Source organism: Lycium barbarum, chromosome 9 (genome assembly GCF_019175385.1).
Source record: "Lycium barbarum isolate Lr01 chromosome 9, ASM1917538v2, whole genome shotgun sequence".
Classification (NCBI taxonomy): Eukaryota; Viridiplantae; Streptophyta; class Magnoliopsida; order Solanales; family Solanaceae; genus Lycium; species Lycium barbarum.
This window is the reverse complement of record NC_083345.1, coordinates 104,329,627-104,401,715: the sequence shown is the minus strand read 5'-3', so window position 1 is coordinate 104,401,715 and position 72,089 is coordinate 104,329,627. Positions and strand designations below refer to the sequence as shown.

General features: G+C 36.0%; 3 protein-coding genes and 2 long non-coding RNA genes across 5 annotated transcripts in view; 3 read left to right on the top strand and 2 right to left on the bottom strand.

Annotated features, from left to right (window-relative positions):
- Positions 1–6,379, bottom strand: part of LOC132609234 (cuscuta receptor 1-like) — a 10,618-nt gene extending 4,239 nt beyond the window's left edge. The window contains 7 exon segments of the mRNA XM_060323111.1: positions 4,891–4,948; positions 4,951–4,967; positions 5,111–5,269; positions 5,358–5,453; positions 5,568–5,729; positions 5,830–5,985; positions 5,988–6,379. Of these exon segments, the coding sequence (XP_060179094.1) occupies positions 4,891–4,948; positions 4,951–4,967; positions 5,111–5,269; positions 5,358–5,453; positions 5,568–5,729; positions 5,830–5,985; positions 5,988–6,174 (835 nt within the window). The 5' untranslated portion in view covers positions 6,175–6,379.
- A 15,165-nt stretch (positions 6,380–21,544) lies between these two features.
- On the top strand, positions 21,545–22,293 carry LOC132610569 (uncharacterized). The gene is made up of 3 exons (XR_009571174.1): positions 21,545–21,625; positions 21,704–21,787; positions 22,216–22,293. It is a non-coding gene; the product is annotated as an uncharacterized LOC132610569 (long non-coding RNA).
- An 11,937-nt stretch (positions 22,294–34,230) lies between these two features.
- LOC132611343 (uncharacterized) lies at positions 34,231–35,938 on the bottom strand. The gene is made up of 2 exons (XR_009571579.1): positions 35,440–35,938; positions 34,231–35,089 (listed from the first exon to the last, which is right to left on the bottom strand). It is a non-coding gene; the product is annotated as an uncharacterized LOC132611343 (long non-coding RNA).
- Positions 35,939–50,787: 14,849 nt separating this feature from the next.
- Positions 50,788–53,345, top strand: LOC132612107 (uncharacterized). The gene is made up of 5 exons (XM_060326446.1): positions 50,788–51,514; positions 51,644–52,190; positions 52,278–52,583; positions 52,682–52,781; positions 52,836–53,345. Exons 1-5 carry the CDS (start codon positions 50,788–50,790, stop codon positions 53,343–53,345), a joined length of 2,190 nt encoding a protein of 729 aa, XP_060182429.1.
- Positions 53,346–59,317: 5,972 nt separating this feature from the next.
- LOC132612106 (uncharacterized) lies at positions 59,318–60,108 on the top strand. Its single transcript, XM_060326445.1, has 3 exons — positions 59,318–59,604; positions 59,679–59,805; positions 59,893–60,108. The coding sequence occupies exons 1-3, from the start codon at positions 59,318–59,320 to the stop codon at positions 60,106–60,108; spliced, it is 630 nt and encodes a 209-aa protein (XP_060182428.1).
- The last annotated feature ends 11,981 nt before the right edge of the window (positions 60,109–72,089 follow it).

Here is a 72,089-nt window from a genome sequence, read left to right as displayed (position 1 = left end):
TTTTTTTTTTGGTTTGGGATGGTGTTGAAGAAATGAATGTATTTCAATTTGGTGTTGATTCTGGGTGTTGCTCATAGGTGAATGTTGTTGAAGAAAGAAGAAGATAGTAGCAGCGAGTTGGGTGTTAATTTTATACAATTAGTTTTTTTTTTTTTTTTGGTTTGGGATGGTGTTGAAGAAATGAATGTATTTCAATTTGGTGTTGATTCTGGGTGTTGCTCATACGTGAATGTTGTTGAAGAAAGAAGAAGATAGCAGCAGCGAGTTGGGTGTTAATTTTATACAATTAGTTTTTTTTTTTTTTTTTTGGTTTGGGATGGTGTTGAAGAAATGAATGTATTTCAATTTGGTGTTGATTCTGGGTGTTGCTCATACGTGAATGTTGTTGAAGAAAGAAGAAGATAGCAGCAGCGAGTTGGGTGTTAATTTTATACAATTAGTTTTTTTTTTTTTTTTGGTTTGGGATGGTGTTGAAGAAATGAATGTATTTCAATTTGGTGTTGATTCTGGGTGTTGCTCATACGTGAATGTTGTTGAAGAAAGAAGAAGATAGCAGCAGCGAGTTGGGTGTTAATTTTATACAATTAGTTTTTTTTTTTTTTTGGTTTGGGATGGTGTTGAAGAAATGAATGTATTTCAATTTGGTGTTGATTCTGGATGTTGCTCATACGTGAATGTTGTTGAAGAAAGAAGAAGATAGCAGCAGGGAGTTGGGGGAAGAAGGAGAGGGAGCGAGGGTTGGGGGTTAGAAGGGGAAGGGATGAAGAAGAAAGAGAAAAATTAAATAAATAAAAATAATTAAAAAAATATTTAATGACGTGGACCAATCACCAGGCGAGTGGTGAACAACACCAAGATCTCATCTGGTTCAGGCCATTAAGGGGGTATTTAATTAACTTGAAAGTTGTTAAGGGGAGTAAATAAATACAACTTAAGTTTAGTTGCTAAAGTGAATTTTGCTGCCAAGTTCAGGGGCCAAAACATGTCTTTTCTCTACATAAAATGAACTTCACTTGTTTTTCAGAATTGAACCCATATTTGTTTGGACTTTTTTTTTTTTTTTTTTTTTTTTTGCAAAAAAGATATTACCGTATTCAACTAATGTCAAAAATTAAAGCTAGCAATATTGTTGAATAATGAAATCAATAGAGTTAATTTATAAATAATTAAAAGCCTTGGACTGTAAAATATTTTCGTAGATGTTCTTTTAAGTTAAACCACACAAAAATTTATTGAAAAGTTAATGAAATTAAATTTTTTCTTACTTTAAGTTTTCTTTTTTCTTCCAAAAGATGCATGTTAAGAAATAGTAATATCTTTTTCCTTTTTCTTAATTTAATAAATTCTTTTATTGAATCTACATCGTAATAACTTTCTTAAAAGTGAATGGAGCTTTAATAATTCATGTTACACTTAATTATTTTGTCCTAAATTATATAAATATTGATTATCCCCTCAAAATATCTTGATATTAAAAAGTGTGAAAATTTTACTTCTTGCAATTGTTTAGTATCATTATTGTTTGGAGATCAAATTGTGTTTTCTGTAACTACAATTATTTCAAACATTTTCAAAATATCTATGAAAATTATTTTTTATAGTTCCTCTTTTAATATAAACATTTATTTGGTAAATTTTATGTTAAAAGTGTGCTCACATATAATTAGATTAATTGACTACCGTACTTTGAAACCCTCTTTTTGATTGAGACGGAAGGGCTATAATTTTCATTTTCTGATACCTTTTTTAAAGTATTTAACAATGATATAAGTTATTTGTATTTATTTTTTTAATTAAAACTTAATCCTAACTTATGTGAATCTTTGATAGTTACTTATGTTTGCTGCATATGCAATTGCGATATTATTACTAAACACAAACTTCAACAATTCTTTATATACAGCATAAAATCAAAGGAGAAAATAATGAAAAAAAAAAAAAACTTCACATTTAATCGGACGAATAAAAAATTAAAATAACAAATGATAAATGGAAAATAACTTTAATAAATAATATTACAAGAACAATGTTTTAATTCAATAATTAAACCTCTGCTAAGATAGAAATGGAATGACAGGATCACCTTTACGTGTCTTTAATAAATTGTATAACGAAAAATATAATTTGAAACAAGCTTGATGACATACATTTCCATGTAAAAGAAAGACTCAGATATGTATGTGGTGCAAGGTGGATCAATTTTATATTTTATTGAATTTATAAGTAATTTTTTGTGGGGTCACTTTGACCTTTTTCATGACATCGTCATTTTTCATGACATCGTCATTTTTCGTGACATGTAAAAAGTCCTTAAAATTTATCAATACGTGTGAGTACTTACAAAGTCATAAAAACTACAAGTAGGGATAAACACAGATAAGAAAATTCTTGTGAGGACTTTAAAAAAAAGAGTAATCTCCCTTATATATACTTATATAGTAGTAAAGTAAAGTAAACTAATTTGCATCCCACAAATTTCAATCTATTTGTAAGGCAGACAATTATAGCACTTATTGAATTATGCTTTATCTCAAATTTGAAAGAATCTAGTTGTCATTTTTGTAGTGTTTGGATATAATAGAAAAGTGCTTTTAAACACTTATTTTTAAGCGAAAACAATAAAAATAAGTCATAAGCCTATTCAAACGGGCTCTTTAATTTAGTGAAAGCTACACAAACTACCTATAAACACCAAAATAATTACCCATATCTATCCCTTCTAAAACTAATTACACGAAGGCCTCTTCGGCACTAAATTATCGCTTTCATATTCATGAACGGTTTTGATTATAATCACGAGCTTTGTCTTTATGCAGATTGGATATCTAATGAGGTAAGGATTGAAGCCACAACTTTGTCTTTATCCTTTAGCTTTTACTATTTTTGTTTTTTTTCTTCATTATTTTCTCTTTTGTTTTTTTTTTCCTTCTTAAAGATAAGAATACTAGCTAATTATTTTTAGACTAATAAAATATAGAAAAACTAAATAACTAGACTACAACAAGAAGTAATTAAGAAAATACTAAAGTCACTAGTTTATTTATTAAAATCTTAATTAATAGAAAATATATTTTTATGAAAGAAATTCTTTTACAAATGTAAACAAAAATTATATTTAAATATGACCCTACCATTTTTTAGTTTTTCTCAAAATTAAAATTTGCTAAAAATGATATAAAACTAAAATATTAAAATTAAATTATTTTGTTGTATTTTTCGTTTGTAATTTTTTTTGAACGAATGAACTTATCCTCTATGATACCATGTCAGTATATAGAGGACTAATGTGTTTATTGAAGGAATAAATTTGTCCACTACGATACTCTGTTAGTATATGCTATATACCATGTGAGTATCATAGAGGACTGAGAAGTGTTTTTGTTTTTATTTTTATTTTTACTTTTAAGGAATGAATCAGTCTTTATGATACCCTGTCAGTATATGATATATACCGTGTTGGGTATCATATATGACTGAGCTCTTTTTTGTAGGAATGAATCACTCCTCCATGCCTTGTCAGTATATAATATAAATATCATGTGGGTATCATAGAGAATTGAGTTGTGATTTTCTTGAAGGAATGAACCAATACTCTATGATACCCTATCAGTTTAGAGTATATGATATATACCATATGGGTATCATAGAGGATTGAGGAGTGTTTATCTAGAAGAAATGAATCATTCATCTATGATACCCTATCAGTATATGATATATACCATGTGGGCGTCACATAAGACTGAGTATTGTTGAAATGAATATGTCGTCTATGATACCCTATCAGTATGTGATATATATCAAGTTGGTATCATAGAGGAATGAGTATTTCTTTATAGGAACGAACTGCCAGTCTCCATGATACCATATCAATATATGATATACCATGTGGGTATCATGGAAGACTGAGTATATCTTTTGAAGGAATGAATTAATATTCTATGATACCCTTTTAGTATATAATATATACCATGTAGGTATCATAGATGATTGAGTTGTGTTTTTCTTGAAGGGATCACCCATGATACCATATCAGTAGACGATATTTACGAAGCTGGTATCATAGAAGACTGAGTGTTTTTCTTGAAGGAATGAACCAACAGTCCGGTATGATACCATGTTAGTATATATATATCATATGGGTATCATAGTATACTGCAACAGTATGCTTCAGCTTCTACTGATTTGATATAATATATGCTAGAACAAATTATTTTTTGAGGAAAAAAATAAAAAAACATAATATATCAATTATCCTTTTTATTGATAGGAAAAAAAAAACCAAATGAGAGTAGAATTAGATTATGCAAAAAAAAAAAAAAATAGAATATATAAAGAAAAAACAATTTGAAAGAAATGAAATTAGAAAAGGAGAAAAAAGTAATAAAATCGCCATAAAAAGAAGAATAAATAAAAATAGCAAAAAAGGTGAATGAAATTAAATTATGGATATATATATATATATAAATGTTTTTTTTTTAAATAAAGAAAGTAGGAAAAAAACTAAAAGAAATGAGGTAGAATTAAATATGGAATCAGATTAGGGTGAAAAAGGAAATAAAAAAATAACGTGATTTGGGAAAAAAATAAATGAACAAAAAAGAAGGAAAAAAAGAGAAAAAAGAAAAGAAGATAACAAGTGGAGATATAAAAAAGAAAAGAAGAAAAAATAGACAACTACTTATAAAAGCTACAATATGTATAAAGGGTAAAAAGTTTTGGGTATATGAAAGTAAGGGGACATGGGAGGATAATTATTTTGTATGTAGTGGACATTAGTGTTTTTTCCCCTTTAATTTATTATTCTTTATCACAGACTTGTATTTTTGTTATGTAGGATGTCTTAAGGTTGAAATAGCATTCGATATTAGGGCAACATCATTAATTTGTTACCTTTGGTAGTCGCAAAGCCCCCAAAATTGTTATGCGAGAGATCCAAAAATTCCAAATTTTGCTTAGAGCAATTATATCTGGGCAGGCAAGAAGAGACAAAGAATCAAACTTCAATTTGATAACTAAGCAAAGAAAATTGAGACATTTTGATGCATCAATATCTTAGTGAAGCAACACATGGTTAACGGGGAAGACTTTGATGGAAAGAGGTGCAACAAACCATTCACTTCTATATTTCCATTTATTTCATTCCCAAAGAGACTCAGACGTTTAAGAGACGGAAAAACCATTAGAGATGAAAAGATGCTGGAATTGAAGTTATTGTCATTCAAATTGAGCTTCTCTAAATTCCTCAGTCCAGAAATATTTGCACCAGGACCTGCATTGATTTATGAAATTCATTATTAGCTCACAGTTTAATCACCAAGCTAGTTTGTCCACATATCTATATGGAAAAGGAAACTTACTCAATGCAGAAAGGATGCTGATATCATTGATTCCATAACCTGTTAACCAGAGTACTCTTAAATTGCTCAACCCTGGATACTTCTGATTGCGTTCCTCTGAAAATAGAACTATTTCAGTGAGATTATTGAAATTTGAATGTACAACTTAAAGTTATTTCTAGGTTACTTTTATCAATAAACTAAAGTTTTCCCTCTTTAAGGGGAACCAACCTTTAATAGAATCAAGTGTAGGTTTTTCCCCTTCCCAGATACCGAGTCTTAGAACCTCAAGAGATGAAATCCAACACAAAGAAGATAAAACATTAGGGTGCAGGGAATTATACTGCAAATCGAGTACTTTCAGGTTGGTCAAACGCGACAGTTTGTCAAACCCTGAATATAACAAATTCAAAAGGAAAAAAAACATGTTAATATATAGTTTCAGATTTCAACAATTATATACCCATACAAGATCAAGAAAAAAGAGCAAGACCTTCGTTTTTGGTCCATCCTGTAAGATTAGAGAGTATAAGTTCTAGCAAAGATTTGAATGGAAGAAAGAGAGAGGCATTAAATCTCCAAGCATCCCCTGGGGACCTTGCCCCTCCGAGATCGAGTTTGATCACTCGACCTGTTGCTAAACTGCATTTATCCCATACCAAGAACAACAATTTACACCAGTACTCTCTTTGTAGCCTACCCAATTAGTCATGAATTCACCATTTGAACTCATCATGTTTTTCTTCAGCACCAAGAGAGCACTTCTCTCTTCTTCCCAACACCCATTGGCTACAATTACTAGCGAAGAAATCACCCACAACCATAAGTTATTCCCCATATATGATATTATGCTTGGGTCCCACTTTTTTGTTGTTTTGATTATTATTTATATGTATTTTCTTTTTCTTTTCTGGCACTGTGGTTTGCAGCCTACCTAGCATAGGGTTTATATAGGAATAATAGTACCTCTAGACCCTATCAGAGATGACAGATCTAGTATTTGAATTCTCACCCCGATAGAGAAATAAAAGACTAACATCTTAATAACTTCCTAACATGAATGATGAAAATGAAACTAGTTGAGTCATCATACCAATGCCGTGATAAAATGGGGCAAAATTTTGTTTGCTTTAGACGACTTGAATATAAATTCTTATTAAATTATGTCTGGAAAGATTACTCCTTAATAAAGTAGTGCATACAAATCCAGAGCCACGGAAGACTTGAGCTGATTGATACTGCTAAAATCACTTTCTAAAGTTAGAGCCCGTTTGGATTGGCTTATAGGTTGCGTATAAGCTGTTTTCAGCTTTTTTGAGTATTTGACTGGTCAGCTTAAAGTTATTTTGTGCTTAAAATAAGCTCAAAAAAATAATTGGGTCTATTTGACTTAGCTTATCTAAAATAGCTTATAAGCTAAAAAAAATAAGTTAGACTACCCAAACTTATTTTTTTTAACTTATAAGCTGTTTGCAGCTTATAGGCACAAACCCATCCAAAAAGGCTCTTAATGTTGTTTGTGAACGTGTCCCATTTTTCCTACTGTACGTGGTTGCCTCGAAGTAGGTAATGTTGGAGGTTTCACTATCTAGTCATCTCACTTGCAAAAAGTCTATGGTCTTTAATTAGCTACAACAAAGACTTGAGTTGATTGATACTACTACCATCACTTTCTAAAGTTAATGTTGCGGGCAATTCCCAGAATTGGCCTTCTTTTGGGTGGTCTTTAAATTTTACCCTTTATATTTGAAATTTTTAAATTTTGCCCTTCGGCTAAATTTTATTGGTTTCAGGTTCGAACCCTCACATAGTCAAAATTTAAAAAAAAAAATCGCGAGGCAGAGTTTAAATTTCGCTATGCCCCCACCGGCATACACTTGTGAAGAAATTACTAAATTTATGCCGGACCCGGCATACTTATGCCTTATGGGCAGATTTGGCATAAGTATGCCGGGTCCGGCATAACTTTGGTAATTCCTTCACAAGTTTATGCCGGGTCCGGCATAAAAGTTTGCCCATTAAAAGTACGGAAAAGGGTCAAAATTACCCCTGAACTTTGAAAAATAGTTTATCCATACCCTTCGTTATACTTTAGGGCCAATTATACCCTTACAGTTATACTATGGGGTCAATTATACCCTTATATCTAACGGCTGCCACGTGGCATCATCTCAGCCCTTCAAAATTATTTTACCCTCAAATAATTTTTTACCCACTAAAATAACTCAAAACGACCCGAATTTTTTTTTTCCAGCAAAAATAATACGGAATTATTTTTCCAGAAAAAATATAAAAATAATTCCGTATTATTTTTGCTGGAAAAAAAAATTCGGGTCGTTTTGAGTTATTTTAGTGGGTAAAAAATTATTTGAGGGTAAAATAATTTTGAAGGGCTGAGATGATGCCACGTGGCAGCCGTTAGACATAAGGGTATAATTGATCCCATAGTATAACTGTAAGGGTATAATTGACCCTAAAGTATAACGAAGGGTATGGATGAACTATTTTTCAAAGTTCAGGGGTAATTTTGGCCCTTTTCCGTTAAAAGTATGCCCCCACCGGCATAAACTTGTTAAGGAATTACCAAACTTATGCCGGACCCGGCATACTTATGCCTTATGGGCAGACTTGGCATAAGTATGCCGGGTCCGGCATAACTTTGGTAATTCCTTCACAAGTTTATGCCGATGGGGGCATACTTTTAATGAGCAAACTTTTATAGTATGCCACATAAGGTGGAATTTTTCCTTAAGGCATAACTAAAAGTTTGTCTTATAAGGCAAAGTCTATACCTTAAGAAAAGTTCTGCCTTATGGGGCATATTTTTTGTTATGCCTTAATTAAAAGTCTGCCCCATAAGGCATAGTTCCTTAAGGAAAAGCTTTGCCCCATAAGGCATAATTAAACTATGAATTGAGGAAAAGTTATGCCCCCTCCGGCATAACTTTAGTTTTTCCTTAAGGACTTTATGTTGGATCCGGCATACACTCCCCCCAGCCCTGCTTTGTGAAATTATTTTATTATTTTATGCCTGAGCGGGGATTCGAACCCAGAACCTCAGGTATCCAAGCGAAGGGCAAAATTTAAAGACCACAAATATGAGGGGCAAAATTTAAAGACCACCCCAAAAGAAGGGCAATCCGTGCAAAAAACTCTCTTGCTAAGAGCCCGTTTGGATTGGCTTATAAGTTGCTTATAAGCTGTTTTCAGTTTTTTTGAATGTTTGGCTGGCCAGCTTAAAGTCATTTTATGCTTAAAATAAGCTCAAAAAAATAATTGGCCCATTTGACTTAGCTTATCTAATACAGCTTATAAGCAAAAAAAAAATAAGTTAGATTACCCAACTTATTTATTTTTTAACTTATAAGCTGTTTGCAGCTTATAGACATAAGCCCATCCAATCAGGCTCTAAGTCAAAGTCTTCTAAAGTTAATGTTGCTAAGGCAAGGTCCTCCAAGTCGCTATTGTCTGGCTTGCTTCAATTTGTGTGGATGACTTGACGAATCCTGCTATCTCCTTCAAAATGTGTTCCAGTTGGTGTAAATATCTCAAAAGATCACTTAATTATGAGAAATTATGTAGCAAAATTATTTAACTTTATTTTGTATTAATAAGGTCACTGAACTTAGTCCTTTTCTCTTATAAAATCACTCAAGCAAATTTTACATAGAAAAAAACCATTTTACCCTCTTAATATTTTGGTTTTGTGTACTTCTTTTGTTTGTTGAGCTGTAAATATCCCACTTTGGTATAATAATATACTGTTATTTACCAATATATATATATATATATATATTGGTTTTGGAAACAACACTCTCTTCACATTTTGAATAAGACAATAAATCCCTTTAATTTTAAATCAATGGCTAGAAATGAGTTGAATTGTTACGTATATTTTTAAAATGTCCAAAAGAATTCTCAGGTTAAATATACGAGAGATGAACGAGAAATTATTTTCTAATCTCAAAATTTTAGGATTGTTAAATAAAATTCACTGACTTATATACAATATTGTATAATATTTTTTTGGTAAGTTTTCATTCTTGATATGGGAAGAGTATAAAAGACTATCGTAAATTGAAAGTTATTTTTGATTTTTTTTTGTTGTGGAAACTGTTAGGCTTATGCTATGTAAAAATGATATGGAAATAGAATAATTGTTTACACAAAATTGAATAGATGAAAAAGGTTTCCCTTCTTTTGGGTCCGATAAAATAAAATTTTCAATACTAGTAATACTAAATAAAATGGATCAAGATAATATGAAGTTCTACGAAAAAAGTTCATGTGTAACGACTTGTTAAGTCGTTTTGAGCCTTTCACTTAGAATTCCCCAAAATATTCTTGCAATTGTTTAGTATCATTATTGTTTAGAGATTAAATTGTATTTTTTGTAACTACAATTATTTCAAACATTTTCAAAATATCTATGAAAATAATTTTTTATAGTTCCTCTTTTAATATAAACATTTATTTGGTAAATTTTATTTTAAAAGTGTGCTCACGTATAATTAGATTAATTGACTAAAACCCTTTTTTTTTTATTCAAACGGAAGGGCTATAATTTACATTTTTTTGATATCTTTTTAAAATATTTAACAATGATATAAATTATTTGTATTTATTCTTTTAATTAAAAACTTAATCCTAACTTATTTGAATCTTTAATAGTTACTTATGTTTCTTGCATATGCAATTGCGATATTTTTACTAAACACAAACTTTCACAGTTCTTAAAATACAGCATAAAATCAAAGAAGAAAATAATGGAAAAAAAACTTCACATTTAACCGGACGAATAAAAAATTAAAATAGCAAATGATAAATGGAAAATAACTTTAATAAATAATATTATAAGAACAATGTTTTAATTCAATAATTAAACCTCTGCTAAGATAGAAATGAAATGACAGGATAATCTCTACGTGTCTTTAATAAATTGTATAACAAAAAATATAATTTGAAACAAGCTTGATGACATACATTACAACATAAAAGAAAGACTCAAATATGTATGTGGTGCAAGGTGGATTAATTTTATATTTGATTGAATTCATACGAAATTTTTTGTGGGGTCACTTTGACTTTTTTCATGACATCATCATTTTTCGTAGCATGTAAAGAGTTTTTAAAATTTATCAAAACATGTGAGTACTTACAAAGTCATAAAAACTACAATGAGGGGTAAACACAGATAAGAAAATTCTTGTGAGGACTACAAAAAAAGGGTATTCTCCCTTATATATAGTAGTAAAGTAAAATAAACTAATTTTACCTCCCACAAATTTCAATCTATTTATAAGGTAGACAATTATAGCACTTATTGAATTGTGCTTTATCTCAAATTTGAAAGAATCTAGTTGACATTTTTGTAGTGTTTGGATACAATAAAAAGCACTTGTTTTTAAGCGAAAACAATAAAAATGAATCAAAAGGCATAAACTAAAATTTATAACTTTTGGCTTATAAGTCAAAAGTCATAAGTCTATGCAGACAGGACTCTTTAATTTAGAAAAACCTACACAAACTACATATAAACACCAAAATAATTACCCGTATCTGTCCCTTCTAAAACTAATTACACGAATGCCTCTTCCGCACTAAATTATTACTTTCATATTCATGAACGGTTTTGATTATAATCACGAGCTTTATCTTTATGCAGATTGGATATTTAATGAGGTAAGGATTGAAGCCACAACTTTGTCTTTATCCTTTAGCATTTACTAATTCTTTTTTCCATTATTTTCTCTTTTGTATTTTTTCTTTTGTTTTTTTCTTCTTTTTAAAGATAAGAATACTAGCTAATTATTTTAGACTAATAAATTATAGAAACAATAAATAACTAGACTACAACAAGAGGTAATAAGAAAATGCTAAAGTCACTAATTTATTTATTAAAATATTAATTAATAGAAAATATATTTTTATGAAAGTAATTATTTTACAAATGAAAACAAAACTTATTTTTAAATATGACCCTACCGTTTTTTAGTTTTTCTCAAAATTAAAATTTGGCAAAAATGATTTAAAACTAAAATATTAATTTTTTTTTTTTTTGTATTTTTCTTTTATAATTTTTTTAAACGAATGAACTTGTCCCTATGACACCATGTCAATATATGATATATACCATATTAGTCAACTGCGATACCCTGTTAATATATGATATATATACCATGTGAGTATCATAGAGGACTGAGAAGTGTTTTTGTTTTTGTTTTTATTTTTACTTTTAAGGAATGAATCAATCTTTATGATACCCTGTCAGTATATGATATATACCATGTTGATTATCATATATGACTGAGCTCTTTTTTGTAGGAATGAATCAATCCTCTATGATATCTTGCGAGTATATGGTATATCATGTGGGCCAATCATCCATGATACCCAGTAAGTATATGATATATATCATGTAGGTATCATAGATGATTGAGTTGTGTTTTTCTTAAGCAATGAACCAATCCTCTATGATACCCTATAAGTATATAGTATATGATATATACCATGTGGGTATCATAGAGGATTGAGGAGTGTTTTTCTAGAAGAAATGAATCATTCATCTACGATACCCTATCAGTATATGATATATACCATGTGGGCATCATAGAAGCCTAAGTATTATTGGAATGAATATGTCATCTATGATACCCTATCAGTATATGATATATATCAGGTTGGTATCATAGAGGACTAAGTATTTTTCTTATAGGAACGAACTGCCAGTCTCCATCATACCATGTCGTATATAGTATACCATAAGGGTATCATCTGAGTAGTATTTTTTGAAGGAATGAATCAATCTTATATGATACCCTTCTAGTATATGATATATACCATGTGGGTATCATAGATGATTGAGTTGTGTTTTTCTTGAAGCGATGAATTAGTCCTCCATGATACCCTATCAGTATATGATATTTACCAAGCTAGTATCATAGTAGACTGAGTGTTTTTCTTAAAGGAACGAACCGTTAGTCTGGTATGATATCATGTCAGTATATAATATATACCATGTGGGTATCATAGTATGCTGTAATAGTATACTTCAGCTGTTACTGATTTGATATACTATATGCTAGAACAAATTGTTTTTTTGAGGAAAAAAAACATAATATATCAGTTATCCTTTTTATTGATATTTTAAAAAAAGCCAAATGAGAGTAGAATTAGATTATGAAAAAAATAGGATATAAAGAAAAAATAATTTGAAAGAAATGAAATTAGAAAAGGAGAAAAAAGTAAATAAAATCACCATAAATTAAAAAGAAGAATAAATAAAAAACAGCAAAAAAGGTGAATGAAATTATATTATGGAGATAAAAAAGAAAAAAAGAAAAAAAGTAGAAAAAAATGAAAATAAATGAGGTAGAGTTACATATGGAATCAGATTATGGTGAAAACGAAAATAAAAAATAGTGTGATTTGTGGAAAAAAATAAATGAACAAAAAAGAAGAAAAAAATGAGAAAAAAAAGAAAAAAAAAGAAGATAAGAAGTGGGGAAATAAAAAAGAAGAAAAAATAGACAACTACTTATAAAAACTACATTAGGTATAAATGGTAAATAGTTTTGGGGATATGAAAGTAAAGGGCATGGAAAGGTAATTATTTTATGTGTAGTGGACATTGATGTATTTTCCCCTTTAATTTATTATTCTTTATCACATATTTGTATTTTTGTTCGGTAGGATGTCTTAAGGTTGAAATAGCATTCGATATTAGGGCAACATCATAAATTTGTTACCTTTGATAGTCACAAAGCTCTCAAAATTGTTATGCCGGAGATCCAGAAATTCCAAATTGCTCAGAGCAATTATATCTGGGCAGGTAAAACAAGATAAATAATCTACTTCAATTTGATAAGCAAAGAAAATTGAGATATTTTGATGCATCAATATCTTAGTGAAGCAACACATGGTTAATGGTGAAGACTTGGATGGAAAGAGGCGTAACAGACCATTCACTTCTATATTTCCATTTATTTCATTCCCAACGAGATTCAGACGTTTGAGAGACGGAAAAATCATTAGAGATGAAAAGATGCTGGAATTGAAGTTATTGTTATTCAAATTGAGCTTCTCTAAATCCTCAGTCCAGAAATATTTGCACCAGGACCTGCATTGATTTATGGAATTCATTATTAGCTCACAGTTTAATCACCAAGCTGGTTTGTCCACATAGCTATATGGAAAAGGAAACTTACCCAATGCAGAAGGGACACTGATGTCATTGATTCCATTATCTACCAACCAGAGTACTCTTAAATTGCTCAACCCTGGACATTTCTGATTGCATTCCCCTGAAAATAGAATTATTTCAGTGTGATTATTGAATTTGAATCTATGAATTAAAGTTAAAAGTTTTCCCTATTTAAGGGGAACCAAACTTTAATAGAACCAAGTGTAGGTCTGTCCCAGGCACCACTGAGTGTTAGAACCTCAAGAGATGAAATCCAACACAAAGATGATAAAACATTAGGGTGCAGGGAATTATACTGCAAATCGTGTACTTTTAGGTTGGTCAAACGCGACAGTTTATCCAACCCTGAATATAACAAATTCAGAAGGAAAAAAAAAACATGTTAATATGTATTTTCAGAGTTCAACATTTATATACCCATACAAGATCAAGAAAAAAGAGCAAGACCTTCGTTTTTGGTCCATCCTGTAAGATTAGAGAGTATAAGTTCTAGCAAAGATTTGAATGGAAGAAAGAGAGAGGCATTAAATCTCCAAGCATCCCCTGGGGACCTTGCCTCTCCAAGATCGAGTTTGATCACTCAACCTGTTGCTAAACTGCATTTTATCCCATACCAAGAACAACAATTTACACCAGTACTCTCTTTGTAGCCTTGCCCAATCAGTCATGAATTCGCCATTTGAACTCATGATGTTTTTCTTCAGCATCAAGAGAGCACTTCTCTCTTCTTCCCAACACCCATTGGCTACAATTAACAGCGAAGAAATCACCCACGACTAGGGTTGGGCATGGCGCGGTATTTGAAATTTCGGTTCGGTAATTTCGGGTTTCGGTATTTAAAAATACTATACCATTATCATACCAAATTAATTCGATATGGTTCGGTATTTTGCGGTACGGTAATTCGGTAACCATAGTTTGTTCGACTACGACTTACATATATACATATAATAAAGAATTATGACTTTGGCTATTCAAGAAACATCTCAATTATATTATACTAATACCTTACACGTGTAAAAATATTCAAAAGAAAGTACAAGCAATGCCCTTCGTTAATCAATTACACAAAAAAGGCATTTCAATCAAGATATATATACTTCGGTACACAAAAAGGACATTTCAATCAATTATATCATATTAACATCTTACACTTGTAAAAATATTCAAAAGAAAGTACAAGCAATTCCAATGGCTAAACAATTAGTTTGTACTAATACTAATTATATATTTGTTATATATATATATATATATATATATGTATGTATGTATGTATGTATGTGAATTGTATATGTGACTTTATGGAATACTTCGGTATGGTATTCGAAATTTCGGTATTTTCTTTATCAATATCGAATACCGTACCAAATACCAAACTTTTCAAAGATGCATACCAAATACAATAAAACAAAAATCGCAGTATCAAAAATTTCGACTTCGGTATGGTAATCGGTAGATACCATACCGTGCCCACCGCGCACAACCATAACTTATTCTCCATATACCATATTATGCTTCGTTCCCACTTTTTTTTTCTTCTTTTGATTATTATATATATGTATTTTCTTTTTCTTTTCTTACACTGTGATTTGTAGCCTACCTAGCATAGGGTTTAATATAAGAATAATAGCACCTCTAGACCCTATCAGAGACGACGAATTCAGAATTTGAATTCTCACCCCGATAGAGAAATAAAAGATTAACATCTCAATAACTTCATAACATGAATGATGAAAATGAAACTAGTCGAGTCATCATATCAATGCCGTGATAAAATGGGGCAAAATTTTGTTTGTTTTAGATGACTTGATTATAAATTCTTATTAAATTATGTCTGGAAAGAATTACTCCTTAATAAAGTAGTGCATAGAAATCCAGAGCCACGGAAGACTTGAGCTGATTGATACTGCTAAAATCACTTTCTAAAGTTAATGTTGTTTGTGAACATGTTCCATTTTTCCTGTTGTACGTGGTTGCCTCGAAGTAGGTAATGTTGGAGATTTCACTATCTAGTCATCTCACTTGCAAAAGTCTATGGTCTTTAATTATATACTACTAACATCACTTTCTAAAGTTAATGTTGCTAAGTCAAGGTCTTCTAAGTCGCTATTGGCTGGCTTGCTTCAATTTGTGTGGATGACGAATTTCACTATCTCCTTCATATATGTCCCATTTCATACTAATCAATTGAGAATAGAGTTCATCTTTATAAGCTTTGGACAATGTACACTGCGCATGAAGTTGTTGAACAGTCTTTATCAATATTGTGAAAGTAGTTCTATTATGCTTGCTAACCATTCTTTAGACCGGAACCAACGAATTATGCTTGATAACCCTCTATCTGATTTTAATGCTATTAATTCTTTCCAACCATTAAAGGCTCCTATACCCTATTTTCTTTCAGAAATGTTGGCACGCTACAAAGGACACTGTCATAAAAGTTTGTAATGATGCTTTTAATACTAGCTCTATTCCTCCTAATATTAATGAAACTTATATTATGCTCATCCCTAAGGTCAAGAATCCTGAATATATTACTCAATATAGAATCATAAGATTATGTAACACCATTTATAAAACAATTATTAAAATTATTGTTAATCATTTACGTCCGTATCTTACTACTTTAATTAATCCAACCCAATCAGATACGTCCGTATCTTACTACTTTAATTAATCATAACACTTGACATGATTTCTCCTAACAAAAAACAGATACAGATTGAGACCTTACATAATTTCTTGGGTAACTAATCAAATGAAAGAAACTTTAGTAAGAGAAATAAATTTGGGTAAAAAGTTTTACTGAAGTTGTGCAAAACTGTGCAAACTGAAGTAAGAGAAATCAAATGAAACGTAGGATCCAATTACTCTCGAGTTTATAAGGATAGAAACAAATAGAAAAAAAACCATCCACATATATGATGGCATAAATATCATTTTTTTAGTCCACCCAAATTTGCGAAATATATTATAGACTCTCTAAATACAAATGAAACACTGAATCTATATTGGCCGACTAAGAAGAAGAGAAGTGTTGGGTCTTTTGAAAAATGGGTTGGATTGTGAATGACTTGGGTCTAATTACATGTGGACCAATAAAAATAATGCTCACATATTCAATTAAAAAATTCAGATATTCCACATCGCTAAAAGGCAGGGCAATTTTAGGCTTAAATTTAACGCTGAGGGCATTTTTGACATTTTTGAGCAATTTCTAATATGTTAAAGGCATTTTTGCCTCTGCATTAAGAATAGGATATACAACTCGATTACTAAAGATACAACATTTGATTGAAATTAAATACAGAAATGAAGACTCTAAGCTACCACAAACTAGTAGCTCAATCCTAGAATGCTGGAATAATCTCTGATGCTCTCTCACGAACCTACAACAAGTCAACTCAATCTGAACACAAAGGTACAACAAGAGTAGCATGGGTACAAAATCAACATACACTCAGCAAGTATCATTGACCGACTCCAACAAGGTAGTGACAAGTGTCGGCCTTAAAAATACTTGCTTTAACTCATATAATCTCAAATAATAAGGAATTATTTCCATAAAGGTCAATCCATCCTAAACAACATAATAAATATGCACATATACGACCATACATTGGGATTCTTTTCCCTTCATCGCTAGCCAGTAAGGATGCTATCTCTCTTCTCATTCATCACTCAACCATCAAAATATGGTATATAATTAACAAACTCTTTTTTTTATATTTATAGAAATGATATGTACAGATAAGAGTCATGATGCAATGCATATGATGATGACTCTTTACCAAAACCGTCTCATACCAATTCTCCAAGCCCTATGCGCACACATTGATCCAACTGGGGTGGCCAGTCAGTGACCAATGGGGGGACAACCGCGTTGTCCATACTCTACACAGTACAAAATCTCATTGTGCCATAATCATATCAATTCTTCTCAGAATAAGATTCTATCGAACCATAATCATGTACATCAATTCTCTCGAAGCAAGATTCCATTGGACCAAATGTCGCCTCTAGTTTTCGACATATTTCAAGGTAAAGTTATCAGTAATTTATAAAGTAATGATACAATAAATGAGAAATGAGGTCGTTTGACTTATGATGATTAGGCCACACTACTAAAAAACCAGCGTTTAGTGACGGAATATTAGCGACAGCCCATATTCTGTCGCTAATTAACGACGGATTAGCTACGGATTACTCATTTTGTCGCGAGAAAAGCAACTAAAATTTTATCTCATTATATAGCGACGGATTAGCAACGAAAACTGAATTTCGTCACTAATGATTAGCGCGAAATTTTGGCGCCTTAAATTTCACTACAGATTTAGCAACAGAAGAGGCGCGACAAATTTTATTTTTATGTAGCGACGGATTCAGCAACGAATACTCCGTCGCTAGGCCTTTTAATTTTTCTCGAAAAAAATATATATTTGCAGCAACGGAAATATTTGTCGCAATATTAATCATTAAAAGAAATCAATGTATTATTTAGCGACGGAATATAAAATCCGTCGCTATTCCGTCGTTAAGTGTTAAAATAGAAGATATAACCTAGGTAAACATTTCAGTTCATTTCACTTCAAAACACTCCCAACACAGATATAGAGAGAGAGTATGCGAAATTGCTAACATAGAGAGAGAGAGAGAGCGCACAACAGAGATCAAAATAATGTGAATCTAGGGTTTCTATTGTGTTTTTCTCTTCTTCTGCTGCATCTTTTATCTAAAGGAAAGGTATGTTTTGATTTTTCTATGTTTTATGGGCAGTTTCTTTCTTCTTTATCTCCTTCTTTGTGTTTTCTGACATTAAACCTAAAATAGAAATTAAGAAATCTGTGTTTTTTTGCTTATTATCTAAAGGACAGAGTGCCTTTAAGTGGCTTTTTGGCTAAAATCGAAGGTGGGTGTCTTGAAAACTGTTGGGTTTATAATTTATTTGAAGGTTAAGTGTTGGGAATCTCTATTTGGGCCAAAATCTGATGAAAATGGAAATTCGACCTTTGTTTGTGCTAAACCTTGTAGGATAATATTATTTGGTGGTTAAAGTTTGTTTTAATTCGTTGCATGTCGAGAAAAAGCTTGAAGAACTCAACATTCTTTATATTTTGTGATTTGAAATCAGTATTAGTGAACTGGGTTTCTTACTTGATTTTTTTTGTACTCTATGATTTGAAATCAGTGTTAGTGAACTGGGTTTCTTACTCGATTTTTTTTGTTTCAGTTTCAGTTTGTCATTTTTGTTTTAACTACAAGGTGAATGATATGTTCTGTTTCACTAAGTTATTTCAGCTTCTTCTTCCATTTAGAGGTCATTCGGTTGTATTAATGATATGAAGACAGAACATTAATTTGATTGCTTTGTTTATGTCAACATTAATAGGAACATGAATAATCTAGAGCGTGATTGGATGTACGATAGGTTGGATGACCGAGGGGGTATAAACTCTAGCTTTGTAACCGGTGTAGATAATTTTATCCGATTTGTACGATAGGAAATAGAATATCATTGACCTTCCTTAAGCCATTTGTACCCCCAAATACTACCATTCTGTGGCCAACAAGAACAGCACTGTGGCTATCTCTTGGCCCCGGTCCTCTTGAGACCTGAAATCATTCCTTCGACTTCTCCTGAAATAGAGCACCTAACAGACGTAAATCATTCAGCTAATGAGACCCCATGGCTCACCTGAAATTGGACAAGTATGTGACCGTACTGCAGTCCAATGATGGATATGGCAGCAGCTGTTAGCGAACTGCAAAAGGATTACCAGCAGAAGAAGTTGTTAAACGACAAACTAGAGAATAAGTGAAATTAGAAACATGACATTACCATATAATAGGTACATTTCATAGAAGAATTCGAGGATGAAAAATAATGACAGATTTGTTACCTTAAAATGCCTTCAGTATCAAAAGCGGCATGACACCAAGATGGCATGTTGGATCCATTGTATTCCTGTGAAAGATAATATTGGTCATGAAGGGGCTAACTGTGAGGTTTGGACATAAGCTTGTTAGCAGTGCAGTTCAGTAAAAAGTTACCTTCATATTTCTATATACAGGTTTTGCTCCGAGTATGTTGTTGTTGTTGCTGCTGTTGTTGTTTATATTACAAATATAAGATAACTGATGGCAAAAGTTCTCCAACCCAATTAGGAATCGAAATGAGCAGTAATGAGTGTCAGTCATTTTTAAGCTTGTATTGAATTAAAGCGGGCGGTTATAAGCTTCCATAGGATAACAATTGATTACAAAAGTTCTTGACTATGAGCAGGTGCTTTACATGCCGAATCAAAGGTAGAAAAATATTACTTGTATCACTCAAAGCAGTTCTTAGTTGCCATGTTTTAGGACTGCAGCTTCGAGTTTATTTACTGCACTAATTTAGTTTTCCTGAGGTAATTTCTTTTCCTAGTCTTTAGGAGTTTTTCAGCAGATTTGTTGTTGATCTTTGGGTCTTTGAAAGTTAGTATTCTATTATAAATTGAAGTCTTAATTGCAGTGATATATCGAACTTTTCAATTTCAGTTATTTAGCTCTATTCCTTTGCTATTCTCATTCTTTCATTACTCAAAAGTTTTCCTTTGTTCTTTTTCTGTTTTTTTTCACTCAAATTAACAACAGCAGTAACGACTCATCAGACTCATCTTTAAGCTTCTGTTGAGTTCTTAACGTGTTGCTTAGAGCCACTCGCATTACTTTTAGAATCTAGTTCAGATTAAGGGGAATAGAAAATCAAACAGCTTCTAACCTCATAAATGGTGCTTCCTGTTGACTGTGACACACTGAATTTCCAGTCAGGTACATACAGACCATACAACAACCCACAATGTATAGCAGACAATAGGAACATGATACACCTACAAATGAAGTAAAATGTTGTTAGGTAAAACTATAGACAAATATAACCATAGAGGACAAGAAACAAAACTTTATAAAAAGAAGATCGATAATAAGAATGCCAACATCATTGTAGTTGGAATCATCAGTTTTCAAATAAAAACACATAAATTTCTCCTGTTAATAAACAATGAGGCTTAGTCCAAGTATTTAGGTTGAGACCTTATACCAACATGTCATGGTTTTGATTTCCACCAGCGACAAGCATATATTTTTATCTAATTTACAGGGGATTAATGCCTACTTACAAGTATTCACTGTTTTTTTAGTAGTGAGGGTTGTTCAAACTCAAAACATGGTGTGATTCTTCTCTTCTATGCGCTTAACCTATTGTTTCATTGATATTGAATGCAGGTGCGGTTGATAGGCTATTGTGTTGAAGGCTCCCTCTTTCTTGTATATGAATATGTTGAGAATGGTCGCATAGGCCAACATCTACGTGGTACAGGTATCTTTGATGTTAACTAATCACAATTCACATGTCATAATTAACCACTCTTTCAGTAATAGTTAAGTTCCTTAAAGAACTTATACTCAATCTGGTATATTTATCTCGAGGAAGGGACCCATTGCCATGGTCTAAGAGGGTTCAAATTGCTCTAGATTCAGCTAGAGGTCTTGAGTACATACATGAACATACCTATTAAACATCATAGGGTCAAAATGGTTCTCATTAGAAAAAGTTAAATAAATGTTCGACCAAGTGTCTTCTTGAAGATACTTAGTTTAGAAGGAAAAGTAAGACAAAAAACATAATAATGACACAGGGACAATAAGGGAAGAAGTGGAAAAGATTTAGTGCACAGACTAGGAAAATAGATATGGTGAAAGGAAATCTGACATTGTCAAAGTACTACTATATAAATAGCTATGGTGATAAGGAACCTCATGCCTTCTTCTTGGTTTAACAAAGTTTGTCCTGCTGTGAATTAAGGTGTGGTTTTGATACACTTCACCAAATGATCACTTATTCACATGTATTATCCAGAAGAGTCACATTTATCTCATAGAGCTGGGACATCAGCTCCGAAGAGGCACTATATGTATATTTAAGCTGTTTGATTTCTTTTGAAACAGTTCTGTATGCAAACTTTTCAAGGACACCTACACTTCTACCGAGTCAAAGAAGTGAGAAGCAGACAAAACAAGCATATAAGATGTTGTCTGATTGCTTCAGGTTGTAAGATAATTATTAATTTAACGGCTTCGACTAGTATTTTGGTTTTCCATCTTATGTGTTGGTTATGTTCAACAGATATGGAATGAACACTGCTTGCTGTAGAGCCAAGACACTTGTGGAGTACTTTGGCGAGCACTTCCTTTTGGAGAAATGTCTGGTGTATGTCAAGAACACTTGCTATTGTGCTTTCTCTTTTGTTCCTTACAAGCTGTTTCATGTCAAGGATGTGTGCTTGTGCTTTTCTTTTGATTTTCTTCCACTTTCCCTTATGGGGTTGGTGTGGAGGGCACATAATGTCCGTAGCCTGGTTTCTTTCTAATATTTGACTCATCTTAGGTTAGTCTAGAAGTTGAGGTTTTAGGTATTCGTTTTATCACAGGACATGCTACATAAAAGAGATGTTCATTTCTAGTAGTTTGAAGTAAAATGACTTGCTATGCATGTAAAGATGTGCCAAATGCATCCCATTGCTAATATTTTTTTCAATTCATGCTTACTGATGTTTGTCTTTATCTATAGATTTTCCTTACTTCCGATGAGATTTCACTTTCTTAGTTTATGTCTTTTGCCTGGTACATAATGCACAGGTGTGATGTATGCATCAAAGGACCACCTGAAAGACAAGATTTAAAAGCTGAGGCGATGATCTTCTTGCAAGTTGTTGCTGCTCATTGTGTGAGTACGTCTGCCATTGTGTGAGAATCTTCTTTGAATCATATGTTGGGATGCTTATAATAATCTGTAATTCTTTGTCTCTTTTGTGTAAAGCTACCATGTCATACTGAAAGTAGCTTTAACTTGTTGAGCAGATGTCCTCCACATACATGTTAATCCTACTCTAGTAAGTTGTGTTTAATTTTGCTCATCTCTGAAAGGCTGCCTATTTTCTTTTACAGAGAACTTTTACCATTCACTGTGCATTAATGCTGGTATACTATACCACTTTAAAGTTACTCATTTTCGAGAAGTACTTTAAAGTTACTCATGCGACTTTCTATTCTTGTAAATCCTCGTACTTATTGCGAAAGATCTTTATCTCTACGTTCTGAAGCCAATCTTTCAACCAGCATATAGCGTCGACTCCACCCCTTTTATTTCGTGTTCAATTGGTGTAAGAGAATAACAATATATTTCTTTTGCTGAAATAGATCTTCTTTTTTATTGTTTTACAACATTGTTGTTAATACTCTTTTGTATTTACCTTTTCCTATTGCAACTCTAATCTTGTCATTTGTTTTCTGTATATTGTGTTGTAGTATCAGCAATTTAGTGCAAGTGACATCTTGTGGTGGAAAGGTCTTGCTCGACTTTTGGAAGTTAAAGGATTTATTAGGGAGGGAGATGACATGGTAAGCTTTCTGCATAATAACCGTAGTTATTTCACATAGGTACTAAGTTTTGGCACTATGTTTCTCAAATCCATCCAATCTTTATTTACTTGATCATCATCATCATCATCATCATTTGCTATTCATTCCTGTTATTAGTCTCCAATTTGACAGGCAATTTAAAACTCACTGTAATTCATAATTGTGTAACACTGTGAATTTAGTTCCTCACTGATACATACATAATTTAATTTATCAACCATGTGCCTCAGCCAAATTCATTTTACTCTACCTTCAAAACCTAATCAGATCTTGTTTAAATGATAGGTATATAAATATGATGGAGAAATGATCACCAACTATTTGGTACAAAGAATGTCAGCATTCCTTTCATTTAGCTATAGAATACTGGTTGAACAAATCAGACATCTTCAATCCGCCAGGAAAATATGTAGTATCAGACTATCAGGACATAGTCACATAGCAGAAACAATATATTTTGCAGCAATCCTTATGTCTGCACAGTTTTTTTTTTTTTAATCCTTGTGTTCCCCTGCTGACTCGCAGCAGCAACAAGTGCTGCATTTATGCAACCTTATGCCTGTTAGTCTGTACAACTTGTACACCAACATCAACCAAACCAAGTCCGCAAAGTGACAACACTAGCCTGTTCCTGTGATGCAGTGGAACCAGCTGCTAGTTGCCCTATTCAAACTCCCATAGCTGTTACTCCTTGTGTAATAATGCTGAAATTGAATCCTTTGAGCCCTGCTATTGATGTTGGTCAATTTACTTTTGCTCGATATAAACAGTCTACTAGACAGGAAGAACTGAAAAGTAGTATCAGTAGTGACTTAAATCAGTTGGAAATAGCCTGAAATTGTCCTTCTATTTGTTGTTTAGGAACTCTAATTGTCTTTTTTTCATGTTCTGTTACTTGACTATGAGACAGTGTATATGATCATTTATATCCAAGTTGTATGAAACTCTTTTTTGTTGGTCATCATCAGACTTCAATTCCAACGAAAAATGGATAAATATCTGCTCTCTTATCTTTGGAATTCATTTATCTTTTTATTTGGTAAAATTGAATGGTTAATATTCTTGATGTTTTAATTTCACTAATTATTACAGGAAAGATATCAAGAAATATTACGGGAAAAATCACAGTCTCAGTCTGATATTGATCAATGTGAAGCATATTACGAAGCTGCTGGGGGAACAAGGAAGACAAGAATATATGGTCTTGGATCTCAAGCACAAAGTTATTATGGGCCAAATCTTTGCGTCAATTTTTTCTTTAATGCTTCAGCATCAACAGCACCTTCAACTTCTCAATCAGCACCTACAGAAAATATGGAGGAGTTAGTGATGCAATTGATTCCTACACTGACTGATCGCTTGCTTCCTTTATTTATTGAGAAGGCACGCAGAGTGATTTCTTCACCATCACATCATCCAAATACTCCTATCGACAAACCATCAGTTGTGACACCCATAGTGCCTCCTCCTACTACTGCTAACGTTGACGATGTTGATCTTTTAGTTTCTGATGATGATCGTAGTCCTTCACCCATGCATTAGTTTTTTATGTTATCTGCTTTTTGTTGGAAAGAACAAAATTATGCACTAACAATACTTGATGGATGTGTGGGTTCTTTTGGTAGTTGATAGCTTGGTGTTGTCGGTGTTTTGGACTTAACGATTAGGATTTCGCTATCTATTTTGATTTTTTTTTATAAATATTATTTTATGTGAATGTCAGTTATTTTTAAGGGTATTTATTAATTTGTATTTAGTATGTTTCAACAGGTGTATTTAAAAAAAATTCAGAAGAAAAATATTTGTGACAGATTTGCGACGGATTTTGATCGTTGCTAGAGGGAAAACAGTAGGCTACAGACTGCGACAAACATTGTATTGTCGCTAAATGCAGGCACAAATAATTCAATATTTTGTGACGGATTAGCGACAATGGTTTTCGTCGCTAATTTACTAAAACGACGAAATGAAATATGAAATTAGTCACGGAATTCATAACAATAGCAACAAAATATTCCGTTGCTATAATGTGGAACGGATCTCATACGTCGCTACTCTGTCGCTAATTTTGCTACGAATTTCATTTTTCCGTCGCTAATAGGTTAGCAACGCGCAAAATCGTAACAGACGATATTCCGTCGCTAATCCGTCGCAACACATGTTTAGCAACAGATATATGCTGATTAGCGACGGAATACGTCCGTCACTAAACGCTGTTTTTTTTGTAGTGCCAGGGCATGTCATGTGGCTTCTTCAATTTTGATCGATAGGCTTAGTGCTTGTTTCTGCAAAGTCTGGGATAGTGTCACCTGCGAAATTCATGTACACTTGTTAACAAAGTCATAAAGTTATTGTGGGATGTAACGACCCATTTGGTCATTATTAGACTTTCCGCAGCACGTGTATAAGATCCAAGTTGATGTTTTATACGATTAGCCCATGGGGAAATTTTACGTTCAATTTTAACTATAGTCGAGTCGGTTAGAACTAAAAGTTGTGGGCCGGATAGGATCGCTTCGCTGCAGTGAGTCCGCCGCAGCGGAAAAGTAGACCGCTGCAGCTGTCGACGCGAACTAGACCCAACTTAAAAGCCTTATTTTGGGATTTGATCCCACTTTTCCACAAAACCTTATTCTAGGCCGTCACCTGGGAGGATTTCTGAACAGAACACATGGAGGCTTGAGAAAGGAACCTTCAAACACTCTTCATGTTATCTTCTTCAAAGAAAATTATTCTTTTGCTAAGCTATTAACTCATGGGATTAATAAAGGTGGGATCCTTATCATTGTTTCCACCCTAGAAAGTGTAACGGCTAATCTTAATCAAAAGTATCTTCGAAAATCTCATATAGATTCTTGTTCTAAGAGGATAAACTAAACCCCGAATAATGATTATTTCGATATTTAGAGAATGGGATAAGACTTGACTTCTTGAGTTGGGAACTGAAGGGGAGGCTCAACGGAAGGACAAGGCAAAAGAGTGATTGTTAGTGTTGTTGTTCGGCCATCCAGGTAGGTTATGACTTACCCTTGATGAGACTTCATTTAGCGAAGCATATATTTAGATTATATTGTAGTAGAAAACACGTAAACCTTCGAGTTTGAAGTTGGGTTGGATACTATATTAGGTTGGGTCCTGTTGTGTGATTGGAGCTAGCCACCCCGTTGTGTTCTGAATGAGTTGTCCTAAGGTTGTAGGCTTGATGCCGCATAGTGATAGTGGATATTGAATACTATTGTAATATCTTGTTCATGATGTTGCGGTGCCCCACGAGCTGGCATTGATTTCGGGATAGTGTATTTATATGACTTGTGTAGTCTTTCATGATATTGTTGGTGTACCCATGTTTGGTACTTGTGATATTGATCTGATTATTCATGTTGACTCATACATTGCACACATTCACATCTCTTATGATATATTGTTGATCTATTATTGATACTTGATGAAACACTATGATGAGCTGAGCTCAGTTTGCATGAGAGTGATGTGAGTAGTCCGATATTCGATGGTTATCCCGGAATCGTGAATTGTGTGCGAGTGATGTGGGTAGTCCGATGTACGATTATTGTCCTGGAATCGTGGATGAGTGAGTACATGGACTTCGCGGGTCCCCCATGAGTTGTGCTACCGGGACGTTGATACTTCTGCCCGGAGTACACGTGTACACAACATTGCATTGCATTGGATTGGCATTCTTACATCATTGCATTGCATTGCATTTTGGACCTATATTGTGATCATCTGGTGATTTACTTGTGTTGTTGATTTCAGATTGGATATATTGAGACTTGGCATACTTGGGTTTAGATGCTTCAACCTAGGTGATGACGGATACTTGGCTCTGCTTTATGTTTGACTCTTACTTGTTGATTTATCTGTCTATCCTGCTTTATTATTTGAATTATGTTAGCCATACTTAGTCGGTCGATGATACCTACCAGTACCGTGGTTTTGTACTGACCTGCACTTGCTACATTCTTTATGAGTGCAAAGTTCCAGGTTGGATCTTCTTCCGCTTCCCGTGGCTGATAGTCGCTATCAGGATTGCTTTGAGTCTACATGGTGAGCACGAGATGTCTGCTACCTTGAAGACTCTTCTTATTTATGTCTTACTTTCCCATTCTGAGACATATACAGATTTGATGCATTAATATAATTCCACACTTGTATATTTCAGATCTAGATGCTCTTGTATGGCTTAGACCAGACCCTGGGTGTATTTTCTTATTTTCGCACTTTCTTCTATACTATTATTGTAAGACTTACGTTATTTATTCTCTTACGCTGAATTGATTTATTTATGCCTTTATTATCATTGGGTTGAGGGTTCGCTTACCGAAGTGGGAAAGGTAAGTTCTCGCACGGCTTAGCCAAATTGGATCGTGACACACATGAATGCTATTCATTCTAATTTATCTTTTATCGGCAATTTAGCAAAAGCGAAGTACGTTGTGTCAAGAAAGTTCTCATTTGTGCATGACAGTTGAGGCATACTAATACACATGGCAAGACTGGCGAACAAAATACATGATACTATTTTTTGCTACAAGGTACCACTACTAACTTTTTAGATTATTTTTTTTATGTTAAAGAACAATTTTATTACCTATATATAAAAACTTCTTGACTATAACAATAACATATAATAAGTACAATCAACTTGTCTCATGAGCATTCTCTCATATTCTTATTGTCGCTCAAATGTATATGTTGTTACAACTGAGCAAATAAATGCGATAGTGAATTCGAGTTGTCACTACTTACTATTTAATTAAATTCTAATAACGTTCTAAGTTTGGAGTTTTAGATTCGATCTATCCCTACTTACAATGTAATTAAATTATAACATTATAAGTTTGAAATTTTTGACTAGACATAATTTACTCCATACTAATTATATAGATAAAAGTTTTTTTTTTTTAAACATTATAGTAGAAGAGAAAAAGAACATGGATTTAGAAGTGTTTGGTTAGGCATTTTATTCGATACCTATTATGCGACATGAAAATATTATCGTATAATATTTTTTTTACAAAAGAAAAAGAGTAAAATAAAACCTCCCTTGTTTATCGTATAATGTTTTTTTCTTTCTCCGTTTCAAACTCTTTCTTTTTAGGCTCACTACCTAGATCTCTTTTTCATTTCTTTTAAGGGTCACTTTTTAACACTAACCATGCCAATAAAGATGATTTTATAAGATGGGTGATGAAAATATCGAAGTAGAAATCAACAATTTAAAGATGGAGATCGGTAGGCATATAAAGGAGGGCTAATTTTTGAATTCTTTGGACTCCTAGCAAAAATGAGGGGGAACGAGAAAATAAAGAAGTAAAAAGGAATAGATGAAGTAGCAGTCCAGAAAAAACAAAAAGAAAAAGTGGCAATAGGAGAGAGTGAGAAAAAGGATATACGAAGAAAATAGTAGAGGATTTGAGGAAAGTAACGACTTCTCTAAAATTGGAGCTTCTTGAATTAGAGGATGAACAATTGAGAGGGAGATTTAAAAGAAAACCAAAGTGTTAGTTTTACTGTCTAATCTTCGTGCATCTTCTAATGTCTATTAGGATGAGAGAATCATCCTTTAACCCCATATGTAAATATTTGCAGAGAAAATTTCCTTAACATTTTCCCTTAATTTTTGAAAGAAACGAATATTGAAAATGCAAATCATCTAAGTTCTAAACTGACCTATATTTTAAGCAATATACATTTTTATTATTTCATCCATATACACAATTGGTTTTTGTATGCATGTCCATGAATATTACTACTATCTCTTTTTTCTAGACTATGTTTTAAGATAAATTTATCTCTAAGTTAATTAAAATTTTACCACCGCGCGAAGCACGGACAAATTCACTAGTATAATATAAAACTAGGCTTAGACAAGATGACATGACACCTCTCTATGACCACCATTTCTATTTATCCTTTTTTTTTTTTTTTTTTTTTTTTGCATTTTTTTCCTCCTCCATCCTAGAAATTTAGCTTATATTAAATATTAGAAAAATAAAAATCTCTTTGCTGCATAACTATTTTTTAAAACTGAAAAATTACTACTATGTATTAATGACTGCTTTTCATCGTCTCCTTCGGATTCCCCCTAATATTTACCATTTATTTGCATTAAAAAACTAAAACATTATGAGTCATAACTGATGAGTTATGACCTTTCCAATTTCATATAACGATTACATATCCATTCCACGGAAGGGATCTTATAAAAGTTACTTTAGTGTAGGAGAAGTCCACTTGTTCCTCCTCTCTTTCAACTACAAAAGTTTATAATTGCAATATAAATTGTGCTTTGGATCTTTGTCAAGCTTTCTGTCAGTCTGTGGTATTTCTTTCTACCCTTTTTTGTCTATAACAACGTTTTATTGACTTTAGATTTTTAGTTTTGGCAGGTTGACTCATTTTGCAGCTTGGTGATAATTGATGCTTCTATCATTACTTTTTGGGAAGAGTAACTTGCTTCTTATTTCTCCTCTGTTTTTCTTTTTATTTTTCCCTTCTCATTTCTTCCTTTAATTTTCAAGCAGTGTAGTTTCTCTGTTTATAAAAATGAAATTTTTGGTGATGCATTGTTTGAAAGAAGAGAATTATTGAATGATTTCTTATTGTGAATTATGGTCAATTTGTTGTACCTTGTGCAAAATAAAAAGAATATTAATAGAAAGATATAATTGATAATTAACCACGATTTATTTTTCTTATAAGAGTTTTTTTTTCACTCATTAATTAAGATTTATAGATAGTTTCATTAAATATTATTGTTTTCTTTTTTTAAGTTTTATTATAATTTCACACTTTTGATTTTGAAAGTATGTTTTTGTTGATGGTCTTGAAATTTTTATTTCTTGTGGCTAGAGATTATATCATTTCTATAACAATGTTGACCTCTCTATTTATGAATTCAGGGAATTTGAGACAATAGCGTCTACATTTTTAATGATAATGTGCATGTGTTGAAAAAATTACTTGCACATGGATAATACTAAAGAAATTCAAGAGAACTTTTACAGCTTTTTAAAATAACTTCCTATCTTTTTCTTTTTTTTTGGTTTCCCATTCAGGCAGTAAATTTTTTGTAAATAACTTCCTATCTTTTTTTTTTTTTTTTCCACCCGGTGTCCGTTATTCGCATTGAAGCCCAACTATATACGGATCCGCGTAGGGCCCAGTCAGGGTAAGCAATCCCTAGTAATGATTTATTCATAAAAAGTGCTCGAACCCGAAACCTCTGGTTAAGAGAAAAGCAGTCTCCTTCGCTCCACCACATCCTTTGATGGTCCTATCTTCTTCTCATAGCAAAAGCACAACTATATTTTTATTACTTTGAAGTTTAGTGCGCAAAAGCATGACAATGAAACTTATTCCCCATTTTGTTTTGTGTATTTATTAGTTGAAATATTGAGGCAACTAAAAAGGTCAAATTGTTGGTTATGTTATTTGATATATAATATATTATTGATGTTCCATTAAATGTTTCATTCTCTGAATAGCGATGTATATTAGTATTACAGATTATCCTTTAAATCTAGCTTTTTCTTTTTCCCGATGAAAATTATAGCCATTTGAGATTATTAGATGTTAGGTTATTCAAGAATTATTATGGACGCTCTTGGAAAATTAAGATCTTCCTCCATGAGTTTTAGTTTTTTTGACTATGAAATGTTTATAGGAGTATATACTAAATAAGGGTATCATAGTTTCTTTTCACGAACGAATGATATTTGTGTATGAATTGATGATAATATCTACATTTGAGTAACATTAGTTCCTCACTCTAAAAAGATAACTGTTTTTCCTTTTGATCAATTTCTAGGGTCAACTTATTGTGAGAATGCTTCTAACAAAAAATAAATAAATAATAATTCTACTGTTGGTAAAAAAATGTCCCGAGGATAAGTAAAGATTTTTTTTTTTATCTTTTTAACTCCACTTAATTTATAAAAAGATCATTCTAAATTTATGATCATACCGCACAAAGCGTGGCCAAATTCACTAATCAGAATATCAACTCCCAACATTGGATAGTGATTCTGATAAAGCACCAGGCCTTAATCAATATGTTGCAGACTTGCACTAAAGATTATGGATGAGACCATGGATAGAAGTACGGGTGTCAAGTATGACTCAAAAGATAATGGCCCACCCAATCTGTTCAAAATTTTATGAGTTGGGCTATTGGGTTGATTTTAGCCCAATCCAACATAGTCTATTTTAAAGTAAAAAAATTACACGGATTGCCCTTCCTTTGGGGTGGTCTTCATATATTGCCCCTCATATTTGTGGTCTTTAAGTTTTACCTCTCGCTTGAAAAGGTGGGCGAATATTGAGGTTTTGGGTTCGAACCCCCACTCAAAAATAAAATTAAAAATATTTTCGCAATGCAAGGTTTGAACGCGAGTCTGCCTGTACTGGCATAACCTTGTTAAAAAATAACTGAAATTATGTCGGTACCGGCATAACTATGCCTTATGGACAGACTTTTAGTTATGCCTTTAACTAACTAAAAGTCTACCCCACAAGACATAATTTTTTCTTAAGGCATAGTTTATTTATGCCTTATGGGACAGACTTTTAGTTAAGACATGACTAAAAGTATGCCCCATAAGGCATAACATTTCCTTAAGAAATCGTCTTTAAGGAAAAGTTGCGCCTTATGCGGCATACTTTTAGTTATGCTTTATGAGGTAGACTTTTAGTTTAAGGCATAACTAAAAGTATGCCCTAAGACGGAACTTTTCCTTAAGGCATGAACTTTGACTTATAAGGCGGAACTTATAGTTATGCCGGTACCGGCATAACTTTAGTTATTTTTAACAAGGTTATGCTGGTATAGGCAAACACGCGTCCAAGCCTTGCTTTTGCCTTGCATTACGAAAATATTTTTTTAATCTTATGCTTGAGCGGGGGTTCAAACCCAGAACCTCATGATTTCCATGCGAAGCTTAGAATTACAACGTGAAGGGCAAAAATTAAAGACCAACAATTTGAGGGGCACCAAATAAAGACCACCACAAAGGAAGGGAAATCCTGCGAATTGCCCATTTAAAGTGATTTCCAACTTAGTCCAATACTGGCAAAATTCTAGCACCCCCCCCCCCCCCCCCCCCCCCCCTTTTTTTTTTTGAGCAGATTTCCCTTCGTTTGGGTTGGTCTTTAATTTTTGCCCTTCAAATTGGTGGTCTTTAATTTTTAGCCTTCGCCTAATACCTTGAGGTTTTGGGTTCGAACCCTAGCTCAGTAAAAAGAAAAAAAATTCGCAAGGTAGACGTTTGGATTCGCAAGGCACAGTTTTGGCAAAATTCTTCCTTCAAAATTCCGCCCATGCAAAACTCTGGCCAAACTCTTGAAGGCAAAACTGACTGAATTTTACCTTCAAGCCAAATATTGCCTTAAGGCAGAGTTTTAGGCAAAAGCAAAAGATCGTATAGAAATTGCAATTGAAAATAGAATAACTGTTTTAGGAGGAGACGGTTTACCTCTTTAGTGGGTCTATCCAATGTAAATTTGAATAATTCAGGTAGAATTTGCAGGAAAACTTTGCCTGATGGCTTGCAAAACTATGCTTGAGACCTAACTTTGACTTGCAAAACTCTGCCTGCAGATAGAGTTTTGCATTCAAATTTCTGTCTGAGGCTTAATTTTTGCCCGAATAGGCCTAACTTTGCTACAAAACTCTGCATTCCGTTTTGTTTTTACTAAGCCGGGATTCGAACCCCAAACATCATGTTATTAGGTGAAGGGCAAAAATTAAAGACCATCAATTTACTGGGCAAAAATTAAAGACCACCCCAAAATAAGGGCAATCCTGCGAATTGCCCGCCCATTTTTAAGATTTACTTAAATTGGGCGATTCGCAGGAATGCCCTTATTTTAGGGTGGTCTTTAATTTTTGTCCATTAAATGGAGTGGAATCGTGGACTAATCACCATTTGAAGTGGATCCAAAAGCTTACGGCGAATAGCATAATGGACTATTCTAATGCAGCCGATGCATTGAGCTTTCTTATTTATAAACCGTGTCTGACACGAGAGAAATTAGGAGGGAATGAGGATAAATAAAAGATCTTGGTCAATATATTTTTAGTGGATCTGGTTAATAAAATGGCTATTTTTTTATTTTTTACAATTTTGGCTTTAAATGAAAATTTTATGTCAATAAAAGTTAATAAAAAATCACTGAAATAGATTGAGTGACTTTGTAGATGTAACACTAAATAGTTGAGTGACTTTCTGAGTGAACTAATCATAGTTGAGTGATCATCTGAAATATTATCTCTTATTTTTCATTGGTTCTTGCTTTCTGGGAATCTAAATTTATTTTGACTTTTAGTTGTATAGTTGACTATTTCTGAAACCATGGATAATATGCATATATATTATTTGGGATTGAGCTCCTCTCAATTTCCCTTCTCTCCATTTTCCGTAAGTTCTACCTTAGATTAGGGACACGTGGCATGAGTTAAATTTAATGACTAAAATTTAATTGACTAAAACAAGGCCCTAACAATGATTTACATAATTAATAACTTATTCATAATTATATTAAAGTATTTTCTCTCTCTTAATATTTTACTTTCCGACACAGTAATATTGTTTCTCCTTTATAAGTTTACCCGTTCCTTAAATAGATCCTATAATTAATTGGTGATATTTTTCATTATTTCCACTTATAATGCTTACGAATTCACAGAATACATACCCCATTATTCAATTGGTAATTGATTTCTGAAAGAGGGTGAAAATCCCCCTTTCAATATTTTTGAATTGATTACACTATCTTTCAATTTCTTCTTGAGTTAATCTTTTAGTTGCATTTTTCTATGGACCTTTCTCTTTAAAGTTACCTATTGCAGGGATGGTGGCACTTCAATATTTTTATAACCACGAGCCTTAATCATAAGAAAACTATGATTATCTTATTCACCTTTATTTTTATTAAACAAATTACAGTTAAGGTACAACAATTTTTTTTTTATCAGAAGCCATTATATCCAGTCATCTTTTGCAAATAAGTACCAGCATATATAGTCCTATTGCTGCTGAAAAATACAAACTGCCTCCACATTTCAAATGGGTAATAGACAATCACTGGATATCCATATTCACTTGGTCTCAAAGGCAGCATCTCGAGTGAAATAAGGCAGCTGCTTAGCAAAACAATTTCACTCTAAACATAATGACGACTCAAAAAATAAGCAGCGTCAAGGTCTAAACATAAACATACTGTCAGTCGATTCGCTAAAACAAAACAACGAAAGCTAATAACACACATTCACAGCTTCAAGAGTTAAAATAATGAACACAGCACTCATATTTGTGGTTACAGAGTTATCACCATAACGCAATTTGTGCAATTTCATGATATTGGCTATCCAGCTTGAGAGTACTTGTTTAAATCATGATATGTTTGTTTCATCACAAAAGAGACTGCTAAACTAATTGCGGGATCTTGATCTGTGATGAATGTTTGTGGCTTATCTGCAGACATAGCTCCAAAAAGATACATTAAAAAGCCATTCAAATGCTTCAGCTGTTTCATCATATAAAAGGGCAGCACCAAATACAACAATCTCCTTGTGATTATTTAATCCAACAAACAGAGCCAATGGACGGTACTCCTTATTTGTTCTATATGTTGTGTCGAACGATACATCTCGATAAATCTGGAAATCCCTTATCATTTAGCATCAGCCCAGAAAATATTTGTTACTAATTTTGAAGAAAACCGAAAAGATGGATCTTCTATTACTCTTTTTTCAAAATAATTTACCAAGCTACGAGCCACTCCATATCGTAGATTTTCTTTTCTTTTGTCACGAGTATAGTTTTTGTGATCTCTCTTGTCTTGTCCTCTATGACCTTCTTTATAACATGTAAAGTTTCTTGAAGTCACACATCCAGGGATTTTACTTCTGTTTGCATATTCCTTTCTAACACTAAAACCAATTGTAGCAGCATATTCATTGTAATATTCAAATGCATGCTCATCTGAATCAAATTCCATTCCAAGTTTTATTGGCCCAAACGAATGAGAAATATCCATATGCTCATTTTGGGACTCAGTCTCCATAAATCTATCATGCAAAAGACAAAAGTAAGACAGATGTCCCACTCAATTGTTCTGCTAACTCCCACTATGTTTGACAAATAATTAAATAGTTAAATCACATCTCAGTTTGTAAGTTAAAATGGAGTTACATGCTAACTAAAGCAGTCCATATTTTGATAGAATTGGCGTAAAAAAAGAAGTTAAAATCTTTACATACGTAAAAGAATAACAAAGTGTCACTCTTCTCAGCCCAAAAAGTACTTGGGAATTTTCACAAACACCATGTATACAATTTCTACTCGTCAATTACCACAATGAAAAACACACAAATAACAAGTATGTAATCTCTAAAGATCGAAAATGGATAAAGAAAACCTGGCGAGATAGTCATTTTTAAATCCAGCAAAAATGAAGCTCCACGTCTTGTTGTCTCGTTCTCCGTTTTTTGTCCCTCTTCTTGTGTTCTTTTCTGTTGATTTTTTTATCTAAGATATCTTCAGAAGACTGATTTCTACGATAAAAACCTGAAAGATATCTGCAGCCATGATTTTCGGGTGCTGCAAAAATATTTGCACCAAAAATTGTTTTGGGGCCAAGAAGGAGAAAGGAACGGGTAAACTGATAAAGGAGAAAAGATATTACTGTGTAGAAAAATAAAATAGTAAGGAAGAAAAAATACTTTAATATATTTATGAATAAGTTGTTAATTATGTAAATCATGGTTAGGGCCATATTTTAATCAATTAAATCTTAGTTGTTAAATTTAATTCATGCCATGTGTCCCTAGTCTAAGATAGAACTTGATGTAAATGGAGAGAAAAGAAATGGAGAGATCCCAATCCATATTATTTGTCAATTAACCCATTTTTCATGTTTTTGTTCAATCATCCCATATTCAATTCGACCCGCCCTTTTACAACTCCTAGTCACTAATACTGCATGAGTGCATTGTCTCGCTAATGGACAAACCTTTTCTATTTCTTTTGGTCCAATCTGCTGCCTCAGCCAAGCTGCAAACTCTAACTAATGCACAAACCTTTTCTGTTTTTCTGAATCAAATCTGCTGCCTTATCCAAGCTGCAAGCGCTTGATATCATTACTGTTGTTACAATATGTTTAATGGCCACATTTTTCCGACTCATAGTTTAACTTCACAAGATTTTTATGCTGATTCACTAGTCATCAGGTTAGCATGATAAGATATTGCTGATTTAACTCCTACTGTCAGCACTTAGCAATATTTATTTAATGCACCACGCAAGATTGAATTGATGACGAAAATGGATTCCAAGGATCCCGTCACATTTTGTATCTAAATCTGTTGTACTCCCTATGTCTCAATTTATGTGATACATTTCGAATTTTGAGAGTCAAACTTTTTTATTTTAACCGTGAATTCAGACATACAATTTTTAAGTTTTTTGAAAAATAATATTTTACATATTTAGAAAGACGGGAAGCTAGCGTTGGTGTAACTGATAAAGTTGTTGCAATGTGACCAGAAGGTTACAGGTTCAAGCTGTGTAAACGTTTTCTGGCAGAAATACAGGGTAAAGCTGCATACAATAGACTCTTGTGGTTCAGCCCTTTCCAGGACCGTGTGCATAGCAGGAGCTTAGTGCACCGGACTGTCCTTTCTTTTTTTAATTTTTTTTTACATATTTCGAAACTATATAAAAAGTACTATAATACACAATTATTAACAATTTAAAACATTTAAAGGGCATACAACTAAATTACAGTCAAAATATTTCTTGTTTGACTCTCGAAATCCTATTAAACTGTATCACATAAAATTATGTTAGCAGACATTCACACCTAATAATAGTTTATGTACCTTTTCTTCGATTATTCATATCCAGATTGATATATGCTATTTCACTTTTTTTGCAACAGGTATGTAGCTACTAGTTACTAAAGTAGATCTTCTCGATTTCCAGGTAAGCCTGTCAAGTGGGCCGGACCGGGCCATTGTTAAGGGGCCGAGCAGGGGGAGGAAAAAGGGTGTCCAGCCCAGCCCCTATTCGGATAGGGGCTACACCTCGGGCTAACCGGACCGGGCCGGGTTTTAGTTAGTGGGTAGGGCCTCTTTTTTTTTTTTTTTTTTTTAAGTTCTAATACAAAAATAGACATTTACATTTACTAATAATAAAAAAAAAATTAACATTTACATCTAATGATAAAATTGCTAAACTAAAAAAAAAGTTTAGTCGTTGTCAAATTCAAAAAGCTAGCCATTGTAAATTTAAAAAACTAGTCGTTGCCAATTTTATTTGAACCCCTAAATTTATGAATAACTACACTTTGGTTATATTTTCAAATTATAAATACCCCTCCATTCTTCTTCATTTTCACACAATTCTTCCACAATTATCTCTTTATCTAAATTTGCTATTCCACTAGTGTACATTACTACTTTCAACTTCCATGGATAATCCTCCACCTCCACCTTCTCCTCGAGTTCGAAGATCAACTTCAAGTGCGGTGTGGATGCATTTTGAGCGAGTAAACAATGAACATGTTAAATGTCAACATTATTGTGACATATATCTCCACAAGTCCAGAGTGTCGGGTATTAGCCTATTGGAGGGGTTGGGGGGGGGGGGGTACCGTTGTGTTGTATAGGCACTTGTGAAAAGGCACGAAATTGAACTTTGAAGTTTATCTCTTCTTTAAATTTATCCATCAATGTTAGCCGTTTAATTGGTAAGTTTTGAACCTTTGATTTGCAATATTTCGCCGTTCAAGTTTGTGTGTTTTTAATTTGCAATGTTATTAATTTAAGTTTTAAGTTTTATTTTAAATTATTTATGTAGATGTTGATATGTCTATTTGACTGGATACAAAGTTAAAGAAAGAAGAGAAGACTTTCAAACTTCTGGTGTTAAATGAGTCACATATATTTTGTATGGTTATAAATCAATGCATAAAGGCAAATTGTTTCCAAATATAGAATGGGGTCATTCTTTTTAGCACGGACTAATAAAGAAATAGGTTCACATAAATTAAAATACAGGGAGTATTATATTTGATATAATCTACGTATCCACAACATATATGACATGCTAATGGAATTTTACTTTTATATAAAACTATCACAATCTAATATATACTGAAAATGTATCAAAGGTATATTTTTTGAGAAAACAAGATTGTTTAGCTTTAAAATACAATTTTAAAGAAAACTAAAGTGCTCCGTAAAAAGAGACTCCTAATTTATTGGGATACAGTGTTTTAAAAATATTTATTATTAGTAATAAATGTAGTAACTATCTTTCAAAAAAAAAAAAATTGAAGTGGGTCGGGTCGGGCTGGTGCCCCGGTGGGCCATCACCCAGGCTACGGGTTGACCGGGCTAGGGGCTATCCACCTTGTCCGGCCCAGCCCCCTAATAAATCCGCACCTGGCCCAGCCCCTTACACCTCTTAGTAGGTCTGGGCCAGGCCGGGTTTACCGGGCAGGGTTCGACCTGGCCCGGCCCACTTGACAGGCTTATCCCCAGGCTGTCCAGTGTCTTTGCCCAAGGTTGCTTCCATGGTTCTTGCTCTGGCCGTGGGAGCTGCTTGAGGTTTGTAAATTCGGACTCCTCACACTCCATTGTTATCTTTTAGATTTGCTATAATTTTTCATGCGCATTCTTCGGTATCATGCAGAACGACCTATAAGATTTCTTTCCAATCTGAAGCATATGGTCCCGTTATAATTTGAACTTGACAGAACTTTGTCCACAGGTGCTATTTACTGCAAGTTGATGTTGGGCATATTTGTATATGTTTCAATATGATGTTACTCAGCATTTTTACCGCTTTCTTTTGTATTTTGTATCGCATATGCCAAACATGAGCGTAATTATTGATGTTGCACTAATTTGGTGTCAATTTAATTTATTAGGCACTTGTGAAAATTAAATGGAAGAAAATGGCACATATAGCAGTAAGCAGCAAAGGATTTGATAGTGTGGAGTATTATTCTTTTGAAGGCCTTGGCAATTGACATAGACAGTAAAGGACCGAAAGTTGCGAGAATTAGGGAGGCAAAAAATATGGAAAACTCGATTATTTTTAAAAATGTCCTAAAATATTCAGATTTTCATGATTTCTGTTATAAATATTATTTACTACTTTAGGAGAAAATTTAAGGTTTGTGACTTTGGGACCAAGTTAATTTTCCCTTATAAATAGAGAGGTTCCTTCATTGTATTTACATCCCTAACAACAGACATAAAAAAATACTCTCATCTTCTCTTTTTGTCTATAATATTATTCTTGCTTGCTTTATTATTTTATAACACGTTATCAGCACGAGTCTCTAATCTTTTATTGGAGTTTTGTCGATAATAATACTACATATTTGAGAGCTTGACATTATTGAAAATCAAGTGAGAAAGAAAGATAAATCCTCTCGTAGAGATGAATGGTCCCGTGCACGAATAAGGTACGATTACAATCTTCCATGAGATTTTTGGCTTTATTAAGTTATATTACTATGTGGCAAATGGTTGAGGTGGCCAACACAGGTTAGGTAATATGAACCTTATGATTGTTCTTGGTTTAATAAATTTATCATTATTTGCTAGTAACGTATTTAATTTTGGACATTGGATTTCCGGAACCAAAATTGGTTCACTCGTCCCTGAAGAACAATACTGTGAAAAGAAATATATGATCGATTACCAGAAGTGATGATAAATTCTAAGTCTCATTAGACTAAATTTAGTTATGCTCATAATAACCAGAAGTGATAATAGTTTTATTGTGATTACAATTAAAGATGTGTTTAAAAAAAATTATATGCATGCTTCGATTTGCTCTTGAAGTAGCAACATCTTAAGAAGTGGTTATAAGTTATTGTAATTTTGATGTGGTTGAGGCACGTCCATGTGATTTTGTTCCATTCCCTGACGTGAATGAAACAACTTACAACTATAGATTCATTCCCTGAAGTGAATGTGACAATACTGTAAAGCCTATAAATACGAACATGTACTTGGTTGTGAAGATATCACGACTCACCCCCAGAAGAGGTAGAATAATTGAGAAGAAATATTCTGAATTTTCTTACTCGTAGTAAATTTGAAGTTTACTCCCGAAGTAATCTGTATACGGTAAAAATCGGATATATGTTAAACCGGTAAGACCGGAGACCGAGGGAAGAAAGGGACAAGCACGTGCACGAAGACTTTCATTCTGAACCGGAGGAGTGCTTGAACTGAAGCAAAGAAAGGGCATCATTTGGTCCGGCTTCTCCATAGCCGAGTTGGTCGTGGCCGTTGGTTCGTCTGATCGTGGCCGTTGGTCCGGGTGATCCGTTACACAATAGCCACGCGTCAATACCGTCCTGCCATGTTCAACTGCCAATCGTACGGGTGTCAGACCGTACGGTCAACCTAATCCATTTAAGAGTTTATTCTTTATTTTTTAGGGTCTCATGTTGTATGAAGCCCATGGGGCAATACTATAAATAGGGCTCATTGCCCTACTTTTGAGGGGTTGGCTTCCTCATACCAAGAACATTTTGTAATAGCAAGATATATAAAATCTCTCTCTCTAACGTCTGATTTTGGCCCGGATCATCGTGTTCATCTTTTAAATCTGCTTGATCAAACAATATTCATATATTACTAGATACAAAATCTATAGCAAACCACTAATTATCAATTGCTTCTTCATAGCATATTCATACATTTCTTTCCTCTATCAAATAGATTAAGGCTCAACCACGTATCCTATACCTCACTCATAAATTCAATTGATTATCCGAATTCGGGGTAAATAGTTTGGCGCCCACCGTGGGGCTAGGATAATAGTGGTCTTTGATCTTGATCTCTATCTTACTCGTCAAAATCAAAAACATCTTCTGTTCGTCTATGAAAAAACGGACAAAATGGCTAACAGTGGGCAATCTGGTCACGTCAACAACAACGAGATCGTGGCCGAAAATGAAGGCAGCGGGCTACGAGGATTACCGAACCCCGCTGACCCTAACCCCGTTAATTCGAGAGAGGGCCTCAACCATCAAAACACCACGGACCAGGAGAATGACGCCCAGCCGGCTACTGACCCTTTAAATACTCACAATTCAATTACTTTGTCCCGGGCACAGGGCCGGAAAGAACCAGATACCCCGAATGATAATATTGACTTAAGTTTAATTTTTAAAATGTTGCAGGAATAGAGAGCCGCGATTTCCGAACAGGGAATCGCAATAGCCCAGTTGCAAAACGGAAGAGATAAAACGACCTCGGAGGAGGCGAAGGGTGTTGCTGAACCCAGAAGAGATGAGGCACGGATGGTTGAGAGCAATGGGTCTGGAGGTGGTTCCTCCACTGAGGTTCTGAAAATGCTAGAAACTTTAGCAAAGCGGGTAGACTCGACCGAAAAGAGGGTGGAAACATACAACTCTCGGGTGGATCAAACCCCGGGGGCTCCGCCTTTACTGAAGGGGCCGGATTCGAAGAGGTACATCCAAAGGCCTTTTCCTCCGAGTGCAGCTCCGAAATTAATCCCGAAGAGGTTCAAAATGCCGGATATCCAGAAATATGACGGCACGACGGACCCACACGAACACGTGACCTCTTACACCTGCGCTATAAAAGGCAACGATATGGAGGAAGATGAAATTGAAGCAGTGTTGTTGAAAATGTTCGGGGAAACTCTGTCAAAAGGAGCATTGACGTGGTATGACCATCTGCCCGAGCATTCGATCACTTCTTTCGAAATGCTCGCCGATGCCTTCATAAAAGCTCACGCCGGTGCTAAAAAGGTGCAGGCCCGTAAGGCAGATATTTTCTGTATAGCCCAAAGAGACGATGAGTTGCTGCGCGAATTTGTCAATCGGTTCCAAAGGGAACGAATTGAGCTCCCTCCGGTTCCCGAGGAATGGGCCGCACAAGCTTTCACAAAGGGGCTCAACCCTCGGAGCTCGACAGCTTCATTCAAATTAAAGGAAAACTTGCTAGAGTACGAGGCTGTGACATGGGCAGATGTCCATAACCGATACGAGTCGAAGATTCGGGTGGAGGATGACCAACTCGAGTTTCCCCCGGGGCCAATAAATATGAACAAAAGTTTTGAGAGACCAAGGAAAAATCACGAACCGGAGGCCAGATCGTCGAGGGAGAGGTATCGGCCATATTTCCATTCGAAGAAGCCAAACTTTAGGTCGGAGAAATCCAGGGTTGGCCCGAGCTATTTCTCCAGTCGGGGTGATAAACGGGTCGAGCGCCCGTCGAACAGTCGAGGTCTCTCATTCAGGAGCGATGCTGGAAGATCTGCCGGCAACAAAGACTTGCCGAAGATAGCGGAATACAATTTCAACGTCAACACCTCGGACCTCGTCTCGGCTATTGGCTGTATCCCGGATGTAAGGTGGCTGAGACCTCTGAGGTCGGATCCGGGCCAACGGGACCCGAGCATGATGTGTGAATATCATGGAACCCATGGACACAGAACCGAGGATTGCCGCCAGCTAAGAGAGGAGGTAGCCCAGTTATTGAAGAATGGCCATCTCCGAGAATTGCTGAGTGAACGAGCCAAAGGTCACTACAAGGAAAGGGAGATCCATAAAAAGGCCGAGCCAGTAGAACCCCAGCATATAATCAACATGATAATTGGGGGCACCGATACCCCACGAGGGCCGGCGATGAAAAGAACCAAGGTCTCTGCTGTGCGTGAAAAGCGCGGCCGGGATTACATACCCGAGGGTTCCATCTCTTTCAGCAACGAGGACGCAGAAGGCATCATTCAACCGCACAATGATGCATTGGTAATCTTTATTCTTATCTTTAAAACTCAAATTAAACGTATTTTGATTGACCCAGGTAGCTCGGCCAACATCATCCGGTGGAGAGTGGTCGAACAGCTAAGGCTACTCGATCAGATTGTACTGGTAGCCCGGGTACTCAGCGGGTTCAACATGGCGAGCGAAATCACAAAAGAGGAGATCTCATTGCCGGTAAACATCGATGGCACTATCCAGCAAACGGTGTTCTATGTAATCGAAGGAGACATGAAGTATAATGCATTGCTGGGTAGACCTTGGATATATAGCATGAGGGCCGTGCCCTCAACATTGCATCAACTGCTGAAATTCCCGACCCCGGAGGGGATTAAAACCATCTGAGGTGAACAACCCGCTGCAAGGGAGATGTTCGCGGTCGAGGAGGCGACACCTCAGCCCAAAAAATCGGACCAAAAGGAAGAAGATTGAACCGGGGAAAAGGACACCAACTAGCAATCAAAGCAGTAGGGGTTAGATCCGGGGTATGAAGAGGATGATTTTGGTGTACCCAGATCATTCGTCATGCCAGATGACTCGGATGCAACCAAGTCAACAATAGAGGAGCTGGAACAGATCATCTTGTTCGAATATTTACCGGACAGTAAGGTATACCTGGGCACGGGGTTAACCTCGGAGCTCAGGAACAAGTTAATTGAATTTATTCGAGCTAATGCCGATTGCTTTGCATGGTCCCACATAGATATGACATGTATACCACCGGAAGTAACAACTCACAAGCTCAGTTTGGACGGGAGGTTTCCCCCGGTAAAGTAGAAGAGAAGGCCCATGGCAGAAGCAAAACACGCCTTCGTAAAAGACGAGGTAACAAAGCTTTTGAACATAGGCTCTATCCGGGAGGTAAAATACCCGGACTGGCTAGCTAACGTAGTAGTAGTGTCGAAGAAAGGTAATAAATTTTGAATATGCGTTGATTACAAGGATCTAAACAAAGCACGCCGAAGGATTCATTTCCGTTGCCTCACATCGATAGAATGATCGATGCGACGGCCGGGCATGAGATGTTAAGTTTTCTCGATGCCTACTCTGGGTATAACCAAATCCGGATGCACCCGGAGGATCAAGATAAAACATCCTTTATCACCCGATACGGGACTTACTGTTATAATGTTATGCCTTTTGGATTAAAAAATGCCGGTGCAACTTACCAACGCCTAGTTAATGGAATGTTCGAAGAACAAATAAGGAAAACAATAGAAGTTTACATTGACGACATGGTTGTTAAGTCCCTGGAAACAGAGGACCATTTAAAGCATTTGCAGGAAACCTTCGATGTACTCCGTAAATATAACATGAAGCTCAACCCGGAAAAATGTGCCTTCGGCGACCGGTCCGGTAAATTTTTGGGTTTTATGGTGTCAAACCGGGGTATTGAAATCAACCCGGACAACATCAAGGCCATCGAGGATATTGAGGTAGTGAATAACGTCAAAGGAGTGCAGAGGCTCACCAGAAGGATAGCGACGCTAAGTCGTTTCATATCGAGGTCCTTGGACAAGAGCCATCGCTTCTTATCCTTACTGAGAAAGAAGAACGACTTTGTTTGGACACTGGAGTGTCAAAGAGCCTTACAAGAATTAAAAAGATACTTGTCCAGCCCACCGCTGTTGCACACACCGAAAGCGGACGAGCAGCTTTTTCTCTACCTTGTTGTCTCCGAGGTAGCGGTAAGTGGCGTTTTGGTCCGAGAAGAATCAGGTACACAATTCCCTATCTACTATGTAAGTAGGACTTTGGGGGATGCGGAGACCCATTATCCCCACTTGGAAAAATTGGCATTGGCATTGGTTAGTGCTTCTAGAAAGCTCAACCCTTATTTTCAATGCCATCTGATATGTGTAGTGACTGCTTATCCCTTAAAAACATCATGCACAAACCGGAATTATCGGGTAGACTAACCAAATGGGTCGTATAAATTAGCGGATATGATATCGAATACAAACCTCGAACGGCCATCAAGTCCCAGATCTTGGCCAATTTTGTGGCGGATTTCACCCCGGCTATGGTCCCCGAGGTTGAGAAAGAACTTCTGCTAACCTCGGGAAAAGCCTCGGGTATTTGGTCGCTACACACGGACGGAGCCTCGAACCTCAAAGGTTCCGGGCTAGGAATCGTCCTTAGTACCCCGGCCGGGGATGCCTTTGTACAATCCATTAGAACTGTTAAATTCACTAACAATGAAGCCGAGTATGAGGCTATGATTGCAGGTTTGGAATTAGCCCAGAGTATGGGGGCTGAAATAATTGAAGCCAAGTGCGATTCGCTTTTGGTCGTTAACTAGGTGAATGGCGTCTTCGAGGTCAAAGATAAGCGGATGCTAAGGTATTTGGAGAAGATCCAAGTGATACTACACCGGTTTAAATAATGGACCATGCGGTATATACCGAGGGAGCAGAACAGCGAAGCCGATGCATTGGCCAATTTGGGATATTCGGTCGAAGGGGAAGAAATTAACCCCGGTACTACGGTGCACTTGATGAATACAGCGATAGAGAATGGGTATGCCGAAATAAATACAATGGGTTTAACTTGGGATTGGCGCAACAAGTACGTTGATTACTTAAGAGATGGAAAGCTCTCGAGTAACCCAAAAGAATACAGATCGCTAAGGACGAAAGCTGCGCGTTTCTGCCGGTAGATGGCTAATTATATCGACGATCTTTCTTCGGACCCCTTGCCAAGTGTTTGGGTCCCAGAGAAACGGAGTATGTTTTAAGAGAAGTGCACGAGGGGACTTGTGACAACCATTCCGGTTCAGAAGCCTTGGTCCGAAAAATTATAAGAGCCGGTTACTACTGGAACCGGATGGAAGAGGATTCGAAAATTTTTGTCCGGAAGTGTGACGGGTGTCAGAGGCATGCTCCGATAATTCATCAGCCCGGGGAGTTGCTGCATTCAGTGGTTTCACCTTGGCCTTTCATGAAGTGGGGAATGGACATTGTCGGTCCATTACCATGGGCACCAGGAAAAGCCCGTTTTATTCCGTTTATGAGTGATTATTTCTCCAAATGGGTTGAAGCGCAGGCCTTTGAAAAAATCAGAGAGAAGGAAGTCATTGACTTCATATGGGACCACATCATCTGTCGTTTCGGCATCCCTGCCGAGATAACATATGATAATGGTCCTCAGTTTGTGGGCGGCAAAGTCAACGATTTCCTCGAAGGGTTGAAGATCAAGAAAATCGTATCAACTCCATATCACTCGTGTGCGAACGGACAGGCGGAATCCCCGAACAAAACAATAATCCAAAATCTGAGGAAACGACTTGAAGCATCAAAGCATCAGTGGAGGGAAATATTATCGGAGGTATTGTGGACTTACAAAACCACATCGAAATCAAGCACGGGGGAAACTCCTTTCTCGTTGGTCTACGGGGCCGAAGCCCTTATTCCCGTAGAAGTTAGTGAACCCACTCTCCGGTTCAGTTATACCACCAAGGAGTCAAACGAGGAGGCCATGGCCGTAAACTCGACCTCACGGATGAACTTCGCGAAAACGCGTTGGTCCGTATTGCAGCCCAGAAACAGAGAATGGAAAGGTACTACAATCGGAGAGCTAATTTTCGGCATTTCCAAGCTGGGGACTTGGTGCTTCAAAAAGTTACCTTGAACACCAAGAATCCCAACGAAGGAAAACTGGGTCCGAACTGGGAAGGACCGTATAAGATAACCGGGATAACGGGCAAAGGATCGTACCAGTTGGAATCCATGGACGGGCAACGGTTGCGCAATAACTGAAATGTGGCTTATCTGAAAAGATACTAATCTAAGGTATGGACTCCTCATGTTTTTCTATTAACCTTTCTTTTTTGCATGAAGTCGAGTACCGGATAAAGTTAGAATCTAGGCCTGAAAACACGTGTTGCACTCTTTTCCTTAGTACGATTTTGTCCCAAAATGGATTTTCCGACAAGATTTTTAATGAGTCAACAAGTACAACGTGTTACTCGACGAAGACAAAGACAAATGCCCGGAAACTCGGGGTCACACCCTACGAGTGGGGAATTAATAGCACTCACCCGATCTTGCAGCTCGGATAAGCGCTAGGGGACTATCATACCCACTTCAAATTTTACCCCGGTTAGTGGAAACCGGAGGCCCTCAACAAATTAAAACCGGACCTTTAATATTAGGTTTCGATGTAAGGACCAAACGATCAGAATGAATCGTGTCCATGCAATATTTGCTACGGCAAAACCAAGAATCGGCCTTCTGCATTAGGTTCCTATGTAAGGACCAAACGATCAGAATGAATCGTGTCCATTTAGTTTTTGCTACGGCAAAGGCAGAAGGAAAAAATTCATTCTCATGTATATAAATACTTGCAATGCAAAAATTATCGAAAGTTTGGATAACGATGTCTCGGATGTCTTCCTGTTAAAACACTTTACCCCGATGATTACTGCCGTATTTCGGCACTACTTCATTCATATACCCCGTACCGGGCACTACGGTCGAAATTCGACAAAGGCAACAAGGTCATAGTGAACTGAGCCAAAATCGTTAACCCCACAAACGGGGACTTTTACATCAAAATTTAGCTAAGGCTGAGATTCAGGTGTCCGAACAATACCGGCCCTAAAAAATAGTCGAAAACTACCAGCCCTAAAAATGCCCATCGTGATTCGGAGACGTCTGAATTCACAAAGCATAAGATAAGTCCCATGGGCAAAAACTCCATAAAATCCCCGGACAAAATGTACCGGATGAAGAGAAAAGCCGATATTCAGGCACAGTCAGAAATAATGACTCCTTAAAACGGACCGACAATTCGGGCGGAAGTCATAACAAACATTCAAACAAAGTAAAGAATCAAGGAAAATACATGTTCTATTTATACAAAGGATTTTACATCGGAGACTACTACAAAGGCAAAAAATAAAAGGCTAAGTACAGCCCCTAATCTATCCGGTATGGCTGGATCCAGAGGGTTCGGACACTGTCCGCTCGGAATCGTCGGAGTCAGCCCCGAGGGCACCCTTAGCCTCTTCCTCGACTCTTTTAGCCTCGAGTATTAGGGACGGAAGATCTGCAAAGCCATGCTCGTCTTGCTCAAGAGTGATCCTCCGCGACTTCCACTTTTCATACTCAGCAGCAATAGTAGCATGAGCCTCGGCGGCCTCCACGCTCTTTAGAGCTTCTTCCAAATCGGCCTCAGCCTGGGCTAACTTTGCCACCAGAACATCCCGAGCCTCTCCGAGGACATTTTGCATTTGGGTGGCCGACTCGAGCTCAGCCTTGAGAGTGTCATTAGCATCAACCGTCTCTTCGAGCTCGATTTTTAGATCAGCACATGTCTGGGCCCTCTTCACCTCTTTCTCCTCAAACACCTTCATACGCTTTTTATACCGGGCACTTTCAGATTCGAGCAGCCGATGCCTCTCGGCCATGCTCGTAGCTTCGGACTTGACAGAGTCCAGCTCCTCCCGGAGTTGAGAGATGGTGGTTTCGAGCTCACTAAGCTTTGAAGAAAGACGAGTGTTATCTCGGCTAAGGCCGATCTTGTCCGCTTCGAGACTCCGGTTATATTCGACCATCTCGGCCAGCTCACCCTTTAATCGACGATTTTCAGCCTTTGTTGCATCGAGCTCGGGTTGGAGGTTGGAAAGAGTAACTGCTCGGTTTAGCTCATCCTCCTTCGTCCGCAGAAGGTGCTGAAATTTCTCCGTTTCTCGGCCTTGGGTATTCAGTTGGCCCTTAAGATCGTCCACCTCTTGCTGAGCACGGACAAAGGCTTCATTGACAAGCACCACACACTACTAAAAAACCAGCGTTTAGTGACGGAATATTAGCGACAGACCATATTCTGTCGCTAATTAACGACGGATTAGCTACGGATTTCTCATTTTGTCGCGAGAAAAGTAACTAAAATTTTATCTCATTATATAGTGACGGATTAGCAACGAAAACTGAGTTTCGTCACTAATGATTAGCGCGAAATTTTGGCGCCTTAAATTTCACTACAGATTTAGCAACAGAAGAGGCGCGACAAATTTTATTTTTATTTAGCGACGGATTCAGCAACGAAAAATCCGTCGCTAGGCCTTTTATTTTTCTTGGAAAAAATATATATTTGCAGCAACGGAAAAATTTGTCGCAATATTAATCATTAAAAGAAATCAATGTATTATTTAGCGACGGAATATAAAATCCGTCGCTATTCCGTCGTTAAGTGTTAAGAAAAAGATATCTCCTAGGGTATACACATTTATTTCATTTCAGTTCAAACACACCCAACACAGATATAGAGAGAGAGAGTGTGCGAAATTGCTAACATAGAGAGAGAGAGCACAACATAGATCAAAATAATGTGAATCTAGGGTTTCTATTGTGTTTTTCTCTTCTTCTGCTGCATCTTTTATCTAAAGGAAAGGTATGTTTTGATTTTTCTATGTTTTATGGGCAGTTTCTTTCTTTTTTATCTCCTTCTTTGTGTTTTCTGACATTAAATCTAAAATAGAAATTAAGATATCTGTGTTTTTTTGCTTATTGTCTAAAGGACAGAGTGTCTTTAAGTGTTTTTTTTGGCTAAAATCGAAGTTGGGTGTCTTGAAAACTGTTGGGTTTATAATTTATTTGAAGGTAAAGTGTTGGGAATCTCTATTTGGGCCAAAATCTGATGAAAATGGAAATTCGACCTTTGTTTGTGCTAAATCTTGTCGGATAATATTATTTGGTGGTTAAAGTTTGTTTTAATTCGTTGCATGTCGAGAAAAAGCTTGAAGAACTCAACATTCTTTATATTCTGTGATTTGAAATCAGTGTTAGTGAACTGGGTTTCTTACTCGATTTTTTTTGTACTCTGTGATTTGAAGTCAGTGTTAGTGAACTGGGTTTCTTACTAGATTTTTTTTGTTTTAGTTTCAGTTTTTTTTCAGTTTGTCATTTTTTTAACTAAAAGGTGAATGATATGTTCTGTTTCACTAAGTTATTTCAGCTTGTTCTTCCATTTAGAGGTCATTCGGTTGTATTAATGATATGAAGACAGAATATTAATTTGATTGCTTTGTTTATGTCAATATTAATAGGAACATGAATAATCTAGAGCGTGATTGGATGTACGATAGGTTGGATGGCCGAGGGGGTATAAACTCTAGCTTTGTAACCGGTGTAGAAAATTTTATCTAATTTGCACTTTCTCAACAAAATTACATGAGCGGTAACAAGGTTACATGTCCATGTAAAAAATGTCACAACATTAAATACATGGATGTTGAAATCGTTGAATATCACCTTTTTAATTTTGTATTTGTTGAGGACTATTTTGTTTGGGAGTATCAAGGGGAAAAAGATGTGATCTGTGAGATAGCTTCTGGTAATGATTTGCACGGTGGTTCTCAACCTGAATCGGGGTTCGATAATCCATACCGACAAATGGTCTTGGATGCAGTTGGTCCCAACTTTGGTCAGGGTTCGAGTTCGCAATCTTATAGCAATATTGAAATTGATTCTTCTCATCCTTATGAACCTTCAATGGAGGAGGAGCCTAATCCTTCAATGGATGAGGAGCCTAATCCCGAGTCCCAAAGATTTTACAATTTGCTACAAGCTACTGATGAAAAATTATATCCCGGTTCTTCTCTCACTCAACTTGCAGTAGTCTCCAGAATGTTAAATATTAAAATGGAGAATACTTTGTCACAGAGAGGTTATAACCAAATGATACAATTGTTGAAAGAGGCTTTACCTGAAGATAACAAAGTGCTTGAAAGCTATTATCAGACTAAGAAACTAGTGCGTAGTTTGGGTTTGCCAGTTGAAAAGATTGATTGTTGTGATTCAAGATGTATGTTGTATTGGGGTGATGATGAACACCTTACATCTCGGCTCTCGTAAGAGGAAATTGGTCCCTTATAAGAAAATGTATTATTTTCCTTTGATTCCTAGATTGAAAAGATTATATGCATCCCATGCTACAACTGCCGACATGAGATGGCACCATGAGCATACACAAGAGGATGGGGTAATGCGTCATCCATCAAACTCTGAGGCTTGGAAGAACTTCAATGAAACTCATTCTTTTTTTGCTGCTGAACCAAGGAATGTAAGGTTGGGGTTATGTACTGATGGTTTCCAACCGTTTAGTCAATCTGGGAGGAAATACTCTTCGTGGCCAGTGATTGTCACCCCATACAATTTGCCTCCAGGAATGTGTATGAAAAAGGCATATATGTTCCTAACTGTCATTGTTCCTGGGCCAAACAATCCCAAACATAAAATTGATGTTTATCTGCAACCTCTAATAAAGGAATTGACTTTGTTGTGGGAGACAGGTGTAGAAGCATTTGACATCTCGAAAAAGCAAAACTTTCAACTGAGGGCATCTTTGATGTGGACAATCAGTGACTTCCCAGCATATTCTATGTTATCAGGATGGAGTACGGCGGGCAAGTTAGCATGTCCTTATTGTATGGAGGAAACACAATCCTTTAGATTACAACATGGCAGGAAAACATCTTGGTTTGATAGTCACAGAATGTTCCTTGACCAACATCATCCTTCTAGGAGAGATCGTAAAAACTTTCTCAAAGGTAAGACTGTCAAAAGACTATCACCACTCTATAGAATAGGAGAGGAAATTTTGAACCAAATTTGTGACTTGGGGATAAGGAAAGTAACAGAGTTAGATGCACAGGAAGTTAATCAGAGAATATGTAAGTCTTGTGGGTGGAAAAAGCGAAGCATATTTTGGGTTTTGCCTTATTGAAGTTCTAACATGATTCGACATAATCTTGATGTCATGCATATTGAAAAAAATGTCTTTGATAATGTATTTAATACAGTTCTTAATATTGATAACAAAACCAAAGACAATCTACAATCACGTCAAGATATGGTAAATTACTGTGATCGACCACAGTTGGCAAAGGACACTAGTGGAAAATATCCAAAAGCTATATATACAATAGATAAGGAAGAAAGAGCTATCTTGTTCAATTGGGTGAAGGGTTTGAAGTTTCCAGATGGGTATGTTTCGAATTTGGGTAGATGTCTAGACACAAACGCGAAAAGATTATTTGGCATGAAAAGTCATGATTGCCATGTGTTCATGCAACGACTAATGCCTATTGCTTTTCGTGAACTGCTTCCCAGTAATGTGTGGCAAGCACTTACAGAATTGAGCTTATTTTTTAAAGATCTTACTTCGACCACTCTACGAGTGGATGACATGGAAAGATTAGAGGCAGACATCCCGCAAATCTTGTGTAAGTTAGAACGTATATTTCCCCCTGGGTTCTTTGACTCAATGGAACATCTGTCTGTGCACCTGCCATATGAAGCAAAGATTGCTGGACCTATACAATATCGATGGATGTATCCTTTTGAAAGGTAAATTTGAAACTTTATGTTCAAATTGTGACAAGTATGCTAAACATAACTTTTCTAATACAACGGTCCATCCATTTATGTATTTAGGTACCTCGGAACTCTTAAAAGAATGATTGGGAATAAAGCTAGTGTTGAGGGTTCCATTTGTGAAGCATACTTGATGAAGGAGTCAACACATTTGTTTTCTCATTATTTTGAACCTCATGTCATGACACGTAATCACGATGTGGACCGTAATGATGATGGTGGTACTGTAGAAGATCTTGAAGGAAATTTATCAATATTCACCCATCCCGGTCGACTATGGGGAGAAGCAAAAAAGAGGAATTTATCCCTTGAAGAAATCAAGGCTGCCCAAACTTACATTTTACTAAATTGTAAAGAGGTTGAACCGTTTGTGGGGTAGCATTTGAATGTTAAACTCTCTTATTATTATAAATGTATCCATATATATCATGACTTTCTATTGAACTTATTTTGTTGCAATGAAGTATGTACGTGCAACGTCTGCAAGGAGAATTCCCGAATCTATCTCAAGGTCAAATAGATGAGAGCCTTGAAGCATATTTCTCTATATGGTTCAAGGAATATGTAAGTTTCAACAATCATCAATTTTTATACAAGATGTTATTAAATTCCAAATAGGTCCGCTGCAACCATATTGAGAATAAATTCTTGCGTAGTCTTGCTCATGGACCACTAATAGGCGCTACATGTCATTCTGTGTATTTTACTAATGGATACAAATTTCACACAGACAATCATGGTAGCGCAAGATCAACAATGAATAGTGGAGTTTGTATCTCGGATCCAAATTTTGGTGATTACTATGGACGGATAAAAGAGATTATACAAGTGGAATTTCGTGAAGATCCTTTAAATCAAACTATGTTATTCAACTGTGAATGGTTTGATCCAACTATGGATGTTGGTGTTAAAAATCATAATCAGTACAAATTGGTTGATGTTAATTATCGTCGCCGATATAAAAAATATGAACCTTTTATTCTTGCGATGCAAGCAACTCAAGTGTGTTATGTGTCGTATCCTAGCAAGAAAAAGGATAAGGATGATTGGGCAGCTGTGTTGAAGGTCAAACCTCGGAATGTTGTTGAATTATCCGATGAGAAAGTAATGGTGACAGCTCCAGATTGAATGTTCCATTCCAAGTTGAAGAAGTTGAAGTCCACGAGATAGCTATGAATGTTTCGATTGATGAAAATATACTCTTATATGATCCAAACGGGAATGCAATTGAAATGGATGAACCCATCGATGATAGGTTATTGCCAGAGCATCATGAAATCCAAGATGAATCTAGAGAAGAAGAGTATGAAACTGAAGAAGAGTATGAAACAGAGGAAACTACGGAGGATGAGGAAGAGTTCGAAGAAGGAACAAATAGTGACTAATGCTTAGTAACATGTGTTGTTGTATATTTATTGTATTTTGCTTAAGATTTGGGTGTAAAAGTTTCTGATGGATGGTTGAGTGTTTTGATTTGCACCACAGTTTTTCTTTATTGTTTTCTTTAACCTATTTTACCATTTTCATCATTACTTACTGAATCTTGTAATGTACTATGTGACTATGTTGTTTGATATATGCCTTCTTATTTATTGGCTACTTATTTGGGGTTACGTGCTTAAGTTTGTAGCCAAAATACTTGCTTGGGATAAAGTAACATGTAACTAAAACCATTAAATCCTCTATTAGACTTTTATATTCCATTATATTTTTAGTTCAACCTTTGATAGAAACCTCCTGATGTTATTTATATTACAGATACGTAGTGGACAGCTGGTCAGAATTCATTGACGTGCTACTCATTGAAGGTTCTGCATTTTAGCTGCTATTGTTGAGGTATTGTTGCTTGCTATTGATGTTCTTCTCACTTAAGTTTATTCATATCATCTCTCTCTGTACAGTAAGTTGACTATTGATTTGAATAAAATGATAAATAGCAGTTGTTGATGACAAAGAACTGCTACATTTTTTCTACAACTGATGAGCAAGAATGGCCAAAATTGAATTTGATGAAAACTACTGCTTGTGTTGTCATGTATTCTGCATTTTCTAAAATTCTGCAAACTGTTAACTGATCATGTGTGTCATACCATGTATAATTTTCCCTTTTATTGGAATTCAACAATGTTTCTTGTAATTACTAATATATAGAAGAGGCTTGGAAGCAGTTGGCTGTTGTCTTGCCGGCTTGTCGATAGGGAGAGTAGTTGCATTGGTTGTGGTCCTAAAGTTCTTTAGTAGTAGCTAATTGCAGAGGCTATCAGATTACCAAGGTTCAAAGCATATTACCAAATCTGTTGTCAAATGAAAGCATATGTTGCCTTTCTTCCAAATTTCTTTGTTTGATTAAACTGTCGCAGAAAGTACTTGAGTGAAATATGATGACCCGTCACATTATCATGCCTCCTAGATGCCCTTTAGTTATTGAAGGTTGCACTCTATAATACATTAGTATTAGATCTTGTGTGATTATATAACTAGTTTCTGAAATGAAAAGTTTCTCCAGAAATAATTTAGTGAACTGATTATAAGATATATATGGAAGAAGAAGCAGCGGGAGTGGGATAACTTCAGCTGAATCATTAGTTTGTATGCCAGTTGTGAAAACTATAAAAAATGCTTTAGGTCATTGCTCTAGTAGACATGCTGCTACTATTTTTTTTTTGTTTTGTTTTAATAATGGTAGTGACTGGGCAAGCTTGTCCACACTTTGACTTTTCAATGTTACCTCCGACCAGCACATCTACTGAGTCGCTATCAACGAAGACTTAGGAAGAGGGGATACATCTAGAGTTAAATGAACTACTGTCAATATTTGGAAAGTCTAAGTATTGTACGATTTTCAGCATGTCTCCTAAAAGTTTATTTTTTCTTTATCTTGGGAGTCTGCCTGTTTGGAGTCTTATTGTTTAAACTGGTTTTGTGTAAAGAGGTAGGACTGACAAATGTATTGGTGCTAGTCTGAGTCCACATTTGCTCCTGTTTGTAAAGAGGTAGGACTGCCAACTTTGTTGCTTCCCATTTGCTCATGTTTGTGATCTTGTGTCTTTCATCCACCTTTCCTTAGCTTGTTCATCCATGGTTGGTATCTCAGAATCTGCCCCTTTGATCTGTTGATTGTAGCCTGTTTCCTGTGTAATGATTGAATCCTCTTGTTTACCAAAACCATGACCATGCCATAAACTTATCCCTTGCTTTTCCTTTTGTTCCTTGAGAAAAGATTCTGATTAGACTAAGCATTTGAAAGGTCATTACTAAGGGACAAAATTGTTTTAAGGCTGTTTTGACTAAGTGCCCATACAACTTGCCTGTTTGAAATCTCTTTTCTTTAACAAAGGTCTTCAGATTTCATTCATTTGTTAACAGTAATCTTGATCAGTTAACATGTCTATTACATGCTTGGGTGATAAAAGAGAGGTAAGTTTTAAAAACTACCAGGTTTAAATGTATGCTCTAAGTCATAAACTCTATCAAGCCTTCCTTTACCTGAAATAAGTAATACGGTCTAAAGTCTTGATTGCTTGTGATGTCTTTCCCAGGCCTTTTGCACCTTTTGATCTGGGGTCCTAGTTATTTGCCTAGGTGGTTGGTGTCACTCCTTGCTTATCTTGGGTATCAGGCCCTTATGAGAATGCCATGTCTGCTTTGTTACTTAGTTGGTTATGTGTGCCCTTAGGGTTAGCTTGGATAAGACTTATGTCATTATTTGAATCTATGATTATGATGTGTGGTCTTAGTTGTACTTGAGGGATTTGATTTTCCTGAATAGGAACAGGGGAAACATGGGTGTTGCACTCACAATTCTTTAGCTTTTAGCTGTATCATCCATCTTCTGTTGATGCTGTAATTTCTATAGACCCACACAATTCAAACATGGAGTCAAAGGATTCATCTTTCCCTTAAGTTATTTGAACCTTTTCGGAATTGTCAACCCAATCCAACTCTTTCACAAATGTAACGTAGAAGCACCGGTTAGGTAATTGTTGATTGCCTAGGATCCCAGCAGGAAAAAATATCCAAATACTATGCTAGTCTTAATTTACTCATGAATGTTGGAGGAGGTTTTTGATTTTCTTATTCTGGTCCATTGTCACCTGTTCTAGCTTACTTTATAGGAATAGGTAGATTACCTATTATTTCCAAGTCTACTTTAATAGGTTGACGTTGTTGATTTTAGTTCTTACCTTGGATCTAGTTAGTTGGTTAAATGTTCAACAGGTCTATTTCCTTTCCTTCTTTGATGATATATAATTTTGGAGACAGTTGGTTTCACCCCTAAGCAAATGAAGGACATGAGAGGCCTCTTATTTTGATTACTCTTTGGCATAAACATAAACTTAGACTTTTGAGTTGTTGACTATTAGTTTACATGCTGTCGTGGATCAAAAAGGAATTTATCGTCATTGGATGTGTTTAATGTATAAAAATCACTCATGCTCAGAGAGTTCAAAGTCTGTCTCTTTTGATCAAAAGGCAGCGAGTTGAGCTTTTGAGACAAATTTTTGGATTTAAAACTTTAGGCACTAAAATCTTTCATGACCAACTGGGGAGAAAGAGTATGGACTCCCAATATAATTTTCTTTAAAAACATGGTTTTCATGATCTATTTTTAATTTACATCTACAGTCATTGTTAATATGTGTAGTTTGAGAGAACCATCATTTGCTCGGATACTATAAACAAACCATGTACAACCAGTTTGACATTGTTTCATGGGTTTGATTCCAACTATAAGTTATTCGTATGTTTCATGGGTTTAAAAAGCTCTTTACTAGCATCCTGCTTGCATTTTACTGGTTACTTTTTACTGATGGTTGCTTTAATTTCCTCATGTCCACATTTTTTTTGTCAATATGGCTCGAGGCAGAGGTTGAGGTAGCGGAGGTCGTGTAGAAAAGTCCTCATTAAGGTGTGATTCTACTGGTCGTGCAAACATGCCTACCATTCCCATTCCCACCTCAGTTAGTCCTCAACAAGGTGGTACGAGTTTCATAGGTGGGCCAGATCCTATAAACCAAGTTCAAACTTTAGGTACGCCACCGGTTCAAGCCTCAGGTCTGTTTATTGATCCTCGTGACTTTTTCTTTCTTCTTGGCTGTGGTGACAAAAGTGTTCCTGCAAGATGGGTGGGGAAGGGGTAGTTTTTCTAGTTAATTTTTTTTTTAATAAAGTACATTAGGCTTAAACTAATGATCAAATTAAGTCTTCAGTAGCACTACATAATTGCACTGCTTTTTGAACTGCTGTAAACAGCAATACTTGCTCTTGCCAAAGTACCGCCTCTTTTGTGAGCCTGCAGAACAAAAAATAGCAAAACTCTTGCTAAATCTGTTCCCCTTGTGTAAATTGCAGAAAGACTGCTGCACAAATTCTGCTGTACCAAGCCTTATCTGCTGTACCAAGCCTTATCTGCTGCACCAAGTCTTTCCATCAGCTGATGCTTCTTCATCAACCAGCTGTAGTTCCTAGCTGCTGTAAACAGTAGTGTTGTGCTAGCATATGATGCATCTGTCCCTTCTGTACTGTAGCATTTTTAGGCTGCCACCTACAGTAAAACTAGAACTGCAGCTCTTCAGCAGCACTGCATATTGCTTAAAACCATCTTGCTGCATCTGTTCCTCTTGTGTAGATTGCAGACTGCTGCACTAATTCTGTTGTACCAAGTTGTATCTGCTGCACAAGATCAGCTGATGCCACATTTCTACAGCAAGCAGCTGTAGTTCCTGGCTGCTGTAAACAGCAGTGTTGTGCCCCAGTATGCACTGATTCCCTGCAGTTGTATGATCAAAACTACACCACATCATTTTTTCTTTGTAAGGATCAGTGATGCAGTTATATTTCAGCCACCAAGTCTGTTGTTGTTTTCCAACTTGCCAAGCCCAACCTCCAGACCTGCACACCCTTCACAACCTCCAGACCTGCACACCCTTTCACAACCTCAAGACCTTGTGCTCTCCCAAAGGCCAAAGCCTCTGTTCCTTTCTCCCAATACCTTGTGCTCTCCCAACTGCATCCCATCACAGTGTGACTGCTCTTTTTCACTACTGCTGCATAGAAATATCCATGATGTTGCTTCATGTTCCTTCATGTGTTCTTGTTGGCCTTTCTTGCTCCAAACCAGCTTGTTCCCAACTGTCCCTATGAGTTCCCTTGAAGCCATATTTGCACCATCTCATTTCCCATGCTTGGATTAGTGATACAAAGAGTTGAGCATGATGGTGTACTATCACTAAACACACCAGGTCTGAGCCAAATTTGCACCTCAGCATGTCTGCTTAGCCTCCTAGTGTACTTGATCAGTACATCTGAATTGCCTCAGGATTCTTCAAATTACACCAGGTCATGTCCAAACTGTGAAACATCATCATGAGTTGGCATTAGTGAGCCAACTTAATTTTGAAAGGCTGAATTCCCCCCTAGTTGTAAACAACAGTGTTGATATTGTGTAATCTAACCAGCTTCATGATCATCCTGGCCACCTTAATTTGTTCATGCTAACAAAAACTTCAACCTTCTCTGCTTTTTTTTTTGTTTGTTTTTTTTTTTGTGTGTGTGTGTGTGTGTTCCCCTCCTGGTGCACACCAGCAGCAACAAATGCTGCATTTATGCATACCTTGTGCCTATCATGACTTGTGGTATTTATTACCTACCAGGCCCTAGTGTCATCACAACAACCAGCACATGAACCCTCTGCATAAGGTTCTTCTGCCCAAGAACAATGCATGCTTTGTGCAAAGTTTTCTGAAAACACTCCTTGGGCTTAGACTTTTTTTTTCTCTGTGTGTGTTCCCCTCCTGGTGCACACCAGCAGCAACAAATGCTGCATTTGGCAAAGCATTATGGTTTTCTATTGAGATTTTTTTCTTTCCCATAATCCCTACTACTTACTAGTCATATTTGTAGACTTGCAAACAGCTTGTATAAAAACCTCTTTACTAGCAGCCTACTTGCATTTTACTGGTTACTTTTTTTTACTGATGGTTGCTTTAATTTCCTCACGTCCACATTTTTTTGTAGATATCGCTCGAGGAAAAGGTCGAGGTAGCGAAGGTCGTGTAGGAAAGTCCTCACTTAGGGGTGATTTTGCTCGTCATGCAAACATGCCTACCATTCCTATTCCCACCACAGTTAGTCCTCAACAAGGTGGTACGAGTTCCATAGGTGGGCCAGATCCTATAAACCATGTTCAAACTTTAGGTACACCACCGGTTCAAGCGTCAGATCACGGTAGTAACCCAACCATCCCTGAATTATCTCCCATTGCACCCGATCTGAGCAGCCCAAGAGATGAGGGTACATCAAACCAGAGCAACACTATCAGCGAAGAAGAGTCCAGTAGTCGTCGTAGGCAGCGGACACTTACACTTGTTACTCTTACTCCTGCAGGGTTAGTCCATGCTTGTATTTTTTATATATATAATTTGTGGTAGGCCTTGAAATAATATTTTTAAATTTATGTAGGTTGGAACCTTCTAAAGAATGCTCTAATACCATATCCGCATCTTTCAAAACTCAACTTGATCCCAATGGAATCAATTGGAAAGGTATCTCAGAAGATACTAGAGATTTTTATTTTGGGGAATTCAAGGTATAACTTTCATCATAATTCGTTTTATAAGTGTATTAGATTTTATAGTTAGAATACTAATAATATTAGTTTACAAACTGTTTTCAGAAGACATACCATTGGGACTCTTTGATTCCTGAGAGTATAATCAGAAAACATTGGAATACTAAGGCAGCAACAAAGTATAGGAATTTCATTAGCAAAATTAAACAAAAAAAGATTAAGCCGGATTATGTGTCTGATAATGTGTGGGAACATTGGTTGCAACTTTTCGCGGATCCTAAGTGTGTTGTACCCGGTTGCCTGCGTGCATACCCTAGTTAATGAGGCACTGCCAAGGGACCCCGTTCATCTTTCGCTTGTCCGAGTCCAAGACAAGGGGCCTCAGATAGCTTGCCACACCCACCGGGCGAGAAAGAAAGCTGCAATCCTCGGGAACGGTGATCGTAGCCGATCTTGTCCTCCTCGGTTCTACACTTGGGGCCGGAAAGGTGAGCACTAAGCTGTCCCTGGCACTAGACTCGGTGGTCCGACTAGCCGCCCTCGTGGCCCGAGGGATCAGGAGCTGTCCGAATCTAGCAGCTTCGCCGGTAGCGGGAGGAGTGTCCGAGAACATGTCATTAAACTCATCCGGTCTTGAGGCCGGAGGTTGAGAACTCGGAGGGACTTCAGCAGCTTCGGCAAAGGCAGGGATCTTCGAAGTTGCGGCAGTCTCGTAGTGGGGCAGCAGATCAACATTTGTGGGGGCTTCGGTCTCGGGGACCGGTCCTTTGACCGGTTCCGGCAGCAGGTGCCTCCCTGGATCTTCTTGTCCTTTGCAGAGGGGTTTCTTCGGAAGAAGTATCACCTGAAATATCAATGAATTCAATCGACCTTAAAGGAGCCGGGTAATGAATATTTTCCCCACCTGTGCGTAATGCCGGAGCCGAAGGTCCTTCCCCGGCTGAAGAAAGTGGTGACACGGTGATATCCTCCTCCGGAATGGGAGCCACGGAAGGGGCCTCGCTGATCCTCCAAACGAGGAGCTCGGGATCTGCCTCATCCCTTAAAGTTCTAACGGCGCTCCTCGCCCTTTTCTTCGGTTTCTGCCCTTTGTCCGAGGGCCTTTTTCTCTTGGCGGCGGCAGCAAGGATACGAGAGGCACTAGCTGAATCGAACTCGGGTGCCGACGTTTCTGGTTCTGCTGCTGACTCTGGCCTTGGATCCACCGAGCCCTTAGGTAAACCTGAAAATCGAAGATGTTACAGAAGGGTAGAAGATGCAATGAATACGGATAAAAGCCGAGTATTACTGTGGTTCTGGGCGACCCATCGGCCACGTGACAGGTGTCCCCACGTCCGATCATCGTGGGCATGTTGGCTGGGGAGAGCAGTAACCCATTCATTGAGATCCCGGACGACCGGAGGAATCCAGCCCACAACTAACATAAATAAAAAGAGTAGTGAGAAGGTGGATGAACTAAAGTTCGACAAAACACATAAGCAATTATTAAAAGAGTTCAGACTTACGATTATTATTCCACCTTTCCGGAAAAGGCATGTAGTTGTCCGGCGGGATAATGTCCGAGGTTCGCACCTGGAGATATCGCTCCAACCAGCCCCTGTCTCTATCTTCGTCTATTTTTGAGAAAAATGGATTCCGGCTTCGCTTTGCGATATTACGCCACCCCGGAACAACCTCGGGGAATATAAGCGTATCAAGTGGGCCAGCGTGAATTCCTTCCCGGTATTATTGGCCAACAGCCGGAGGCAGGCCACGGCCCTCCAAACAATCGGACCAATCTGTGCCAAGGTTACGTTATAGGTCCGGCACCTGTCTAAGATGACTGGATCGACTGGGGGGTCGAGCTTGAGAGTGAAAGGGTAAGTATAAACGTATAAGAAACCTTCCCGATGGTCAGTGACTGATTCGCTTGGCCCGGGGGAAAAAACTTGAACTGAACGAGTGTCCCACCCGCAATCAGCCCGGACTAAGTCGAGTTTCCCTCGGTAATGGATGAGGGATATCGTCTCACATCAAACCCTCTGTCGGATACCGGAGAAGGTTTTTCAACCTCAAAATCTTTGTTGAAATTAGGTTTGGCCGGTATAATGTCCGAGGCAGTGGGCTCGAAGGTGATTTTTGCCTTAGGTGGTGAAGTTGGCTCGGTTCCTTGAGACGAAACCGATGGAATATCATGGGAAGTGGTTTCAGTGTTAGCAGACATTTGGAGATTACGAAGAAAGATTTGGCAAAATTCGAAAGAGAAGTTAAAAAGTGGAGTAAGAGAACAAACAGAGACTTCAAAAATGGCAGAAAACGAGAGGAAGAAGCAGCAGCACACTCAACAAAAATGGTTAAAGTGGAGTAGTTGGCAGAATCTTTCCTTTTTTACGTAGTATAAGCAGCGAATCAACAAGAAATGTGAATTAAAAGGTAAGTGAAGAAGTGAAATGGAGAGGAAGTGAAGAACTGGAAAACAGGGAAGTGAGTTGAAGAGGTAAAAATGTTCGAATGGGGAGGTAAAAGACGTTATATAGGCATGGACGATCGAGGCGGTTACTGGTCCCAGCCAACCGAGGAGAGCCACGTGTCCCATAATTAATGAGGAGCGACTTGAAACGACGTGCGTTGCGGCGGTTGTCAGAGCTAACCGCTCGGGATGAGACACGTGGCTGATGACAGACGAGACGTGACACAACTGTTCCCGCCAAAATGAAAAGATAAGAACGAGCATTCGGAACCACCGGGTTTTTATTCATCCACTTCCCGTTACTCTGATAAATCTACGGTCCGGGAAGTGTGGGGACTATCTGTATACGGTAAAAATCGGATATATGTTAAACCGGTAAGACCGGAGACCAAGGGAAGAAAGGGACAAGCACGTGCACGAAGACTTTCATTCTGAACCGGAGGAGTGCTTAAACCGAAGCAAAGAAAGGGCATCATTTGGTTCGACTTCTTCATAGCCGAGTTGGTCGTGGCCGTTGGTCCGTCTGATAGTGGCAGTTGGTCCGGGTGATCCGTTACACAATAGCCACGCGTCAATACCGTCCTGCCATGTTCAACTGCCAATCGTACGAGTGTCAGACCGTACGACCAACCTAATCCATTTCAGAGTTTATTCTTTATTTTTTAGGGTCTCATGTTGTATGAAGCCCATGGGGCAATACTATAAATAGGGCTCATTGCCCTACTTTTGAGGGGTTAGCTTCCTCATACCAAGAACATTTTGTAATAGCAAGATATATAAAATCTCTCTCTCTAACGTCTGATTTTGGCCCGGATCATCGTGTTCATCTTTTAAATCTGCTTGATCAAACAATATTCATATATTACTAGATACAAAATCTATAGCAAACCACTGATTATCAGTTGCTTCTTCATAGCATATTCATACATTTCTTTCCTCTATCAAATAGATTAAGGTTCAACCACATATCTTATACCTCATTCATAAATTCAATTGATTATCCGAATTCGGGGTAAACAGTAAGACTCTAAAATTTACTCTTGAAGTAGTAAATCTGAAGTTTACTCCCGAAGTAGTAAGACTTTGAAATTTACTCCTGAAATAATGAACTCTTAAATTTACCCTTGAAGTTGGTAGAACTTCTAACTTTACTCTCGAGTGGTAGAACTTTTGAATTTACTCCCGAAGTGATAAACTTTTTAACTTTACTCCCGAAGTAGAATTTAAAATTTACTTCAGAAGTGGTAAAATTTTGAAATAACTCATGAAGTAGCAGAACTCTAAATCTAGCCTCGAAGTAGTAGAACTTTGAAATTAACTTCTGAAGTATTAAAGGTGAAATTTTCTCCTGAAGCAGAAAAACTTTGAGAAATATATTTAACCGGTGTTTTCTTGTGCTTGAGAAAAATAATGAGCTATTGAAAGTTGTATATAAAGTGAATCTAAATGATCAAGTTTCATTCCCGGAAGTGAATGAAGAAATACCGCAACACTGCCCTGTTCGTACACCAAAGTACTTGGTTGAGCTTTATCAAGCATCAATGAATAGGAAAGAGAAAGATCCCGAAGTAAATTTTATCTCTTAAAATCATGTTGACATCACACATTTGGATGTGGCCGATTTCTTTGACCACCCTGAAGGAAGGATAAATCATTTAATTAATGTTAATTAATGATGGATCTGTTGTTAAAGATGATTAAGTAGTTCATTTTAATTTTTGTTGAATAAGAGATGATGTAGCAATAGTTGTTTACATCAGTACTAGTCTTTCAATTAATATTAATTAGTCTAGATCTAATCATATTGTTGTAGTTAGTTCTTAATAAAAATATGATCATTCCCTTTTGATTAGATAATGTTTAATATTGATGTTGGTTTGCTTGTTTACTAAATAAAAGAATAAAGATACATTTTCTAGAGTGTGCATAAAACCACCATATGAACATTAGATATATTAATCTAAGAAGTGAACTGGTCCACATTGAGTGGTGTCCATTGCCAACTTGATTCTTTTTTTCACACTCTTTTTTATGAAGAAGAAAAAAAAAAGAGGGGGGGAGGGGGGATGGGGAGCAGTGAATATTCATTGCAAGTCTATGACATGATAATTTTCTTGTTGGTGTGATAATGTACTGCTAAGTGGATTAAAATCGTTGAATAGTCATATAACGAATATGGCAATTGATTACAGCAGCATTACCTATTTTCATTAAATTAATGTTATCTATTAACTCGTGGATAAATGTGAAAAGTACTGCGTTTATACAAAACTTTTAAAATTTGAAAGATAACTTCTTGTATCCTAATAGTACTCATCAATTTATTTTGTTTCTTATCATATTGTTATCTATTTTGACCAAGATGGGTATAGTACTACTTGATGTAAAAACAAACACTTGAAAACTTATCAATTTAAGCACATACAGTGAAAGGATCCGTCACTTTGGTAAATTGCTTAGCAGAATATTACTATTAGTTTATTATAGTATTTAGTTTTCACTTTGTATTTTCTGACAGTATTAATCGTGACACTAGTAGTGTCTTATGAAAAATAAATTGAAAGCTCCCGAAGAGTATATTAATTATTATGTCATTCATCCTATATCGTCATATACAAAGTTGATATGATCGAAACACAAAATGTAGTAAACCTGAAGTTTACTAAAGTAAATAGCTATCATATTGAAGCTATAAATGATCGGAGGATTAAATATCTTCAAAATCATAGTGGGTAAGAAATATGTATGTGAATGGTTATCCTCTTTATTCTCCAAATTGTACTACACAAATATAAGCATGATGAAATTACATGTCACGGTAAATCAGAAGTTTATTGGTACAAAAATGGAATAAAATTCATGTCATAGTAAATAGTAAACTAGAAGTTTACTAAAACAAATAGCACATGACATGGTAAACTTGAAGTTTACTAGTATAAATAATATTATTAGTCAGCACAAGCTATTTTTCCATCTCGATTCAAACATGATGTGCAGATAGAGTAGTTGACATATATTGAAGAACTAGAAGATTCTTCAAGAATTTTATTTTTGTTGCTTTTTCTCATGATAAATTGATTATACTGGCTAATGTTGGGATTGAATTCCCTAAATTCTGAAAAAATATAAAAGGTGAATATGGATCTGTTCACCTGTTATATGATGTCTTGAATAGATCCATCGATAAGACGATCACATGTGCGTTTATTTTCAACCCGCAGTTTGACATATGCACAGTTATTTGCTCAAATTAATTCAGTTGAGAGCATAATTTTCAGATTATGTAATCAAAACAATCCATTTTAATAATACTAGTTTATATCCAAGCTGGTTTGACATTACATGCCTCCAATAAATAGTTAAACCATTGCTTATGAGAACAAAACTCCATGTACTGGTCTGAGATATGATAATATTGTATATAACATCACTTGTATGCTTCAAATCAACAAATTATGGTAAATTCTCCCCTCACAATTGGTTCAAGGTTAGGAACCAGATATTTCCATGTAACAGTTTTTTTTTTTATGTGTGGTATATGATTAATCAATCTACCATGATACACAAAGATGGATCCCCCCCAAAGAAGATGGGATATATGTCAGATTTTCTAACATAAGGGGAAGAGAATAAGTAGTTAGGAAATATGTTGTGAATTATCATTAGTATCATCCTCATTTGAAAAATAAAAGTAATTCAAGTTAAATGCTAGAAGAATTTGCTGACCCAAAACTAGTTTCATATTTTAGTTGCAAAATGCTCCTATTAATATTAATGTCCTTGAAGGAAAAAGTATTCAACATGCATGAAGCATGGTGGATCAATCGGTTCCAAATGAAATAATCCTTGAAAAGGGAGAGGAGCAAATGATCAAAATGGTCATAATGAGGAAGCAATATGCTCTTGAAGATCGTAAGACATAACACTTCATGAAACCTCATGAGAGGTTTAGGTACCTAAAATAATGGAAGTGATGAGATCTCACTAAGCAATGTCACATTGCGAACCGATACAAATGATATATCGTCGAAGATATCTTTGGAACAATATAGCGCAATCTTGTAAAAACTTGTGAGGATCTAAATTCTATGTCTACAAAGCATGCCAACATAGACATTATTACCAAGTGAAATGCTGCATTTTGGTAAGCTTCGAGCTTATTGGACCTACAGTCCGACAACATAAAATGCCACTCATTTAATATTAATGGATATTGTCACTTGACAAAATTTATATGAAAATTCTTGAAGAATTTTGAATGCCTGAAGCATATACAAGTTCCAGAAGTTTTGTTCATTATTCTTGTCACACCCCATTTTAACCGGGTTGATTTAAGGAGTATGACGTATTGGTGATTCCTATTTATTTTGTTTTAAGGAGTCGCCACCTAATTAATTTAATGGTGAATTAGGACACCTAAATATTAACTAAGGTAAAGTTAAAACTAAACCTCCGTTAATAGTCTGATTAACCAGTGTGATTCTAGGTAAGAGCTCTATATTATCCTAAAGGGAAGGGGTTAGGCATCCTTGAGAATCCGTTAACTTACGGTTATCCGACCAAACTTAGGTTAATTAATCCAGATTGAATATAGTGTTTGAATTTTAAGAAAAATAGTTTGCTTATATTACTAAGGTTCCAAAAAAATATAATAATGCTGCTTGAACTAATTTGTAGAGAAATATAATAATTTCACAAAAAGAAATGTTGAGACTTATAAATGCTGTTAAAACTTTAAATAATAATTTTATTTGAAAAATAAGATTTGTAAAATATAATGATTTGTATATAGACAAAAGCCTTTTAAAGGAAAACCTGGCCAACTTATATTCGGAATAAAATTATATAACAGAATAATCTGAAACCATTTTTTGTAACTAATATGCAAAAAAAATGACAGGATTTCTTCTCTTGCTTGTTAACTTTATTTAACTGTGTCTAACTCAAAATATGCATAATCGAATTAATCCAAAATGTTTCTATGATATACTGGGATTAATAAGTATATATTAGTGACGTTTAATTTTCTAATAAAAATAATTCCTTTGATTCGAAATATGTAATTGCGCTGTTCGCAAATTGATTAAATAAAATAAATACTAGATATTATAGATAGTTTTTGACGTAAAAGAGAAAGAAAAGATGAAGCTAATGGAATTAATTTATCTTTCTTAAATTAACTACTTTTCACTAAAGCTAAGTCTCATATTAGTCTAATAAGGTTCGTTTGGCTAAGGAAACAAACAAATAAAGGGTTAGTTGCACAAATACAAATCAAATACATAAAAAAAAAATGAAATAAATGAATAAATGATATTAAAATGGGCTCGGCCCACTTTAAGACTGCTGAGAGACTATTCACGCCATTGGGCCTTAGCCCAGAATTTCCATTTCTTTTATTTTGCTGCAGGCTGGGCTGACTTGGGGATGACCCGAGAATATTATGTTGGGCTTTTGGCCCAACACAGAATGCGGAGGACGAGTCTCTCGGACTCGCATGCGATGGTCATGGATAAAAATAAAGGAAAAGGATTAGTATGAGATCAATGAATAACGTTAAACATATGAAATATAAACTCAAAACAAATTGGAAGATTGTATATATGCTATGTATTTTTAAGTATACTTCATGTATACACATTGGCTTGAGATAATAAGCAAGAGGAAACAAACAAGAGCTCAAACAAACCGTGGAATTATTCGTCCCTCTAACTAACGCACAAACTCATATTCTGGGCCAAATTTAAGTGATGTTCATCCCTTAACACTTAACTGAAACAGTGCTTGGGAATACTTTAACAAGCACACCCATAATATGGGGTGGGGGAATCTCGTGGCTACTAGATTAAGAGGAGAGAAAACATAATCTGGGGCATTTAACCAATGGAAACTGAAAAATCCGAACCAGTATTGTAAAAAAAAAGATATTAATACTCCAGTGGCATAATAAATTCTAACACAGCCTTTATCTTTTGACAATTTAAACATTCAAGCAAGTTAATTGGAGAGAGAATCATTTTTGAATTCGAACATGGTTAACAAACTGATATTCAACTGTTTGCACAGCTAATGAAGCAAAGAGGATTTTTTAACTTAAACATAGCCCTTTTAACAGAGACACCTGCTGAACTAGGTTCATGTTTGAGAAAAGACTCATTATTTGGGAAAGAAAACAATAGAGGAACTAACTTGGACAATTATCTTCCTTAAGCGGCACACCAAATTTAAACAAAAGAGTTCTGTTTCATCAATGTAGATCACACATATATATAGTTATAGCTGCAGATTATCCATCTTCTAAGATGTTTAAGAATTATTGAAGCCTAAGACAACACATAATCGTCTTGACACAACTTAGTCAGATTCTAATCCAGGCTAACAAAGTGATCTTGGAAACACACAGTTGTATGCAAACACAAGGCTACACCAATAATAGTCTATTACCTTTTTACTTAAACTATCATGAAGCTGTCTCCATTTCTTTTAGCTACATAAAATCCAACCTGCGGGAGTTATCAATCATGTGCATACTTAGTATTAAACCCCAAACAAACTTATATGCATTTTCCTTTAAAGTCTGCTAGTGGTGGTGATATGCAAGCAATTTTAAGTTATGTAAAGCAGTAGACATGTATCATGCTCGATAAGACAAAGAAAACTCTTAATCACATACAAGGTGAATGGATTAATGAGTTACTCTTTATAATGGTTTAAGCTCAAACAAGGGTCAAGCAAGAGAGAACCACATAGCGAATTGATCTTTAAGCATGCTACTGTACCAAACAGGGTATACAAAACTATCAGCTAATGAACATACTAACAAACATGTAGTATGACAAGTGGAAACAGTTAAATGTACAGGCAAACATAGGCTCAAAACTAGTAGGCATGTGAGGAAATTATCATTTAAGCATGACCTGATCGCATGAGAATACATGACTAAGATGTATTAAACATGAGCATCATTCAAATAAGGTACTAGACAGCATCCATAAACACATGGTTTAGTGATATCCAAACTCACATAAGAACTAACACATACTTAAAGACTAATCATAACGACAAAAAAATGAAAACCAAACTGAAAACTGGACTACATTAAGGTAATAATTCAATAGCAACTAAACTAACATATAAGCAAACGACACTATATTAAACTAAAACGGAACAGACTTATAATGTTAAAGCTGCTAACAATGCTAAACTAACCATTAATTTTAACAATCAATCACAAATGTTAACCAACACATAATAAACAGGAAATAACATCCGCACGCAAACAAACTAAAACGAGCTCGTCTAAACACCCAACAGAATAGACATACGTATAGACCCGACTGTAAGCAAAATGGCTTAAAGGAGGAGAAATTACCTTCTTCGGGTGCAGCGAAGTGGGTACGAATCTTCGATCTACACTCGCAACACTTTGAAAAATTCGAGCTTGAATCCTCTCGGACCCAAAACAGTAGCGAAGTATAAAAGTAAAACAATTGGGATTTTCTATTTCGAACAAATCTCCAGGAAATATTTAAAACTGCTGAAGACTCAATTTCTAGGAAATTTTAGGCGGCTTGACCAGAACTTGTGCTTCTTTCCGGGATTTTAGCGACTGAATCGGAAAACCCTTCAGGTTCTTGAGGGGTTTCCACTAAAAAAAAATCCTCTACTTCTTGAGGTAATTTCGTGAACCCCAAAAAAAATCCCCCTTTCTAATGGATGATGAAAACACATTTATAGACTGATTTTTGGTTCGAGTTTCAGAGGAGAGGGAACAAAGGAGAGTGGAGCGCAGAGGCAACGTGGGGGGTGTCAGAGGTATGGGTGTGACAGAGGAGCGTGGGGGGCAAAGACGAGTGGGGAGCAGTGGTATGGGAGAGACGTGGGAGAGAGAGGGATTGAAGGAGAAGAGAAGGGAGCGGGGGGAAGCGGCGCAGAAGAGGGAATGAAGGAAACCCTAATGGGTTTCCTTTGTTAAGCGGAAAGGGCGGGTCGGGTAGGTTTAGGCGGGTATGGGCCGGTTTTTGTGGGCTGGTTGAATTTATTTAAATGAATGGTGAGCTAGATTGGTCCGAAAATGTTTATGGGCTTGGATTTAGGTTAGATGAATTAAAAATATGGGCTGAATGAAAGAAATAACCCGACTTCTAAATTTAAATAAAAGGCCTATTTAAATAACTATATACCGAGGGTGACAAAATATTGTTTAATACAAAATGTGTGATTATTAGGACTCGGGTAATAAAATTATATGCTGTTATAATAGCCATGCAATAATATTTTTTGAAAATCCACAGTAAAATAAATACTATTATTTAATTATGCAAAGATAAATGCGATGTGCATGCGTAAGCTGGTAAAATATCGAAATGATAATAATAATAATAATAATAATAATAATAATAATAATAATAATAGTAATAGTAATAATAATAATAATAAGTGATAAATGATGATGATGATGGCTAGTAACTGTAATAGAATAATGAAACGCCAGTATTGATAAAAGGCTAATAATTATAGTAAAATATAAATATATATTTTTTTTAATTTTTTCCAAAAATATTAGAAGCATAAATAGGTATTTCGGAGGAGAGGCGGGACAAAATTCGGTGTCAACAACTTGTCCCTCTTTGCCCGGTAATGATGAAAAGAGTTGTCGGGCAAAGACGTTGACTTAGTAGCTTATTTTGTCCCGGCTAAAGGAAGCTTGAGAAAATTATGATCGAACTACGGTCTCTTTGTTGCCTACATATCTCAGGCTGTACGAGAATCAGGTCGAGTGTAGTTCTGAGATACTTACGACACTTGAACCCCGATTGGCGCGAAGCTTGCAAAATATTGTCCCAGTGTTGAATTGTGACAACACTGGGTATTATGATTGAAACTTGAGAATTCTTGAAAAAATTGAATTGTTGGAATGCAAGAAAATACTTGTAATTAGAGACGAGTGTTCGAGGTAGATCTTTGACCCGTGTCGGGAAGTCTGATTATCCTTCCCGACAAATTGCCCCAGTTCGCTGCCGAAGAAATAGTTCCACGAGTTGATGTGTGATGCCAACTTCAATATTGTCGAAAGCCACCAGCTAAAAACAATCGTTAGCAACAAAGAAATATATGTGTAAATAAGACAGGGTTGGAGAAGTTTACACTTGTAACCCCTGTTTCGAAAGTTGAATCCACAACATACCCGCATTCGGAGGTGGGTGCCTGAACTGAAATATAAAATACCCGCATTCGGAGGTGGGTGCCTGAACTGAAATGTAAGATAGCCGCATTCGGAGGTGGGCGCCTGAACTGAAATATAAAATACCCGCATTCGGAGGTGGGCGCCTGAACTGAAATATAAAATACCCGCATTCGGAGGTGGGCGTCTGAACTGAAATATAAGATACCCGTATTCGGAGGTGGGCGCCTGAACTGAAATATAAAATACCCGCATTCGGAGGTGGGTGCCTGAATTGAAATATAAGATATCCGCATTCGGAGGTGGGCGCCTGAACTGAAATGTAAATCCACGTCCATTTCCACGATACAAAAATGTAAATCCACATCCACTTCCACGTCCGTATTTCACGGTACAAAAATGTAAATCCACATCCACTTCCACGTCCGTATTTCACGGTACAAAAATGTAAATCCACATCCACTTCCACAGTGTAGAAAAGTAAATCTACGTCCACTTCCACAGTGCAAAAATAAATCCACGTCCGCATTTCACGGTACAAAAAATGTAAATCCACATCCACTTCCACAGTGCAGAAAAATAAATCCACGTCCACTTCCACAGTACAAAAATATAAATCCACGTCCGCATTTCACGGTACAAAAAATGTAAATCCACATCCACTTCCAC

Bases quoted from the DNA above. Each gene is read 5' to 3' on its own strand.
- LOC132612107 (XM_060326446.1), top strand. From the start codon at position 50,788: ATGAGATGGCACCATGAGCATACACAAGAGGATGGGGTAATGCGTCAT. The intron at 52,191-52,277 runs GTAAATTTGAAA...TTATGTATTTAG, and splicing joins TGGATGTATCCTTTTGAAAG to GTACCTCGGAACTCTTAAAA. The intron at 52,584-52,681 runs GTTTGTGGGGTA...GTTGCAATGAAG, and splicing joins AATTGTAAAGAGGTTGAACC to TATGTACGTGCAACGTCTGC.
- LOC132612106 (XM_060326445.1), top strand. From the start codon at position 59,318: ATGCCTACCATTCCTATTCCCACCACAGTTAGTCCTCAACAAGGTGGT. The intron at 59,605-59,678 runs GTTAGTCCATGC...AAATTTATGTAG, and splicing joins GTTACTCTTACTCCTGCAGG to GTTGGAACCTTCTAAAGAAT. The intron at 59,806-59,892 runs GTATAACTTTCA...AACTGTTTTCAG, and splicing joins TTTATTTTGGGGAATTCAAG to AAGACATACCATTGGGACTC.